Source organism: Macrosteles quadrilineatus, unplaced genomic scaffold (genome assembly GCF_028750875.1).
Source record: "Macrosteles quadrilineatus isolate MER2022 unplaced genomic scaffold, UCM_ALF_1.0 Scaffold_3__2_contigs__length_128488019, whole genome shotgun sequence".
NCBI lineage: Eukaryota > Metazoa > Arthropoda > Insecta > Hemiptera > Cicadellidae > Macrosteles > Macrosteles quadrilineatus.
The window spans coordinates 7,393,453-7,465,541 of NW_026542596.1; the positions used below are offsets into that span (position 1 = coordinate 7,393,453).

Below are 72,089 nucleotides of genomic sequence, written 5' to 3' on the forward strand. Positions count from 1 at the left end.
TATTACAGCGCAATCAGTTTATTATGTATGATCAGACCCCACAATCAAGTTAAAGTACTTAAGCATATCACTATTGGGGTTGAGATGAGGGACTTCTTTAAACCTCTCATATCTGGTGGCAAGCAAGGCAGTAGTGTACAATGTTGTTGAAATCTTCAGATAAAGAGTCTTCTTGATTGCCTGAAGGGTGTAGTCTGGAGTGAAAGAAGCCTTTTTTAAAGCCTCGACACCAAAATGCCGGAAAGGTCCCACCTCAAAACTCAACTCCTCTAGACCAATCTTCACTTCCACTTCACCTTCCAAAATCATCACAAAGAAGTCTGCTGGGACTCCAGTGACATAAATAGTATCTTGAGGAAGTTTATTCCCACTGCTCGTATAGTATATATCCAGATTTAGCAAACTAATGAGTACTTTTGGAGACAAGTGTTTCATAGAAAACTCCTCGATCTCTGAAAGGAAACAGTAAGTTGCTAGTTTTACATTCTCAGAAGGTACGTTGGCCTTGGTTGGTTGTAATAGTAATGTGATTATATCTGTTTTTTGAGTAATTGAAATTTTTCTCTTTCCCCTATTGTCGGATACAGTATCTGTTTCGTCTAGAATTTCCATTTGAAATATTTCTTCAATAATGTCTTCAAAAGTTACTAAGCCGATGACATTATCTTTCCTCTTATCAGCGTTGTTTTCATCGTCAGTCACAAAAAGCATGTGGCGTCTACTATCCTTGAATGATTTAAACACTTCATCCAGAGAAGTTCCTTTTGAAACATAATGACAAGCAGAATTAGGGTTTTGGACAAGAACCTTTACAGGAATTTTCTCATCTGGGTCTAACAAGGCAAGTTCCTTGGTCAATAAAACATATTGGATATTCCACTTGTCTCCGACATATATAGGTACCCTTGAATATCCTGAGGCCAAAATTTCAGCAATCGTTTCAAAATTCATAACAGCAGTTATGGGTAATTTGAAAATATCGTTCAGATTTGTCATTACATCTTCAACCTTTTTGCTGCTGAAATCCAAAATTCCACTAATGATTTTCTCTTCATGAGTCGGTAAGTTGGTTTTCTTTAATAGCTCTTTCAGCCTTTCCTTGTTATAGCTTTTAGTCAGTTCTTTCCCCACAATAAAGTTTAGTATTTCACTAAGTGGATATGATACAGGAAACGTCAAAATCATGCATGTTCTAGTTATGTAGACAGTTTTAGCACCTATCTGTAACGGATAAGCCGAACAGATCGATTGTGGTAGGATTTCACAAAATAACACAATCATTAATGTGGTAATTACAACAGTTATTATATCAGAAAAAAATGAATCAGTCGCAACAGTAGAGACTGCATTGCATAGAGTAGCAGTGATTACAACACTGCAAACTAAGAAGTTCCCGTTTCTACGGATGGGTATAATCTTCCCAGCATATTTCCTCTCCTTGGGTGTTCCAGCATTCCTTAGCAACTGGAGTTCACTGTTGTCTAGTGACATGAGTCCAAGGTTCAAGCCTGTCATGAGAGAAGACAATATGTAGCAGACAATAATAATGGCGATGTAGCTCCAGGAGGTGAACAAAGGCTCCACAACATATAGCGTGACGTGTTTCCCAGTTCCTTGATGAATCCACATGCTATGCTCTTCTCCCCCATCCTTTAGACACGTGTAATACTTGGTCCTGGACCAAACTGGACGTTTTGAAGGAGGAGTGAAGGTCACAACACCACTAGAATTGCTCAGCCACACAACAGAGGGAATGGGATAGTCACAGTCGGTTTCACTTGTAAAGCCGATCTCTGAAGATGGAGTTAGGTTGTGGCCGAACAAATACAATTTTGTTGTATGGCTTGCATATACAATTGGAATGCCTTCTGAAGATTCAGGGCCTTGACACTCTATAGGTCTTATGGCAAATATTGTACTATCCTTTGGATGTTTAACACATTTTGTAACAATGCTACACCAATACAAAAACACAGTTAATTTTAGAATCAACATATCAGATAAAATGTTAAACAAATATTTATACTTTATTTTTTGTAAATAAATATTAACATTTTTACCATTCTAATTTGTTAGCCTATACAGGAATAAAAAAATAAAAGCTGGTATGAATGTGATTTATTCTCATGTGTTAAAAAATACAAGTCATATGTTTGGGTTTCTAGGCAGTGAAATAATTTTGAACAATGAATGTGGATACTATCATAGACTAACCAACACAAGTAGACTTCTCATCCCATTGTAAATTTTGAAGCTCATTTTTCATGACACATTTTGCATTGACACTGATCGCTAGTGTAATTTTGTTTACATTATATTAGGGTTAATATTTAATGATTTGTAATTTGCTGCTTGGTTATATAGCTACTAACTAGGGGAAAGTTATTGTTTATGATAAGATAATTTTATTTGGTTAAACGAGGTTTAAAATTACTGAAATACAAGAAACAAATTGTAAACAAAACAAGACCTCTACAGTGCACCGGACAAACTAACAATACAATTGCTTTCAACTGTTCTATAAGGATGGGAAATCTACTGAGTGTGTTTCATCTATGATACTACAGACCTCTCACTCCCTTTATCAATTTACTTAATTACTTCACTAGGACAAACATACTTAGTATATTTAAGTTGAATATGAATGCAGGGGGGTGGTGCAGAATGGAGTAAAATGTCCTTTGGAGCTTTGTTGCTGTTACTGAATAAGATCTACTCCTGAAGTGTGTTCATACATGTTATGCTCAACATACTTTCATATCTGTACAATTTATTTCACTCCATCTTCATATCTGTACAATTTATTTCACTTCATCATTATCTTTTAACATAATATTTCTTCCAAAAAGCCAATAATCAAGTTTGTTGTATTGGGAACCAATCAGTGAGGCCCAAGCCCATTGTCCAACGATAGTTACATATCCAAAATCATTCAAGTATGGATTTGAATGTATGTTCTTATGAAAACAAAATTGCTGTTCAGTTCACTAACATTTTTGTTAGTTGTAAATATTAGCTTGGATATAAAAATTACCCCCGCCGCAGCAAACCTGCCAACTAAGCAAATTTAAATTTGTCTGAATTGATTTTCAATTAAATATATTTAAATAACATTAGGTGTAATGAGTTCATGAGTACCTAGGTTTGCTGCTACAAGGAAACTAATAAAGTGTATTTTTTTGTAAAATATCAATAGCTTCGTATAAAATAAATAAATTTGCCAGGTTTGATCAAAATATATCCATAAACAAGCAAAAAACATTTTGTAATATTTCCCCTACTGTATTAAATATGTAAACCTAAAACGTAAAAACATTTATCAAAGTAATAACTTACAAGAGGTTCTACCCGCGAATTCACGGGTAAACAGAAGCCACCATTAAATTAATTTAATCAACTGGCTGGGTAGCTGAGTGGTTATAGTGCTCGCCTAGCAATCAAAAGGTCGCCGGTTCGATCCTGAGAAAAGTTAGTAGCTTTTTGATGGTTCGAAACTGGACCCAGTTGTTCCTGATCATTGGGCTTTAAATAAATGATCCTGACTAATGAAACCGCTGATCTTAGTCAGTAACAAAGCTACACAGGTCATCACACACCATTCTACACTCATCCTTCACTCATATTTGGGTTAAAATACGCACCTAGGTGGCGTTCCCATCTCAATAATTGATTGATTGATTGAACTTTGACTTTATATTTCATTTAACGGGCCCAAGTTCGAGAAATTGTCATCTGAAAAGATGTTAAAAGGAGTGGAACCTTCATACCTTACGTCCTAAGGTTGGCCGAGGTTGTACCTGAACACGCAGCTCTCTCTCACGACGTCTACTTTACTTTAATACTTTTCTATGAAATTGCGACCTGTTAAAGATCAGAGACAACCTCTTGGAATGAAGAACATACATGGTTTATTAATCTCATATTTATCATGTTTCGAGACTACAGATCTGTGCGTGGAACGTATCCAGCAAAGCAAGGGGTGAGCCGGTACAGTACAAAGGTGAACTGTACTGATAAAAGTTTGTGGCAGTGACCAGGATCCGAACCCATGACACTACTGCCTTGGGCCCGAAGTCCGCGACGCTACCAACTGAGCCACCGACTCACAAATTACCCTTTAAAATAATAGGGTTTAGCGAAGCAAAGCCCGCCGGGTAACTGCTAGTATCATATTTGAACGAATGGTGTTTTTGGCCTCTAGGGACGTGAAAATGAAAAAGTAAATCGGTCCCGGGACTAGGTCTTACCATGCCACCTACGGCAATAGCTACTTCCCTATAGGGGAATTCGCTAATATACACAATAAAATACAATGGTTATCTTCACTAGTACTGTTCACTGTTTACTCTAAGTGTGAGGACACTCACAATTGTTGTAAAAAAATATGGGTCACCTATTAAAGGTCACCTAATGTATGGGTTTGAAAAAAGCTGAGTGGGAACGCCGTTCTCACCCCACTACACCACTGGTGTAAGTACATTTGAACCACTTTCTCCTGATTTTCAATGTTTATTTCTCCAATAATCACAACAAAGACCTGTTTCACAAACCTTGTTTCGTTTATCGCAACCATTTACATACTATTTTATTACATTTACCTCCTTAATCAAAGGTAAATATAATTGGTTTGGCGATTCAAGCCAATTCAGTTTTTTTTCGCTATAGAGCACAAAAATTATGTTCCTTTTAAACAAGTTAAGTTTCAGTGTGGACACACATACAATAAGGACAAGTCAAGTGACACTAAATACAGTTGAACCTCGTTTGTACGAACCTCGATAAAACAAATTCCTCGATAAGACGAATTTTGTTAATCCCCTTGACACTTTCATATAGGTCAATGCTAAAAACACCTCTATACAACGTAGTAATTAAGTTAAAAACCTCCATAAGACGAATTTGTTTGTGATATGGGCTAGGACTGATTAACCTCTATACAACGAATATTCTTAGCACAAAACCTCTACAAGACGAACGTGACCTCTATAAGACGAATTTATCATAATCTTAACCTCCATAGTACGTAGTTTTCAAAACAAACAGAAGCTTGTCTCAACATGAAACCCCCACCCATCCCTCCTTCTTCCCCAGTCATTGTTTGGAGAAACCTCTATAAGAAGAATAACAGCAGCATTAAACCTGGATAAAACGACCCTCTTTATTAAGAATACCTCTATAGTACGAATTTTTCCCGTACCCCTTGAAATTCGTCTTATAGAGGTTCAACTGTACCATATAAGAGTTTTAACTCTCACAAAATTCACCCGTCCTGTCAACTTCCATTGAGCCGTCCATAGTTTTTTTTAGACAGTCTTTTCTCAACAAGTTCGGCCACAGATAGGTGAATTTATTTTGAGTTACACTCTATACATAAATCGTATAAAGAACATAAATCGACCAAGATGGAATTTTAAGCATCATTATAAATTGGTACTCCTATTGCAGGAGCAAAAAATCTTTTCTTCCTCAATAGCACTTCTGTTATGAAGTGATGGTGATGATAAGGCAGCACAAATTGAAAGACAACACAATTCAATTTCTAATAGTTTATTGTGGCTGTATTTTGTTTAAAGGTTTCTAGCATTCCTATTATTTGTCTTCATACAATATGTAATACTGAAATATGGCAGCCACGGAATCAAAACCTAAAATCTTATATGAGTTAAAGTGCCAAAAAACTATTATTAGATATTAAGATAATGGAATGTTACAATCCTCTAGTTAAGTATATATGAAAGCTGAGACTATGTAGGTATTGGTTATAAATTTAGGGAAAAGTCACTTTTCCCAAGATAGGTAACATGTGAATATAATAGGCTCAGCACTCTGATCTTTACCTTCGTTTCATAGTTGACCAAAAATGTATCAAGGGTATAGCAAAATTATCAATGTCCTAGCTAACAAAACAATAATTGCAGGAAAATTATAGCGTAATTGTGAATAATTTGGAATAAATATCACCTAAAAGTAGTTTTTGTCAACAAAAATTTGTGAAACTTAGTCATAATATAAAACACAGTAAAATAGAGTTCAATAGGCCTATTTAAAGCATGACGAACATCAGCTTACTGGTTGGTAAAGACTGGATACACAGGCCACTTAATTACGCCCCCGATTAAGATTAGAATGAACAGAGTGGGATTAGGGCACATTTTATAAGCAAAAAGAAAACTATTGAAAATAAGTGGCAGCAATGTCTAGCTATGGATTAATAAAGAGATGGAACAACAAAACTTTAAAACTCTTAGGAAAGCCAGAAGCAGAACCAATATCAATATCGCTAGATGACATAATGGTTATTGGCCAGCTTCTTGGATTGTTATGAAGTGTACAGTTGGGGTATGGTATAAAGAATGGTGCGCTAGAATCAGTGCATATTCTTTGAGCAAGTAAAAGCAGAAAATACTGAAAATTAGCAGTAGGGATGTCCAACTCTGGTATGGAAAATGACTCATGGGAAATGATGGGTTGATGAGCTTAATAAGAAGCTGTTGGAATAAGGTCAAGAAATGCTAAAATATACCTTTTCGATCAAATAATTAACAATGGGTAAACATACAAAATTTGATAAACAGTCTGTTCTTAGGTAAAATTGTAAAATCTTTAATATCCATCCAAAACAGGTTGTTTTAATACTCTTTTCCATTAAGAATAGATTTCACTTTACTATTCATTACTGGTAGCCTACTTTAATTGCCTTAACTAAATATTTTTGGTGAAAATTATTGCAAGAATCACTTTCCCTGTGCAAGTGAGCGCTGCAGTTCTGACTCGAATATTCTAAGCTAAATAATACATTAGGTTGGTATAAATATGTTATCACAGCCATTAAAGAATGAGCAAAACTTATGGTAGGTTCAACAAATCCATTTCTTTGAAGTAGTTCTCGGTTCGATTGTAAACTTCATTGGTCGACTCCAGCATCTCAGGGAGAGCGTCCAAGGCAGACTGAGTGTTTTCTCCACAAACCTACGAGAGAAAAAAACTAACTCTTAACCTCATTGGTATATGTCAGAAGTACAAACAAACTCTGGTTCATACATTATAGGATGTGAATTATTTCTTCAACACATTCGCTGCTGTTGTGTATTGGCCTGCCAACAAGAGCGAGAACAACCAATGTACTGTATGGATGAGTGTCAGAAGTTTTTTTTTCTGTTTTATCCACCAGAAGATCCACAGTATATCCCTAATGTTTGTGGATGTAGTTATACCACAAACAAAGCATTGGACAACTGCTAACAAGTCAACCAAATGCAAAGAAAGAATTGGCAAAATTCATACCAACAAAAAGACTCCAGAAGCCACAAAAAAGCACACTGTACACTAGCACAATGTATAACCTCAAAATTCCAGCAAATTCAATCCTTCTAGCATTAGTGGCTATGCCAAACAAAGGGCTGGAGATTGCCTGGCTTTAGTGACAGATTGAAGTTAGTATTACTCGCATACCACCTAGGCCTAAGTTACTCGCTAAAAGTGATGGACTACCAATTTGTGTAGTCTAAAACATAGGCCCAGCCTATTATACACCTCGGTGTTAATCCTCCACACAAGCCTATGTCTGCATTACTATTACAAGTAACAACTAACACTGTGAGGTTAAGTTTACTGATAGCCAAGATAGGGTTCAAATGCGACCTACACTAATGTGCCTAAAGCCTAACACCAAGTTGGTCAGGTTCCTAACATGAACCAGTCAACAGCAAATCGGAGTGCACAAGTAGTTTTTTAGTGTCTAAAAAATTATATTGAAAATTATATTCAATCAGAATCTAGTAAATTTGAATATCGAATCCCAACTCGGATCTATTTCCAAGAAATTCGAATATCGAATCCGAACCCGGATCTCTTACCAGTAAATTCGAATATCGATTCCGAATCCGAATCCAGTTAGAAACAGTAGATTCGTTCTCGAATCCGAATCGAATCTCTTAAAAGATTCGGATTCGATTCGTTTTTCGAACTATTTGCACAGCCCTGAAAAATATAACTAAATTTTTTAGCCCAAAGTAATTTATTCTTTTGGCTGTTAGAGGTCTAAGGTAGGCCTAGTTGTGATAATACAAGTTGTAATTTTTTTGGGTAGCGACAGTTTAGACAGTTCCAGTTAATAGAAAAGACAGGAAAGGAAACAAATTGGAAACAGAAAGGAAACTGCCAGGAAGAATATCTTTTAACAGTATATGCAGTGGCAAGTATCTGAACAATTCCCGACTGAGTGAAAATACATCCAACCCTATAGTTATTTTCTGTGTCCTTTTTGTTTCCTTTCTTGTCTAGTGTACCCAAGCGCCTTAGACGGGTAAGTAAAGCAACAAGTCAAAGCCCCACTAGAAAAAACAGGCCATGCTGCAGCACGGGTAGCGCAACACTACGTCACAGTGGTGGATAGTAGTATTAAACTCTTAACATTAAAATCTTACAAACAGACAGCTTGTTTATTTACCTAAAACATATGGGAATGGTGATTGCAATGAATTTATCAATGAAATCTATCCACTAGTGTGACGTCATGGATCCTGCAGCACGGCCTGTTTTTCTAGTGGGGCCTTGAACAAGGTAAAACAAAACGCTCCAACCAGAAAATTTTGATTGAATACTCTCTTAAGGATTCACCAGATTCTGAAATAGTCGTGATGTGGCGTTTTGCCATGCATCATATCCCTTCTAGTGCATGAGCTTCCATTTGATAACTGCTATACCAGCTGATCAGCTGATCATTATTTTATTATGATTGTTTTATGTTTGGATTTTACAGTTTTACATGAGTTTACATTTTCAATAAAATGAGTTCATTAAGTTATTCAAATCTATTCTTTTATTAATAAAACACAACAATAACATAGAAAGCATTTACCAGAAAAAAATCCTTTGTTTACTTTTGTACTGTAGCCCAAGCATAAGATTTTTGCAGCACTTCATCAATGTGTATTTTTTATTTCAAACCCCTCAAAAGCTAACGAAATAAAATGGCTCTGTATCTTTTTAGCTCTATTAATTAAAACATGGTAAGCAAAAACTAAAAAGTTATTTGTTCATTCAAGGGTTGTGTGTAAATTAATAACTCCATCGCGCTCCTATTGCAGCCAAAAAAGCTAGTTCAAATCCGAGACCAACTTCGTAAATTTGGATGATTAGCTGGTTTCCACTTCTATGGGATGATTAGTCTTGTCATAATATTCAAAACCGTTGTGAAAGAAAATTAACGTTTCTGCAGTAAGAAGGTCAATCCCTGTTGATGTACAAATGTGTATACGGTAACACAATTAGAAAATTTTTTAAAATCATCCTAAATGATTTTTTAATATAGGATGTGCATTAGTAACAGAGAGCGATTGCGGAAACCCATACATATTGTCAGACCAATACATATTTTGGTACTATACCAACCACATCTAATAATTATAACCTAACCTAAGGTTGGACTATGTTTTAGGTTAAGTTAGGAAGATTTTGTTTAAACTGATTAAAATCTTGTTTGAAAGTCAACTTATAGTTGTGGTCGTTATAATACTAGGCCTAAAGCATATAATACTAAAGCACCCATGTTTTTGGTGTGTTGTGTTGTGTGCCCTGAATGTTTAGCAGATTCCACCGAGACTGTGATTGAACTTAAGGAAACTTTTGAATCATGATTAATAACCTTTTAGAGACATCTCCTATTAGTTTGAAAATCTCTCTCGTTCAACGAGACTGAAAGATACTATCAGTCGGCCTACACCATGAAAAACTGTATGCAAGTATTTAAGACCACCTCCACCCCTTGCACACAATTTCAACATTCAAACATTTTTTTTTTTTATGCAACTCAGTGAATACCTTAATTTACCAACAATTCTCGTATAATGATTACTTTTATGACTTACCCTATGGAGAAGCACATTCCTGGTAGGCAGCACATACATGGCCAGGACTGCCCCCTTCCTCACCAGCCAGGGGTGGTACTTGGCTAGGGTCTGGTTATATACCTCCTGTCCAACAGTGTTTGTCTTCTCTTCTGGTTGAAGCTCTCCAACTCTCTTCAAAAACTGCCTCAGGAAATCTGTGGGTCACAATGACCCTGTTTACCTTATGGTGGAAACACATTCACCTATATTCCTATACAATAGAACCTCTCTCATCTGCTCACCACGGAACCGAGCCCTTGGCTGGATAAAAAAGCTTCATTTGAGTCTTTCTTTTTGCTAGTCCAAACACAGGTATGGTAAGCCTAACGAGCGCTTAATCCAATGAAGTTCCGAAAAATGTTCATAAATAATTTCCACAAGTAGGCCTATAATATCACAAAAATAAATAACGATAAAATTTTATTTAGTTGTATTTAGAGTAGCTTGAAAAACTCGCCCCGTGTGAACGAGGCTTAACACATCTATTTGATGTGCTCTTACAATAGATTTCATTACTGATTATGACACTGATTATGATGATTATGATGAACTGATTATGACATAAAATTTAGTAACCTGTGATAAAAAATCATGGCTACTGGTTGAATGTATCGAAGAAGAGAAACCTGCTTTTATCTCTTTTTTTACTAATGTAAAGTAGCCAATGATTTTATAGTTATTTTTAGGAGTTGTCTAATTTTTTTATTGGTCTAGTAGGCTGATTGTTTTTATATGATTTGTTTTCAATCATGGGAACATCAATGCTAGGCCTAGTTTATTATTATCCATGTGAAACAGAACGTTGCGGTAGCCGATGGCTGGCAGGAGCTTACAAGAGCTGTTTTGTTCATATTACGTGATTTATTGCTTTACAGTTTGGTAATTCTTTATAAATTTGTAGAAGCTACCAATTTAAACATTACAGTGTGTTTATCTGAACCCATGGACTTAAAATATATTGACTATACAATATTTTTATCACTGTAAAATATTGATTATTTTATAAATGTAAAAATTCAGATGATGATATGTCTTTTAACACAGTATTATGTTGTTTTTAATTTTTTTGTTATATATTACATTCCATGTTGGAATAACCATGGTTTTTGATTATCCGTGGTTTCCCTAAACTCAATTGCCTATGACAATCGAGGTTTTACTGTATTTAAATTATTTCGGTTGATGCAAACAATCAGTTGATTAGAACAGTTTACGGTCACAAGTAGTTTGGATTAGCCGGACTCAAGTGTGCTACAATAACAGTAATTTATACCTAGTCAAAATCTGTGGGTAATAACCTAAACCTAAAGTAGTCAAAAGTAGTCTTTTATGTCTCCTTGAGAATTACAGAAAAGTCTAACAAGGCTAGGCCTATTCCAAATTTAACTGGAATCGAACGCTGTTTGGATTAGCGGGAATTTGGAATAAGATGATTTCTGTACTAATTAATCATTGTGATGCAGTTAATGTTTAAGGTTTTGCCAGCACTGTGGGAGACAATAATGATGTCTCTGTGACCACAGATGATGGATAGGCCTACACAATTTCATCGTGATTGCTAAACAATTTCATCATGACCGCAGAAAATGTTCAGGATTTTATCGTGCCTGGGGAAGATGTTCACAATTTTGCAGCAACCTCGGGATACTTTTTACAGTTTTTTCTTGACCGCACGGAGCTTTTGTCTTCACAGTTACAGAGAGTATGCAAAGATAAGTGATCGAAAATGTTGCTGCAATCACAGGATGATGTTCACGGTTTGTGTGTGTATGGTTGCAGTTTTGCGACACATCATTGCCCGGGAATAAACAAAATAAGTTTAATGGGGTCTGGATTAATGTTTCAAAGTTACAGAAATCACCTTATTCCAAATTCCCGCTAATCCAAACAGGGTTCGATTCCAGTTAAATTTGGAATAGCCTAGTTAGACTTTTCTGTAATTAATAGTGTTTTAGCCAAGAAAGTGGCACTGAAACAACTAGTTTTCATTTTATCAATCCCAATACAGTAATTATTAATGACGTTTGTAATTTTTTCCAGCTAAAAACAAACTTACCTAGTCCTCGATGAAGTCTTAACAATGTTCTGCTACCAGAAACATAAGAACTTTCTTTCAACAGTCCATTTTCTGTTTCGTATTCAACCATTTTTTTCATTGTTGAAAAATGTCCTGACTTGTCCTTTGCTCGTACTTGTTCTAGCGCATCCATTTTGCTGCCTATTTCAGAACCAACAAATCCAAATACAGTTCCCATGAGATTGCAAAACCTGAAAAAGATTTGAATGATGGGTCCCAGTCTTAACTAGTTTAAACTGTAGAGCTAAAGAAGGATATACCGGTACCGGTATATTATAACCAATAACTTAAGGGTTCACCTGGCTTTGAAATATTTCATAAATTCATACATAGCCTAATTTATTGCATTTCTGTGCCATACATACACACACCAGTTGAGACACCAGTTGAAGTAAGCTTCACATTAGAAGCATTTAAACAGCGGCGCCGTTAGCCTATTTAGTTGGTATATGGGGGTTTATCATTAGACTACTGCAGTCATCTTTGTAAAGATTTATCATAAAAACCCAAATAAGTTAGGTCCCTCTAATCATAATAAACTTTTTCAAAACTAACATTAATTAGTAGGTATATGTTGTCAATTAGGTAGGTCAGTTCCCTCAACTTCCTATATTGGTAAATTGAACCATTACTTAGTTGGCCAAAAGTTTAACCATTATACAGTAGTTTATAATCGATAAATATAACTGGATAAGTTTTCTACCTTATGATTATTACCAGATTGCAGACAGTAGCCTACTGAAAGTTAGGCTAGCAGTTAGTTACAGTACACCTCACAGAAAAATGAGCAAAATCTGGTAATAGTAAGTATATTGCGTTACTAGACCAGAAAATAGGTAAGTTTATCTACCGTCTCCCGTCGGATTACCATTACTTAAAAGTACTAACTGTAAACACATTTTGAATGAGTTAGGTACATAAGTTACAATATTTTTCCACATTAAACCTTTGGATTTACTTTGGTGTTTATTTCTCTGTTCAAGCATATTATGATTTATTTTGTTATTTCCATCTGGGATCTTGAAAAACAGATTAGCCCAACTTAACTCAAATTTTAATAAATCACAGCCTGTATTTATTAAAACAGATTTACAATTAACTAACACTTAGGCCTACATTAAGTCTTGATTCACCTTTAATTTGTTCCCAGTCCAATCTGTGCTGTGTCACTGAGTACCGCACAACTGCTTTGAGTAGGCCTAATGTTAGATTGAGTAGGTAGGCTATAACTAGGCCTATTTTAATACCAAGATATACAGTAAAAATAAATTTAAGTTAACCCTAGAAAGGTATTGCCCTACAGCATGACACTAAGGGCATCAATACGTAAATTTGACGTACATAGGAATCGCATAGTAAGGTAAATATCGTCACAAGTTTACAGTGTGACACTGAGAGTACCTATCAATATGTAAAAATGACATACTGCCAGCCGTTTTACCATACACAAGCCGGCCATTTTATTATTCACAAAGGGTATTGACATGTAAGTTTCACGTATGCGCCAAGAAACTGACTAAGTTATCAAGTGCATAAGGAAACACACTACGACCCAACCAATGCAGCCATTGCAAGACATATGACATGACTGCTAAGAGCACTGCCGGAAGGAGGGTATTGTCAGTTGAGGGGGTGGGGGGTGAGACGCTAAAAATAACTCCCATTACGTCAAATTTACGTGCGATACCCATCTAGGATTAGGCTAACTACTAGGCTAAACCCAAATGGATCTAAAACAGTGAGGTAATCACTTTAGGTATGACATAGATTAGCATGCACTGTCAAAGGCAGAATATTCAAATCAAATCAAAGATTTAAGTTATTTCCCAAAGACAACACAATTGCATATGGAATGGTCAATGAAAGGTATTATGTTGGTTAAACATTTGTCAAGGAAGAGTACAATGGATGTATTGTCTGAGATGGCATAGTATTTAGGGCCCAAAGACAAGTAAGTGGTAAATCAGTCTAACTCTATGGGTATGGTGAGAACCAGGTAGCATAAGTTAGGCACAAGCACGAGTAACATTGATGATAAGATTTCGTATAAGGCATAGCTGTAAATATTTTACAATAATTCCCTAAAATTGTAGATGGAGGTTAGGACTAAGTACGAAGGAGCCTAGGCCTATGTTGTATGTTTAAAACTAGGCCTAGGTACTTCAACTTACTTTTGCAATTCCCGATAGGCGTTTAGGTACATATCTAACGAAATGTCACCATCGTTGATTAGAGAAGCAACAAAATTGTCGTGGACATATTTCAAATCAAAAAAGTTTATATTTGTTTCAACAACGATACTGCCATTCACATCCGAAGGTACAGCCATGGTCTCACTCATTTTTGTTCGCAAACTATTCTCGTTGTGGTTAACTTCGGGAAGGCAAAATCCTTCAGGTATGGAAAAAACACTCTAATTCATTTACAATATTTTACAGTGAATTAGACCAAACAGTCAGTTAAGATAAGTGATGACTGATTGACAAAACATGTAAAAATTGTGTGTTGTGTCCAACACAACACAACAAAAACAACGAACGAACAATGGCAATGAACAGACAGTGAGACAGTTCAGTTTTTCAGTTCAGACGACACGCCACCACACCAGGTGACAACATCAAATCTTTTTTTCCCTCTAGTTTGCTTAGCAGGCTTCGGTTTAATAGACCAGGCAGCCTCGATGTACACTGAGTTGTGGTTGCTTCCAATTTTCATCCTGCAATTAATGCTTCTATCAGCTGCGCTGGACAAAGAAACCATAAGAAACCAAGCTTGCAAAAAATCTCACTACAGTAGTAGTTGTTCGTAGTTGTTTGCAAAATGGGCAAACACTATAAAAATGTTTATGAACGGTAAAAGAATTTGACTCTAGAAACATAATCGATATTGTTAGTTTTGTCTTGTCATTTTGTCACCAGCATTCTCTTCGTCACGTAATGCTGTACCTCATCATCTTGCTTACTGATTAGAGTAACTGTGACTGACATGGATCCACATGGACCGTGGATCATGTGTTTTAGGACCAACTTCCTCAGTTGGCCTCCAGCCCCTTCTTCCAAAGGAATACGGTGAGCGGATGATGGAGTCAATTTTGGACGCTTGGACTGGACCTCACGACTACGTGAATACGAAAAATAAGTCAGCTTAGTTGCAGCTTCGCTGTCAAGGTGACTAACATGCGCTGTCAACCCAGAGTGCCTTCCCAAGATAGGGATTAGGGGATATTGAAAGGGGTCTATCAAGAGTGTCTTTAGTGTCATAATTACATGTTAAATATGAGTAAATGTATCGTAAGCTTAGTTTGCTCATTTTGACTATTTAGAAATGTAACTTAAATGTCTTTGTAACATTATATGTTTTTATGTTTACTTACTAGACCAGGTACGTGTAAATGTTCAGTATTGAAACTCCTTTTACACAGGGGCTGTCAACCTTAGGTGGCTTATATTTATCACTAAGTTCATATTTATGTTTACGCCTCTCTGGCACTGGTATGTTTCATTGATTTGTTTTGTATGGTAAGAGAATGGCCAAAAGCCAGTACTTTTTAGTTAACGTCAATTTTTTTCACAGACAGCATATAATTGGCAAGGGCGGTCACAGGGGTGGGCCCTTGACCCCCCATATTTTTTTACAGATAAACTCAATCAGATAAGACTAACTACTGAGCTAACTAACCATTATTAAATAACTAACTAAATATTAAAAGGGGATCTTCAATAATTCTTATTGCAAATCATGCAACCAAATTCAATGTAGGCTGATACACTTGTAGCGAACGGTGGTATTAAATCCTTCCACATTTTATGTTGTCAATTTTAACCTAAATGATTGAAAACTTTACCTGAAAGCACAAAAAACTTTAAAACTTGAAAGCATTGACTATCAATACATGGGATAAAGAAGAGTATCAAGGTAATATAAATAATAAAGATACTGATACTGTATCAATAGTCAAAGCTTGAAAGGTAGTTGAATTTATATGAGTTAAACGTTAGGAGTTAGTAATTACAGTAATAAAATTCAATTATTACCATAGCCAATTCATTTTTAAACTTCCCATTTTTTATTGTATTCATACTAGAGCTGGCCAGTGGTCGAAAACTCCACCAAAAGTATGTACGGTGCTAGTTTCACCCCACGCTGTAATTAATTAATTAATTAAACATGTGATTGGAATTTCTTCAATTTGTTTTGATTTTCTGTTTATATTTTGTTGTTATTTTGTCACTAACATGGCAACCCGTAAGGCCCATGTTAAATTTTTTATTTTAAATTAATTGTTTGTGTTTATTTTTAGCCTATTTTGATTTATAAAGGGATTCTGCACAACTATAGGCAAATATATTTCTAACCGTGTGCGTATATTTTCCATGCGATGCACAGTAGCTGATAAAAAAAAGGTTTTCAATAAACATTCTTGTTTTAGGCCTATAGAATTAGCCCATGTTAAATTTCCATAACAAAAGTTTTATTTAAATTTTTGACCCGATTAACATAAATATTTTGAAAATACAAATAAAACCTGCACAAATGGACCGATAAATTCTTTTGGTACAACCCGTGTGTAAATCGGTTCAGTAGTATGGTCAGGGCTGTCGTAAGCTTAACATTTAAATAGCCTATCTTGTATTCATAGCCCCATGTTAAATATCCATAAGAAAAATTTTATTTCTATTTTTGACCTATAGTGATGGTTAATCTGTATGCAAAATATCACAACTATATGAACGAATATTTTGATAAAGTTTTATTTGCAAATGAATGAAGAAGTGTGCTAAATCATAACATAGTCAAAACTAATTATTTTAACAAAATTAACAACAATATTAAAATTAAGTATCATAGATAAAACATACTCCCCCACTTGTGTTGTTTAGTCTATGGTATAGACCAAAGGCATCACAGCTGTGGCTAAGTTGACGCCACATCAGCCCCCCGCAGAGACTGGAAGTCCAGGAAGCTTGAGCTTTACTTTTCTACCAGAACGAGTTGTATAGCTTCTGAATAATGATGCCGGGTTCGGAGAATTGAGGGATGTGTTTGAAGGTTGTATATTTTGAGACTTTTTGATTGTTGGATGACTACATTTTTCGGCTAACACACATGCAGGGTTCACCCTGTCTAAGCTTACTCGTACTTGTTTGCCATTCTGTGATATTATTAAGGAGTTTTTCGTCACGAGAAATTACAGGATATGGTCCGTTGTAGAGAGGCTGTAGAATACGTTTCCCAGAGTGATCTCTTAGGAAAACATTGGTGCACTTTCTAAGATCCTGAAATATAAAAGTTTTAGGGTTGACGTGGCGTGAAGATTGGGCAGGTCTTATTGAAGACATGTGTTGACGGAGTCGTACTACATAATCACTAGGATCTTCATGCCTGGGTCTGTCAACAGGGAGATCAAACAATTTTCCTGGAAGTCTCAAACTGCTGTCCGAAAACAATGTCTGCCATTGATGCTTGAAGATCCTTGTGGTACGCACTTCTTATACCTAGGAGGACAATTGGAAGAGCTTCCAGCCAGGATGAATCATGATGACACATCAGTGAAGTTTTGAGATGACGATGGAATCCCTCCACCAATCCATTGGCACAGGGATGGTAACTGCAAAGAAAATGTTCCTAGAGGAGCATGAACATGTCGCGTTACCTTGCAACGTTGGCATCGCTCACAAGTACGAGCCCAGTTACGACAATCTTTTTGCATACTTGGCCAGACAAATCGATCTCATACAAGTTTTGACGTAGCTTTAATGTCTGGGTGGCTGAGGTCATGTAGCGAATGAAATACCCTTTTCCGTAGTTCGACTGAAAGATAAGGTCTTTGGGTCCCTGTTGAAGTGTCGCAAAAGATTAATGACTTTGTTCCAGGGATTTGGATCTTCTGGTATTTTGAGAGATGAATTGTTATTGTTTATGAGGTTGACGAGTTCGTCATGTGAGCTTTGTGCTTTGGCAATTGACTCAGGGTCCAATGAACATGAAGTAGCCTCTACACGTGATAAAGCATCGGCAACAATGTTTTTTGAACCTCCGATGTGTTTTATGTCTGTAGAAAACTCGGGAATATTATCAAAATACAAATAAAACCTGCACATAGGACCGATAACCTTTCTTTTGGTACAACATCCGCGTGTATATCGGTCCAGTAGTATGGTCAGGGTGGCTAAGATTTTGGCCCCATGTTAAATCTCCAAGAGAAAAGTTTAGTTTCCATTTTTGAACCAATTAACATATATCCAAATACAAATAAAACCTGCACATATATGACGAATAACCTTTCTTTTGGTACAACCCGCGTGTAATTCGGCCCAACAGTATGATCAGGCTAGCTGTCATAAGTTTTGCAAAAGTTGTTTAATATATTAGATTTAATTTCAACCAAATCAGTAAAATGTTAATACTGTACCTTCGACTGAATAGGAAAGGATAAATTTATTTCACTATACAAATAGCTATCCAGATATCCATTGTTGTATAGACTATATTGTATATATGGACGTATTCTAATCCCAATTCAATGTAGCAACTGAAGATTGGTTTAGATGGCGAGTTCGCTACAGTTCGGGTGTTAAAAAATGCAAATAAGGGAATTAATTAGAGGGATAACCTAACTGAGACTACCACCATAGAATAAAGGAGTAGACACTCTTTTATCTATGCTACCAGCACAAAGTAATTTAATCATTTTATACAACTATGCCATTTACAGGATAATGTTTACTTACGATATATTCATAATGTTACAACATTGATTTTCTATATTGAAGTATACATTCCATCTATATTAACAGGTCACCAGTTTTTTTTTACAAAAAAAGACATAGTTGAATGAGTCTTGCTTGTGCGATGCTAGAGTTGAAGTTTTCTTTTATTAGTTTTAAAACCGTCATAGTTAATCGCCATCAACGTCCTCATAACAAAGATATTATGGCGCAAAATAAGTTATTGTTTCAGCTTAACATGATTATAAAGTTGGTGTATCTTAAATAAACAACGTTTTCAGTAGGACTGAGCACTATCGGTTGCTCAATCTCAATCGAACAAGTTTCTTTTTATTCTAAAACTGGTTATAGCTTAAACTTAGAAATTAAATATCTTGTTCACATTAGTCCATCTATAGTCAATGGTTATTCTATATCAGAAGGAAATATTGGACACAAACAGATATATACTAAATCTTATGGCTATAAATACTTTTTGAAGTACAATTACAATAAATATGATTTCTAATCTACATTGTAAAAAACAGCACATCATACGGATATCTACGGACAATCCTTATACATACAATCTTATAAATATTCTTAATGGTACATGTAAAGTATGACACATAACAGTCCATCGTTGTGAGTCCTGAACTCTGAAGGAACATCTTCACCAAACATGATGCCGAGGCCATTTCTGGGTCTGGAAAAGATAAACAACTGAATCAACTTGGTATTTAAATCCATTGTAGTCCCTGCTGTAGCCTTCTTAAGTATATACGAACTTGGAACTTTCTTGTCCTCTTTTCTAAATTTATTCCTTATAATAGTTATTTGTGTAACTAGGGGGCGAAGTGGCACTTTCCTGCGCACGAGAGAAATGTTTTACGCACGATCCGTAGGCGAGTGTGGAAATTTTCTCAAGTGCAGCAAAGGCAGTTTGCTACACACATTATATTTTTTTCCTACAGTTACTATAAATCATATAAATAATTAGTCCTTCAAACACTGTAGAACACGTTTTTAGGTTTACTAAATCCAAACATTCAACGAAATGGGAAACGCTGCACCAGCTGATCGTAGTCTTAATATCTTTAAGTGTTGCCAACTTATGTTCAAGCGTACACGAATTACGTGCATAATAAAAGCACGCCGTTTTGTGTTGTTTGGTTGAAATACTGGTGTGCGCCAAAGTAAGGCTTTCTGTACTATAATCTGTGCAAGGAAGCCTACTTTGTTGTGTGACTGTAAGAAATAGTTATTTGTGTAACTAGTGGTGAAAGTGGAACTTTGCTGCACACGAGAGCAATGTTTACGCACGAGCCGCAGGCGAGTGTGGAATGATCTCGAGTGCAGCAAAGGCCTTTTTCACTCGTGTTACACATTATATTTTTCCTACAGTCACTATAAAGCATATAAATAATTAGTCTTTCAAACACTATACGACACGTTTTTAGGTTCAGCTGGCAACACAAATGGTGTCCTAGAGAAAGTAGTACCCGTGGTCCGTATCACTCCGCTATTTTTCCTCGGCAAGAAATGTACTCCGCGTTTTGAGAATATAGTTCCGTATGTTTTTGTAATTTGAAGTGGTTTCTGCGCCTAAAAAAAATGCTTAAAAGGTATTTTCTTGTTTATTAAGATCGTAGGAAGGTTTTAAAAACGTTTAAAAGAAAAGTCCAGAAAGTTCAGAAATACCGAAACTATAAACACGAAATGACAGGTTAAATCGTAGTTAAATAAAATAGTCAATCAGCTGCTCATAGTATAATTATCTTTAAGTGTTGCCAACCTATTTCCAAGCGTACACGGATTACGTGCATAATGGAACCACTCTGTTTTGTGTTGTTTCGTTGGAATCATGATGTGCGGCAAAGTATAAACCGTACGGCAAAGTATAAACCGTACGGCAAAGTATAAATATGCAGCAATTAGCAGCTTTCTGTACTATAAACAGTACAAGGAAGCCAACTTTGTCGGGTGACTGTAGGAAAAAGATATTTTTTATATAATTTCATAAATCGGCTGTTTTAGCGAATTTCCCATATAGGGAATAAGCTATTACCGTAGTACTCATGGTAAGACCTGGACGCGGGACCGATTTTTTTTCCGTTTTGAGGTCCCTAGAGGCCAAAAACACCATCCGTTCAAATTCATATATATATATATTTATATATATATATATATATATATATGTGTGTGTGTGTGTGTGTCCGTCAGCACGATAACTCGAGCAAAAATGATCCGATTTTGATGAAATTTGGTACAAACGTGTAAACGTACGTTTATTTGAACGAGTTTGCGATCCAGCATGATCGGACCATGGGAACGGGGGTTTACGGGGGGTTTTATGGGGTAAAAATAGGGTTTTCCCATTTTTGACCCAAAAAACATCAAATTTAGCAATTTCTTTCCAAACCATTTTGTAGAGCTTAAAAAAACAAGTAATTTAGTATATTGAAGCGTTATTATGCGCCTAATGGTTACGGAGAAAATTCCAAAAAATTTTAAATTTAAAATTCCCATGTTATTCTTATGGAGAATAAGTAAACTGTTGTAGTTTGCTTTTTTGTGAACATATTTTGATCAAATTTGGAAAATGTTTTTATTTCTTACTAACTATTCACATTTGACAAAAAACAGTTTTACCCTCCCTGATGCAGCAAACCTAAGTACTTGTTAAACTAGTTCTATTTAAATCTGGAATAAATGTTATATTTTTAAGTAGACATTTCAGTGTAAATCCAATCAGTCAAATGGAAATTCGCTTAGTCTGCAGGTTTGCTGCAGCGGCTGTTTTTTATCTATGTTTGGCTTACAGCTGCAGTTACACACTGCTAATGACGAGATGGCGTGCATCCAGTCAGGTTTCAGTGGAGAGTGTGTGCGTGTAACTGAATTTTAGGAAAACAAAATAAGTTGATGTTATTTGCTATATTACAAACTTTTATATTTTTTTATGAAATAAATGTTATTACTATTAATTTATTTAAAGGTTTACTATAAGAAAGGACTATCAAAGCCTAAGTTCACCTGAATAAGAATAGTATTTAATTCCAGTACATTTACATTTTAGTATTTGGTTTTGATTTAATGTACAGTACTGATTTCTCTTTTAGTTTTCTTGGTTGATAATAGAACAGGGGCCCGGGGGATTACGTGCTCGTACAGCGCGGTGGACCGATGGCTCGGTATAGTTTATTTTGATTGTAAAATTTTTGGTTTTGACTTTTATTGTTTAAGTTTCAGTAAAATATTAATGTATTATGATGGAAATCTTAACATCGCAGTCCACAACACATCAATTTATTTTGCAGTCTATGGTATTATTCACTCGTTTATGATAGCCTTAAATAATTTGTTTGAATTAAAACAGCTTATTGAAAATGTTTTTTTAAACTTTTATAAATATTTATTACACTGTTAAGCCAAAGTTTGCTAACAATTGCCTCAGTACTTCGGAGATTAAGTTTTGGTAGGAGAGAGCCAAGTAAAATAATCAGTATTTGATCGGAACTATTTCCCCCTATATCGAGTAATCAGTGTAATCTTTGCTTAATAGTAACAACTGATGTTGTATATTGCAATTTGCTAGTATTGTGGATGGTTTGTTATCAACACATGTTACAAGTCTTTTGTTTACTTTTTCCTTGTTATTTTGGTTAACCAACATAGTTACTAGACTAGGCAACCCATAAGGCCAATGTTAATTTTTTCCATCACTCTGTATTCGAAAATAGCCCATTTCCATACAGCTGAGATCTTCGAAAATCGTCAATATCCATACACCAAAAACAATTAGTGATCAGCTGACTTTTCCTGACATAAACATTACTTTCGCTACATAAACATTACTTTCGCTACACAAACATTACTTTGCCTGACATCAACAAAGTTACAACTGAAGACAAATGATTAGATTACGAAATATCAGATTTTTTTAAAATTTTGATGAAGTAGTTTTTTCATCATGATAAAAAGTATCATTCAATTTTCGTCACGAAAGTCACATTTCGGGGCGAGATAGTGTTTTAAATGCGAGTCTCTAGTAGTGAAATATACTATAAATGAGCAGTGTAGCGAAACACGAATTTTCCTGGGTTGTGGCCTTCGTCTATCCCGTTTTAGGCCAGAAATAAATTATTTACAACATTTGAATGAATTCGTCGAAGCCGTTTTCGAGATCGTTGTGCTAGCAAACATACATACAAGTAAACATTGCTCATATAAGAGTAAAGGGTAGGAGGGCCCTCAACCATCATTGACCCGTGGAAAAATATTTTCAAACCCTGAATATTTATATTATAGCTACCGGGTAGCCTCGTCTCACATTTCCTTTGCGTGATAACCTCACGCCTTCCTTCGCCATCAGTGTCATTAATAGTTGCTCAAATACACGACCTAAGAGGCAGTCGGTACTTATACCGAGTTGCTGAATTGGCAGTTAGATGCTAAGGTAGATATCCCATTTATATGAATTAGCAGTTGTGATTTTCCAATTTAAACAGAACCAAGTTGGACGAGTCTCGTGTACTATTGTAAAATGTGTGTTTTCTGCTTATCTTCTCACCCTTTGAAATCAGTGTGACATAAAAGATGCTATTGTTTACAGTAATAGCATATTTCATCACTAGGGGCTAAAGTGACTCTTTTTGGCCCGAGGAGGTCAAGTTTTACGATCGAGGCAGAAAATGAGCAAGGGTTAAAAAGTCTTTTTTGCCCGTGTGGTGAACTATATTTTTCGTCATATTGCATAATTAATTAACAAACAAATCTAGAAAGCGAAATAATTTGTATGTAAAGATAAAATCTCAAAACGACTTCCAGTTTGTTTCAATTTTGCTAATGCAAATAAGCAGCTGTTTAGTATGTGGTTCAATCATTTCGTCTATTACGATTGTGTACAGTACATTATACCATCGATATGTCGAGCAATCGACAACAATGGGATAAAACCTTACCCAATAAATCAATCGATAAATAATTTCGAACTATACGATTGCTACAATCTAAATTTACAACAGCTTATTATGAAACTGTGAAACAAAGATAAATTGACTTTTCGTCATATTGCAGCAAAAACAGCCGTTTTTAATGCATGCGTTGCGGGTCTAAACTAGCATTTTTACTCTATAGGGAGTTAAAATCAGCTGTTGTAAATAGTGTTGTAAATTTCGATTGTGGCAATCGTATCGATCGAAATTATTTATCCGTTGGTTTATTCGGTAAGGTTTTAGCCTATTGTTGTCGATTGCTCAACATATCGATGGTATGATAACATAGTAGTATTAGACGAAATAATTGAATCACTTACTAAACAGCTGATTATTTGCATTAGCAAAATCGAAAACAAGCTGTAAGTCCTTTTGTGAGGTTATCTTTACATACATTTTTTTTAGTTTTCTAGCTTTGTTTTTGTTAATTAATGATGCAATGTGGCGAAAAATATAGTTCACCACTCGGCCAAAAAGTGTCTTTTCAACCCTCGCTCATCGGCTGTAAATCTTGACCTCGGGTCAAAAAGAGTCACTTTATGCCCTAGTGATGAAATATAGTATTTCCGTTTGGCTTGATTAAAATTTAGCATTCAACGAAAATCAGTACCGGTACTCAAAAGCGTCAGTACACTTTGTCGGAGACTCAGTTAAATTACGTTCAATTTTATTTCAAAATTGGATGTATCTTTTTTAACATGGAAATTAGAAGCCTAAATCTACCAATAGACAATGATTTAATACAAACAGTATACAGCAACGAATACGGACAGGAGTTTGGTCGTTCGTGATTATATTGTTTTAACAGTTTTTTACTTGGTGTTCAAGGTATTTTTATATAATTAGTCAACTATGAAAAAGGTTTACAGTTTTTTTTTTATTATTTCGCTGTAATAGACCAAGCAAGGATTAATAGGAGGCTAAACAAAGAGTGAAAGAACAGTCAAAGTCGGCGGAAGGTGGAAGGACGAAGGACGGTCTCGTTTATAAAAACACATTAGGGTTACAAGGACGTGGGTTGAGAGCTTTGCCGACTTATCTCCTGTTTAGAGAGAACTGGAGATAAAGTGTTTCCCGCGCTAAAACAGCTGACTGCCACCACCAGGTCCAACTTGGCAAAATACCTCATTAAACAGTCCCTACCTAGGCTACCGAAAATATTTGGAGGAGTTGACAGTAACCCTGTTGTGGAAAACTTAATTTGTGATTTTATAAGAAAATGAATCTACTATAATATTGTAAATGCAACCTTTTCACTTCCTTTCACACCATAAACTCGTACTTATATCTCCCATAAAATGTAAACCAATGAAATAGTTAACCGATAAATCTTATGATCTTTAGCATACCAGATGACAGATACCTGATAACAATAGATTTATAATAACACTAGATTTTTGTTGTATTGGGTTTGATGGACTATATAGTTATTTTATGATTTACTGAAATTCAAACAACATCTTTTAGCACCTCTATCTACGAACAATAGGCATAAGAAATAAATTTGTTTATCCATTATGATTAAACTTCTTCGTAAGAATAATTCCTACCATAAGCAAAGATGGGTGTTGATTTCAATCTATCACCATTAAATTACAAAAGGGTTGACCAGTTGACCACTGGGTCCCCATTACCCAGCATTTACCAAAGTCGTGTTCAACGGCAGGCACAGGACTCGACCACCATGCTAGGGTAGTTCTTGAGGACGACGTTGAGTGTGTGGTCGAAGTACAGCAGGGTGACGGGGGACAGACGATGGGGTACACATGCAGGGGCGGGTACCCGGGGGTCGGCACCCAGGGCGTGCACTAGACTCTGGAGAGTAGCGTGGTTGGACGGCTTCAGAGCCTGTAGAAGACAGAGATCAGTAAAGCATTGACTTTGGATTCACCAGGTAAACAACCATGAAACTTGTATGTTTGGTAACTTTTGAATGCACTGATATAGATTATAAATTATGTTTCTCTTGCTTTAGGTTTTAAATTTACTATTTTAATTCAGAAGAATATTAGTATTTTCAGCAATGCTTGAATGTGTCGATGTAAACTAGGCCTACCTGCTTTTTTCTAATTTATGGGATTGTCTTCGGCTACGTTCTTCTAATCAGTTATGTCATTGCACAAATGATAGATTTCAAATATCTTGACGAAGTTGGACAAAGAATATTGTTAACTTTGGTAAAATGATACCCTGTCTATTACCGATAAGACGCATTGAATAGTATATTTCATCTCTAGGGCCTGAAGTGACTCTTTTTGATCCGAGGTCAAGTTTTACGATCGATGCGAAGCCGAGGTCGGAAAATGAGCGAGGGTTAAAAAGTCACCTTTGGCCCGTGTGGTGAACTATATTTTTCGTCATATACCATAATTATTTAAAAAAACAAAGCTAGAAAACGAAATATTTGTATTTAAAGATAACCTCTCAAAACGACTTCCAGCTTGTTTTATATTCTGCTAATGCAAATAAGCAGCTGTTTAGTAAATGATTTAATAATTTCGTCTATAACGAAGGTAATAGTACATTAGACCAACGATATGTCGAAAAATCGACATCAATAGGGTAAAACCTTACTTCATAGGCTACATTTCGAGCTTAAAACACTGAAGGTATGATGAGCTGAAAGTAATTTTTTAGTTAACTTAAGCATAGTGACGAAAGTTGTGAAAAGCTGGTGTACCAAAGAAACGCTTAACAAAGAAATCTTTATTTTTTTATTTTTTTTATTCTGTTGTTTTACTCAAACTTACTAAAGGTTTGTCTTGGGAGTAAGAGATTTCATTCATATTTTTTTGTATAGTACGAAGCACTTATATATATATATACACAGCCAATCATAATTATTGACCTATAAAGTTCGAAAGGTCATTCCCAAGAATCAGCATAATTTAAACATATTGTAGTAGGCCTATGCATTATCAGACATTTAAATCCAAAATATATACTTTAATTGTTAGTAAAATAGTGTATATACAACATACTTCCTTTGATGTGGCGTCATTCTCCTGAAAGTAAGCATAAAACAATACAGAGTTTACATTAGACAACGATTTGTGCAGTTGAGGAAATCCCTCACCGAATGCCATATAAATACAGTATATTAATAGTGTTGTCTAGTATCAATGGTTGGTAACAGGCTAATGATCCATGCAATTAATTTTACTATCGTATTTTCATGTATACACTACATTATTTCCCTAGTACATTATTCAAATACGTTACCCGATCTTCTCAAGCACTCAAGCAAGAAGGTTTGATGATGACTTCAAAGAGGTTAGACGATTATGAGGTCAAGTTAGTGTAATGAATAGCGTAATGAGTATAAAGGACCTGAATTGTCTGCAACTTTTTTTTAACTTTATTTAATTCACAATCTGTTCAAGTTGAACAATAAGCAAATGATATAAATAGTAATACAAAAATAACTTGAAGAACATGAGCTAGTGATTGACCACCGTCAACACTAGCTAACAAAGAGAATTTTGATAACACTTAGCCGAATCTGAATGGTAGGTCCAATGAATAACAAAATTATATACTACTTACAAAGTACAGGTAAGGTATAATTTAGGGTTAAAAAATATACACATACAAATATGGCAATGTTTTCTGATAATTTACATTGAAATTGGACAAATTTACTAGCATAAATTAAAATGATATTTTGTATATTGTACTCAGGTGAGAAAACAAATTATGTAGCCTACATTTTATAATGTGTTAAGCCTAGTATGTATAGCCTATAATTATGAGAAGTTTTCTTGAGAATTGCGATCCAAATCCTTGTTTCATTGTATTTTTTTTCAATATGTATACTCTTGTATAAAAAAACAGACATGTATACTGTATAGTCTGTTTTATTTTTCATACAAGAACGTTGATTTCTTTCAGTAAATACCTAAATAGACGAATGTTCAATCACTTCACTTAAAACCGTTAAGTAAGTTTTATACGTCTTTTAACATGAATAGGTAAACTTTAAGGTGAGTATAGAATGAATCGGATGCTCTATGTAATGACTGACTTGAGATATCCTTTTTAGTCAGGATCATTTGATGACAGCTCAATGAATAATAGTGGGTCCATATAAAACTAAAGAAACTCCGGCGTTTCTCTTAATATAAAGAGCTAACAATATGAGAATATTTTTATACATTTTTCTTTTACTTTCATTTCAACTGATCTGTCCGTTATAAGCCATCAAGTTCACTTCATCAATCTTGTCAACTTGTACGCAGGTGCCACTCAGTCTCTGACAGAGGATTGAATGAGGGAGGATACGCATGTGCGAGGAATGCGTAGCTGATAAAGACAGGAGGTGAAGCTTTAATTGCTAAAGGCGGTGACAGAAAAACAATGGGCCAGCAGGTAGAGTGACACGCCAGACCACCCCTACAGAAGGGAAGGACGACCAGTGTGACGTGGGGAGGATGTGGAGTGGTGACACGTCAGAACAATCGTCTTATACACCCTTCAGAAATATAATTTGAGACTTTCATTTCGTTGGGTATTAAAATAAGGCCACAATAGTAGTAGGCGTACCTGTTACTTAGTAAATGCTCATAGTTCAGGTCGTCGGAATAAGTTCTTCGTAATATACTCTTATCGAGCCTTGGCCGTGCGTCAGTGGCACATGTACAGTAGTTAAATACAAGCTTTACAATTTTAAGGTAGGTTTACACGTACTTTGTAGGTTCATGTCTTCTTTTACTTGTGGATTATTTTACCAACTTAAACATTATTACATTAAACAGATCAAGGTATTTGTAAACGGGGTTTTTCTCTCTGATATCACCAAAAATTAATAGACACAATCTCGAACTCATAAAAAAATAGAGATAAGCATTTAGACATCCCAACGTTGCCGTACATAAAAACACACACAACCCACACCAAGCTTCTGTTTTATCAGGAATTGACTGACTTCTCGTGATGTTCCAGTCCAGTGAACTGAAACCCTACTGGACTGAGGCTGTTTTAGGACTTTGTCCTCTTCAGCCAAGGAAAGGATTCTTCTGAATGCTGCTGCAGCAGAGACGTGTGCATGAGAAGCCAGGATAAAGGTATCCAAAGCCAATACCACTGTTCCTAATCTGTATTGGCAAAGCCCTCACTGACTGACTCACTCATCACTAATTCTCCCACTTCCCATTTACCTAGGAGGCTGAAATTTGGTACACTGATTCTTTAGGCATTAAATAGGAAAACTAAGTTGTTTTTATTCAGATCGGACTCTCGGTCTCCGCCCCAGTGGCTCTGAAGTTTCCCATGTTAACCTTATGAGAAATGGAATTAATGAATCTTAACAGCTGTTTCATTAAACAAGTTGGTTTTGTTCTATGATGTTAAATAGCATTAAAGTTACAAGGATTACCAACAGGATGCAGCACTATTATTTCTTTTACATTTATGACAACAGCTAATTTGCAACCAAAAGGTGAGTGAGCATAGCGAACGAACTTCAACCTGGAGGCGAGTTAGCGTAGCGAACGAGCTAATCTGAAGGCAAGTGAGCGTAGCGAACGAGCCAACCTGAAGGCAAGTGAGCGCAGCGAACGAGCCAACCTGAAGGCAAGTGAGCGCAGCGAACGAGCTCCAACCTAAAGGTGAGTGAGCGTAGCGAACGAGCTCCAACATAAAGGTGAGTGAGCGTAGCGAACGAACTTCAACCAGGACGTGATTGAGCCATGCGAACGAGATCATCTTGAAAATTAAGAAGTTAAACGGGGCAAAGCCCGCGGGTTACAGCTAGTTGTATAGGTATATAACTTCAATTCCACCATTGAATACGATACTTCTTTATGAAAAGTCGTAGATAAGGCAACTTTTGACACTTAAGTCATTTCTCATACTATTCTAAAGTCTAAAGCATGTTTTGACGCGTTTCATGCTGGACGTTTGAATACACTGGTTACGTTATTATGCTTTACTTTTTCGTTATGATGCGAGAGGGCAAGCAAGAGTTTAAAAAATATAGTGTAATATTTAAAATATTAAGTAGTTTTAAAGTGTGTTAATAAAAGCAAACCCAATTGACTGTAACAGTAAACAACAAGACGTCCTAGACACAAGCAAGACAGAAATATTCCTTTAAACAGTTTTCATCTGATCCATTAGTATGATAAATATATAAAAGTGTTCAACTTAGGTATTTTACGAAGATCACCTTTTTTTAGAAATAACACTAATTAAAATGAACCAAAACCATTAAAATTAGCTCAGAACATAAAAATTCTTCGTCAAACGTTTGTCACAACTTTTCACTGCTCAACAAACATACTAAACATGTGTATATTTTATGTCCGTTGACAGTTACAACATTTTCTTCGAACCTCGGTCATTTTAGTCGTAATTTACTATAGTGAAATTTATTATTCGTCTCCACCGTAACGACACCATAAGGTTATACACGACCAATTAAAAACCTTTAACCTCAAAGCTGGTAGCAGACCATTAACATATGTTACAATGGTTCCGATAGTCTTAACAAAAGAGTAATGGATGGTGGAGCAAAAGAAAAGAGGATAAAAGGCCTCTTGTTTCAGACGGTGAGTGTTATCTGTAGGTTGTGGGGTAAAGTGGTAACGAACAGATGGACGTAGCGCATTAGCCCAACTGTTTGTTGGTACTTGAGGTAAGTGTTGGATCTCTGAGCACTTTCACACGCACGCTTACGTCCCCTCCCCTCACACACACACATACGTCGATCATGTTTGGGAAAAGTATTTGAAGACAAAGTAACTTATTAGAAATAAGTATTTTTGTCTATCGTGTCATTCCGACAGCATTTACAATCAGATAGGTTCTATTCCATGCTGAGAAACTTTTTGATGGTTCGAAAATGGACACAACTGATCTTGATTGTAGGGATTTTAATAAATAGCCCTGGTTAAACAGCTTACCATAGTTAGTAGAAAACCTAGGTTACTAAAACAACACTACTCTGAAGTAGATATCCCTCGAAAGCTGTACATAATTTTCGGATAGAAATTAACTTATTTAACTAAGGACATGCTGTATTTCCCCAATTTAATTTATCCTCAGAGGACAACGATTGCATCTTTTGTCCAACCACCAACTAACAAAGTAAGAAAAACGAGAAAGAAAAGTCAACTCCAATAGTACGACAAGATACACTCAGAGAGGTGCATTTAACGTTGTTCTCTCTAAGTAAAACGTTGTTTCCAGCATGCCAACCCAATAAGTAAAACTAGTGTCCCTGTTGCTCGAATTCGAGCAATTGCTTAGTATTACAGGTGTTAATTTAAAACGAATAACAGTCATAATTTCTGATGACTTTAAAATATTCCACTCAAAGATTATGGAAATACTCAATATGTACAAAACAGATCGATATAATCAACATTTTATGTAAATATATCTTATCATTTTTCAAAAGCTGATCTTGTTTTTTGTGTTTTCTACAAATAGGCTTACTCATAGCCGCATTAGGTTGTCCATAATAACGATTATAAATTCAAAAAAAAAAACATTGTTTCTTTTTCTTCTCTTTGGTGGTGTTCTATGATTTTCCTTTTTCCATAGTTTGCAAATCGGCTCTTTCAGTGATTACTGAGAAATGCAACACAGTGTTAACTCAGTTTTCTTTTTAGTACCTATATCAAATTATCTAGGCTCTCTTGCTTTTTTCCAATGTAATATTTACGCCAACCCAAATTCAAACAGTAATTATTCCATTTCAACCAAGTCAGTAAATGTTTGTAGCAAACTGTTAAATTAGCAAACTTATTGACTGTGTACAATTAACATATGTTATTCTTCTCACTGACAACAGCTGGAGTTTCATAACAATTTTGGTTCCCATGTTAATCTTTTGGAGAAATACGAAAATTTAAAGGGCTCCAGGGCCTCACTCACTAATTATTTCCCTAATAAGAAAGTTTCCTGCACAACTTCACGTTACGCTCTTTCCAATGACACCAAAAACATCTCAATCGGTTCAGTAGTTTCGGAGGAGTAATTGTCACAAAAAACCTGCTTGCGTATTAAATAGGTATAGATAATTTATGTTGTACTTTATAACTTTTCACCATTGTAAACCTGCAGACTATGTGAATTTTCATCTACCTGAGTGGAATTCCACTAAATTATTCCCTTAAAATTGTCAGATTTATTTAAATATCATTAGTTTTAATAAGTACTTATAGGTTTGCTGTTACAGGGAAGAAAATAGGGGTTTTTTATTGAAATATCGATAGCTTAATATGAAGTAAACAAAATTTCAAAATTGCATTAAAATATGTGCATAGACAAGCAAGCAACAACAGTTTATTCTCCATAAGATAGCATACAACAATGCTTCAGTATACTAAATTATTTGTTTTTTGAGCTCTACAAAATGGTTTGGATAGAAATTGCGAAATTTTATGTTTTCAGGGTGAAAAATTAGAAAACCCTATTTTTATCCCATACAACCCCCAATAAACCCCGTTCCCATGGTCCGATTATGCTGGTTCGCGAACTCGTTCGAATAAATGTAGGTTTACACGTTTATACCAAATTTCATCAAAATCGGATCATTTTTGCACGAGTTATCGTGCTAACGGACACATATATAAATAGAAAAAGTAAATCGGTCCCGGGTCCAGGTCTTACCATGAGACCTACGGTAATAGCTTATTCCCTATATAGGAAATTCGCTAAAAGAGATTGCTACAGCTGGTCCATGGGAACTCAACTTCATTTGTCAAAGTCTATGGTACTATAACCATGGCCTCACTAGTAAAATTAAAACTTTCAAACACAATTACTAGATACCGACAATAATCATTAAAAATGTAAGCTGTCAACTGTGACCAAACAAAAGATCTGTGATTTTTACAACATTGTAACAGTTTATGGTCGGCCACATCAAACGTCGCTTCAGGTAGCGGTTGATAAGATAACTGAAAGAGACTATATACATTGTGTGTTATCAATAGACAAATATCGATTTAAGATTTCATCATCAAAGTGGGTCCCTATGACTTTTCTTTAGCCGTAGTAAACTTTGTGCGGATGGACTCGTTCTGCTAATGACAGCCTATGTGAAATAAAAGATGCTATAGTCCTGGGGTATTCGATCGAAATAAGTAATTAATGTGGTTAGTGGTCCATTCTGCTAAATTTGACTGTCATTATAATCTGGCTGTAAAATTAACGTAGAATTGTACCAATATCATTCTTATATGAACTTCTTTATAGTGAGTCAAAAGTCTAAGATTATAAATGCTTTAGTTTTGCCATTGACAATGGAAATTATTTATATTTTATCTGACTTAATAGCAGCTATATCCATGCCTTGCAACGGGGTCAGTATGCAAGGGACAATATTGGTTCTTTGAAAATGCCTTAAAAATGGTTTCACACATTAAAATTAGAAACGAAAATATTGAACTGTGTATTACTTAACTTGATAATAGTACGTTTTTGTTAACTTAGACTGAACACTTATTTATGCTACCTAGGATCATTGACTATGCAAGTGCATACTCAAAATCTTATTAGGAAATCTAAAGCATGCATTTTGTGACATTTTAAGTTTGAATGCCCTCTCTGATGAATGACGACTTCAGTTTTACTATAGGTTATAATAAAAGAGAACTAGCAATAGTTTTAAAAGATATTTGGTTAAACACATCTTTCAGTTGATTGAAAAAGAAGTAATAAATAGTAAAAAAAACAAGTCCTTTACCGGTATAATATGGTTTAAATTGTCTTAATTGTATCTACAAATCTGGGAACATGTGCAATCCACGGTAACATTAGCCATTGACTAGTCCAATTTTTAACATACTTATACAGGGTGATTGATATAAGTGTGCCAGCCGTTTTATTCGAATACTATAAGAGATATAAAAAAAGTTAAATGGTAAGTGCCTTGGATTTTTTATTTAAAAAATTGTAGTCAAGTCAAAAAAAATATTTTAGCTGCTATTTTTCCAATATGGCCGCCAACTTTGATTTTTCTTAGGGAACACCCTGTATTTTATGATGTATTCTAGTAGAAATTGTAATTTTAAGACGATTTTATTCCTGTGATTTTTTTCATAAACCTAACCGTTTCAAAGTAATGGTTAAAGTTTTGAAATTTCTGCATGAGAAAGAGTTTCGACAAAGGCCTATGCAAGCATGCCAGCTGTTTTATTCGAAAACCATTCAAAATTTCACAACTTAAACCATTATTATCTTTGAAACGGTTAGATTTATGAAAAGAATTACAAGAATAAAATCGTCTTAAAATTACATTTTCTACCAGAATACATCATAAAATACAGGGTGATCAATAAGAAAAATCAAAGTTGGCGGCCATATTGGAAAAATGGCGGCTAAAATATTTTTTCCAACTTTACTACAATTTTTTAAATAAAAAGTCCAAGACACTTACCATTTAACTTTTTTTGATATCTCTTATGGTTTTTGAATAAAACGGCTGGCACACTTACATCATTTACGTCAATCACCCTGTATGTGCACATGTTAGTACACGCATGATCCAAAATACTAATTCAAACTTGGATCGATTGATTCTCAACACTGCGGGCTGTATCAGCCCAATTATACTCAGCCAAACATCTGTACTCAGCATGTCAAGCTGACTAGGGATGTAAGTTTTACCTCAGTCAGCGGGAAGCGACAGGACCCCGTGCAATAATTGGCCTCAAACTTGCGCGGAGAGATGATCCACTCGCCCCAGCCAATCTCTGAGAAGTTCACCGTCATTTTACGGACCTGACACCCTAGTGGCTCGTCTGTCCCCTGGAACACAGCGAATACGTTGTGTAATACTCAGCATTTGGAGGGCATTTTGGAGAATTGTTTTTTTAATAAAAATAAATTATTTTTATTTAAACATTTAATGTTGTTGCTAAAAAAATGTGTAAATGTTTCTATTCAAATTTAAAATCTATATTAAAAATTAATCCACCTTCGTTTAAATTAATGGAATCAATGAGTAAAAGTTGATTAAAATTTTAGTAGCCCAGTACTGTAGACGCACGGGCAGTGTTCTGTCCTTCGGGTCCTACAGACATCAATGTAAAACCTATGTCAGCTACAACATTTTATTTGGTTATTTTTAGTAGGCTAGATTGTTTTTTCATCGATAGCATGTAGATTTCCGTAAATGAGTGTATTATGTAGTAATTTAAAGTGAAAAACAATTTTTTATCAAACTAGCAACCTGCGTCACTTCGTGACTTCAAAATCCGTGATATATTTTATATATAGTTGATAAGATTGAAAATGATTATTTCTCATCATGTCCCCATTATTTTCATTGCGTGCGCGATCTCTTAGAATCTTAGTATCTCAGAATTACAACTACTATTGAAACATACAATGAAAACACAAAATCTAACATAAGTCATTTTCTTCTGTATTTTAAACAAATAACGTTACAGTATTTTAATCGAATTTCCTAAAAAAAAAAAAATAAAAATAAATAAAATAAATAAAAATAAACATACTATGAAAACACAAAATTCTATCACACCACAAAATCTAACGTAAGCCATTTTCTTATTTACATTTTATACAAATTACATTACAACATTTTACTTTAATTCACTGAAACATCACCAACTACCACCCAACTACAGATAACCCCATTTTCGCATGGATGTAAACAACTTGGTATCATGGCCATCTATTTTGATGTAAACAAAAGTAAACTTGAAAAAGTTCAGATGATTGACAACAGAATTCAGTTATGAAATTTTAAAAGCCTTTAGGACGAAGGGCTTTCACGGCATATAATCTAAACCCACAAAAGGCACATCTATAGGATAAGAGCTTTAAATTGGCACCCCGATATGCCTATAAAAATAAATATTTAGGGGTCGATTTGCTGCACACAAAAATCCAACAAATTATTTTAATAATATAAATTTACATTTAGTATTTTTTATGTCAGTATTTATTTTACGGGTATGATTTAAATGAAAATACTATATTTTTTTGAAAACTTGCAGCATTTGAATACTTTTATATTCGATAAATACACTGTACAAACCATAAACGTTTACAATACAATGAATATATGTTATGCCGGTGTAAAATATATTACAATGGTGATCGATTTCAACCTATAACACCGGTCATCATCATGCCCAAATGGGTTTTACTATTTATTGTTTTCTTATTAACGAGCCAAACAATAATTTCAGAATGTTTTGGGGAAATCCCCCAAAATTAATCAACCATATTTATTATTACTTTTTAAAGCTTATGTTAACCAATGTATTAAATTATACACACTTCAAAAATATTTTAGTTATAGATCTTGTATGGTTTAATGTGCTTGCTATACCACTAAGATCTGATTAAACAGAGAATTGCATTGCATTTTATTTCAAAAACTTAAAATGTTGTAACAAAAAAGTGTAGAAATCTTTTCTCAATTTGCCGTGCTATTATTCAAAATTGCATAAATAACAACATAGGCTAATTTCAATATTGTATACAACATAGCAAATGTGTAGATGTTGTATTAAAAATACTATGGAGTTTGAATCTCACTAGTGTTTGTAACATACGCTGATTCGACGAAACTGATTTAAAATGTATGATCTTAAGTATTTCAATATTTGATTATCGAGTATACTTATGCGCAACCGTATGAATTAGAGCTCACGCTAATAAAAACTAACAGATTTTACAGACGAATTAGTATTTTACAAAATAAAAACCAAAATTAGTCAGCCAAATAAACCCCTGGAACGTGCCAATAGTCAATAACACAAAGACCAATAAAATGCAGTCGGCAGTTAGCATAAACAAGCCGTCTTTTGGCAAGGGCAGAAACCAATGATAGAGGGGGTTTGATAGAACGCCGAGAACTTTTCCTTTTTAGATTTCAGAAAATATTACAGTTCATACTTTTTAATTGTTTTGCAGCCGCACACAGTCCAGCCTATTGGTAATGGTTCATTCACCTTTCACTCTTCACTTGTTATAACAACTGCATGTAATTTTCATTGAACATGTTTTCCATCTTTTCATTTTAATCTTTGCATGTATCACTGATGTATCTGTACAACATTTATTAACATGTAATAAGCATCTTGTCGCATGTTTCACAATGTAAAACTATTGTAAAAAATTGTGTTTGCCGTAAAAATAAATAAATAAATGGTTTTAATAGGCCTACAAAGTACAGTTCAAAGTTCGTTTATTGGGTGAGATATTATACGGGATGAGTCTTAATGGTTAGGTTTTGTTATGTCTTAATGAACCAGGCTACTTATTTAATACAACACTTTTAATAACCTCCATCGAAATACGCAATTTAGATTGTACACATGTCCAAAATAGTAAAATAAAATATCTAATAGTTCATAACCATCGAAACTTTATTTTATGTATTTGGATAGACTAAGCAACACAAGGGGCAACTAATTAACTAAGGAAGTATGTTTTATCTATGGTATTGAGTAGGTTGTCAATTGAGCTATCTTCTCAGATTGGACGTATTAGTTAGGTAAAGGATACGCTCGGTTTGAACAGCTGTATACAATTCTAGGTTTCTGAGCCAACGGAATATTTTTCAAAATATGTGAATTTTTACTAAAAACCCTTTTTGAAAAAGTTTATTGCTATTTGCCTGCTTGTACAGCCTATGAACGTAAATTACATTGTGATGCCTGATATTTTAGTTGACGTGTTCATTAGCTTAACTCTATCCCAGCCGGTCACTTTACAGGGTCAATCTTCTATGTGATAAGGTTGATCGTTAAGTCTATCATCGAGCTTTTAAAAGCTCCCACTTACCACTCCACAAACTCTTGTTAGGATCGCCAACAACATCGTTGACGGGTATTTATATTTTATACAAACAAAAATTATTAAACTTTCTAAAGAGAATTTTGAAATATTTCTTCGCCACACAACTGTTAAATCACCTGTTTTCGTTAAATGTTTATCACCTGCAATAATTTATCAATACATTGTTTAATACGCAGATAGAATGTTTATTGTGCAAACATTGTGTTTACTGTGTTTTTTTTTTTTTTTCAAAAGAATAGTTATTTGTGCAACTAGTGAGAAAAGTGAGCAATTGACTCACTCGAGAGAAATCCTTACTCACGATCCGTAGGCGAGTGAGGAATGGTTTCTCGAGTGAGGCAATTGTACTTTGAACTCGAGTTGCACATTACACTTTTCCTACAGTTACCATAAAACAAACAAATTGGTGAAGAAACATAACCTATTTTTACACAGAAGTGAACTTTTAATATGACATTTAATGTGAAGTGACAAATACAACAGTACAACAGCTGACCAGCTGATTTACAGCCAGTGCTGCCAACGTATTTCGCACGCAGACGACGTTGCCTGCATGTTACGCGCTCACTATTTCGTGCCTTCACGTTGCAAATCTGGAGTGAGACAAAGTAATTAGAGTGAGACAATGTTAACATTGTCTCACTGATGAGCGAATTGGCCACTTTGCTTTCTCAAATCAGCGAGAGAACATGTACATTGTTAGGTAACTGTAGGGAAAAAAATTAACCTATTTGTTATTTTGTTCAACGACTGTTTTAATTTGCAACTACCTAAGAACTGCTATTAGTTTTGAAATGTCCATATGTAAAAGAAATATTCCAATGTCTATTTATTATTTAAAAAAAATATTCTTTGTAGTGTAGCGAAAACTACGTTGAAAACACGAGTTAAAGTGGGTCATTACATATTCTCGACCATATTAAAAGTGCTCGATAAATCTCTCACTTCAAACATAATATGGTCTCAAATATGTAATGGCGCACTTTCTACTCTTGATAGGAAATATAGGTACTATTTAGTTACTACCATTCGCCACTTTGCTAGATCATAACATTTACAATGACACGTAAATCGTAAAAATCTTATAAGTAGTACGGCTGAAAAAAGGATGTTACAGAGAATTCCCTTGTAAATAGATCCATCCCCCATAAGTAAATAGATCAAAGATAGAAGATTAAAGATAGGTTAAAGATAGATCGGAGTATATCTCATTTTTACCTGTTTCATCGTGGTTTTCACATTGTAATGGCTCACTTTCTACTTTCTTATGAAAAAGGCCTTTACTATTATCATTGGAACCAACTAATAATAAAATGGTCATTCGGATGTTATCAATGTTTCAATGATTTGTTGTAAACATTGATATAAATCAACATAAATGGTTATGATGATGAATGAATCATAATGTTTTGGGTTTTTTTTTTCAACTTTATAGTATACATCAAACCTTTTTAACTTCTAGAAACCAACGAAAGTGTCTAATACCGTACGTCATTGATTTTAACTGTCGTAATATTTTTGTTTTGTTTTAAGTAGGTTAACTTTAATTTTTATTTCCTTATCGATGTGGCTGAAGTTGAGTGTTATTGCTATTCAAAGCGAGGCGTCCGTCATATTGTTTAAACAAATGTATACCGATTTAAATTCTCTTTCAAAAAACCGTGTCTGAAACAAAGATCACAATCTTTACAAACAAACACTCTCTATCTGCAAGTAAATATTTCAGACACATAGTACTGATTTATTCATTTATACTGCGTTTCTTAATTTTCGTACTATCTTACAATCATCCTACTATTAAATCAAGCTCAACTATTTCTTAATTTTGTAGTTAAACTCTAGATAGCCAAGTATTCATCGTAATTTTTGGTTCTGGTTTTGGGTTTGGTTTTTGGTAAATTTTGCGCATATTTTCCGCTAAGAACCGCTTCAAGCTAACGGCCAGTTTTAAATTATCAAAAAGCTACATACTTTTCTCGGGATGGAACCGATAACATTCCTGTTACTAGCACTATTAACTCATTTCAAAATAACTTACTTTTTTACACTAATTGTTTATTAACTTCAAAAGACTAACTGTTTTTTTTTAGTGTGCGTACGATGCTGCTAAAAACAAGTAACACAGCTTCTTAGGATAATTTAGGGACAGGAAAATATTTTCATCTTAACATAAGACATTGAATGTTCCTGTGTGAAACTCCTAAACAACATGTGTTCACAAACTACTCTTCACAACGAAATGTCCACGTGTTTATTGAAAACATCCACTGAAGGCTGAGCGCTGGGCGTCCGGTAAAACAGTGGAAGTGGTGTTGATGTTTACCAGTTGTTATAATTAGCAGTTTATGTTAAAACAACGCCTGGCCTGGTGCGTGTTGGAGGGAATAGGTACACGGGAGTGACAAAACACGTCGCTTGGAGGGACAAAAATTAATAGAATTGTATTTAATGTATATCTTTTTCCAATGTTTGGAATTTAAATTAGCTTTTAATATAATAGGAGCTTCCTTTAGTCAGGATATGAATTGTATATTTTCTTTGTGTTGCTAGGCTATTTTATAGTCTCAAACTTTGAGGGAAGTCTCGTTAAAAGACGGGTTGGTTTTCCCCTAATTTTATCCGTATTATTTGAGGGCTATACTTGCGTTTGTTGGCCTAGCGTCATGAAGGGTAGGAGGGTAGGATTCAATCTCAAATACCCATACAACATAAGGGGTTCAGATTCCCCTCAATAGCGATTAGTTTTCTATATATTAGAACATTGCGACAGTTTCAACAAAAAAAACAAAAAAAAACTTCTTTCAGTTTTTGAATAATGTATTAATATGTCGTATTTGCTGCTGGGTGAATCATATAGGCTATAATGTGTAATGTATATAGGTTCATTAATTAATTTATCAAATAACCTTTAGCTTTTAGTGAGGATAGCTCTACAATACAAAAAAAAATAAGTAAAACGTTAGAATTACGAACTTGTAAGCAACGCTGTATCCATAAAATATATATACACAGCCTGATGCATTTTGGGGATGAGTTTTTTCCAAAGTCATTGATTTAATTCCGATATATTGTACTTTTTTAATGAAGTAGGTCCTACAGTAAAACATTCTGCCACCCCCATAAAATATTATTGTGAAATAATACGCAATATCACCATGCCAGGAGCTAGTTTGTTTAAACGTATGTTATCTAATCTCGTAGCTATCAGTGAAGCAAATCTACAATTCAGAGAAAGTTCTTCATGTCATTTATTTTTGTTTTTAAATAGGTACACACACTTAGTGTGGACTTGGCTACTTATTTTTTAGCTAAACGCCATTAGAAATTAACATTATTGAAACCAGAGTATTCAGCACAGAAGTTCTGTGGTCTAACAATATATCAGCTGTGTCATAGGGTTAACAGGTTAGGAAATCATAATTTGTCCTGACGTCACTGGGATGAAACACGAAACTTAATCCATATTCCAGCATCTTGGGACTTGGAGCACTTCCAAACTTGTCAAAAGTTAACCAGAAAAGGTTTTAAAATATATAGGCCTAATCTTGAAAAAAATCAACGTAATGAAAGTAGTTATTTTAGCGCTAAACAACGTGTTGTGTACAAGATAATACTAAGATTTTTAAACATTGTAGTTTCTTATACGATTTTACTACGGTAGTTTTATTAATTTTAGAAACGTTTTAAATCTTTTCATTTGAATCTCGCGAAATCCATCAAGTCTACTTAAAACGAGGTGGGTCATGTCTACCAAATCTAGAATGCTTTCAAAGTTACACTTTCATCGTATCTTAAAGAACTTTTGTATTGGAATATCGATGATGATTCTGATAATAATTTGTATAAGGTTATTTAAAAATAAAAGATTTAAAAGTATATTTTACCTACGACCGTTTTTTAAAGTAGCCGTTTCAGTACAGTTCTTAGAATTGAAAAGTATCTCATAACAGCATTGTTTACTTTCATAACAGCATAGTTTTACTCATAACAACACGGGTAACTGACCAATGAGGTTCAAGGATTGAGAGAGGAGAAGTAAAATTGTAATGATTCAAAATTCAACTAATCAGCTGTTCAGGCCAATTTAATTGTTGATTGGTGCAATTAGTGTGTTTCGCTGCATCACTGTCAGTGGCAATGAGAGGTTATAAACGAAAACATAACCTCCTTTAGAAATTATGAATAGTGATTTTTAGTAATTAAAGCAATGTCGTACGCAACTCGCGTAAATAATGTTAACGACACTCGTAGAAGTTTTTAAGGCACTCGCCAATTTTCTACTCGTGTCGTTAACACTATCTTTACGCAATCGTTGTGTAAACTACTATAACCTGTTACTATTTAAAAATAACAATTGCATTTCCTCTTACCATATACATATTCTGCGATCTGTCTGATGAATACGAGTTCTTCTGCTTCTTCCCTCCTTTACGCTTGCCTTTCCGCACTTTCTTCGGTTTCTTATTGCGACTCTCACCATTGAAAATATCTATTCTGGAGGTCAAAAATGATTCCGGAGAGGAAACCGGAATCAAATCTTCATTCTCGTCTGGAAGTTTGTTATCAATGATGGATCTAGTCTTCCTGATGATTTCGTTCTCCGACATATCTTCCCGCTGATCCAAAGTAGAGTGAGTTTCATTTACAGTTGGAGGAGTTGTCAAACTGTTCGATAAAGTAACATTCCTGGTAAACATCCTTCTTTTAAAGTTAGGAATTATATCGGGGTTATTGTCAGAGTCGTCTATGAACACTCGTTCCAGACCTCCCGTCTGCAGACGTTGCACCAAGGCGTGAGTGTGTACCGGAGGTTTAGGTGGAGGTCTTCCCCCGTCCTCGGTGACCTCCTCTTCGCCGTCCTCTGAGAAGACCACGAGGAAAGCGTGAGAGTCGGGGAATCCACGAAGGAAATGAGAAGGAGGAATGACTTTACCCGAGGGAGACTCGAAACGCACGGCTAAGGAGTAACCATAAACTTCGCCCCTCGGGTCTAGCAGGAGCTCTCTGAGTGGAGCAGTGATATCCACGGATGTCCAAACGCTCCTCTGGACCATGGAGACCGACACAGAGCCTAGAGGAGTCAGCTTGCCTCCAGGAGATGCTCGGAATAGCCTGATCCTGTAAGGTGGAGCCAACAATCTCCTGTGTCTGTGACGTTGGTGCAGTTTTCTTCTGTTAAGTTGCAGCTGAGCTAGTCTCACCTCCTCTTCGGTGTTCACACTACTTATGTTGAACACCACGGTGTCCTTCCCTCCTGCAACAAATTTTGGAAAATAATTAGTAAACAAAATACTTTAAATTCTCAAAACAAATTCCTTTAAGTATGATACATACTTTCTCTATGTTTTCTTGACGTAGTTATCATTATATTTTACAAGTAAATATTTTGGATTAATGTGACAATGGATTGTGTTACAACAAGACTAGTGTTTACTTGAGGTCGCAAATTAATACTGCACATGAATATGGTGTTGACCAAAACCTCTATGAACCTCAAAGGCCGATTTATTGGTCATCCGGTGTAATAAACAAATATTCTTTACAACTTCGACTTCTTTCACTTTAACTATCATATGCAAGAACAATTAACTGTTGATAATTGAACGTGTTATGAACTGCAGCATGAGAGTCAAATGAAAAGGTTATATTAACTGTTGTCGCCTTACGGTCCAAGTTTCATCCTTAGTGAGTTATGCACATTTCAACACTTCTGTCATCATCATATCATATCATATCAACTACATAAGAATATTAAACATTGCCCACGTAATGCAACGTCAGGGAATGACTCTTTCATTTGTCAACCAACCGGTCTGGAAACACCCTAATAACGAGAGCCTAGCTTAGAGCTACCACGTTTTTATCAGTATTGCCACTGTGGTAGATCATTAGGTCTATGAGATTGGTGATTGTCAGACGATTTGCCGCAAACACTCATCATTGACTAATGTGACAACATTGAGTTCATAGTTGTTGTCTTAAAACGCAAAACTTAATCAAGCAGTGGAGAAGCTATTATGAATTGGTATAGATTTTCCCTCTCTCAGCTCACTCTTTCCGTCACGTTTCTCTTTTTTCAATGCGAACGTTAAACATACGTTTTCCTTACCTACTTCAATCTTTTATGGTCGCATACACACCTACCCTGACAAACGTGTTTCATCCTAATTTCAAGATAGCATCACCTGGCCCTCAAATCGTGCTCTATCTGGTTCCGATACGTCTCTATCTCAAGTAGCATCCGTTCGCAAAGAGGGTGGTTAGCGAATTTAGCGCACCTCTCCGTGGCTCCAGTGAACTTCTGCGCAATACGTTATTATGTAAGTCTCTTTGAACGAGCTTATAGCCGTACCCATTGACATAAAATAGTACATGAAAACTTCTCAATCTATTGCAACATCTGAAGTCTGTTTGTTGTTGTGTATTTCATGTCGGTAAAGTTTGAGTGTGGTAGTCAAGATTCAATGTTTCTCTCTTATCTTGTAGTCGATTCTACGAAATGTGCTTGTTACTTAGGTTAAATAAAATATTAGAGGTGATGAATGACTTAAATACCAGATTTAATGTAAGTTGGTTAAACAAACAACAAAACGCCCTCAACATAACCGAAGAGAACTAATTTAAATTCGCCTCTTTCTGTAATTATGGTTTGTGACAAACGAGTGTACATAAAGAATAGATTTTTTTTAAATGATGATAAATTTAGTGAGTATGTTTTGTCTGTATGTTTTGACCATCAGTTTAAGATGGTCGATGTAAACTGTGTTTTATATGTTATTATTAGCGAATTTCCCCTATTGGAAGTAGCTATTACCGTAGGTAGAACGGTAAAACCTAGGCCCGGGACCTATTTACTTTTTCATTTTGATGTCCTCAGAGGCCAAAACACGTTCCAATATATATATACATATATATATATAAATATACCTTATATACCAAAAAAGTTATGACAGCTAGCCTGACCATACCACTGGACCGAATTACACGCGGTTGTTACCAAATGAAAGATATTTACCTGTAGATGTGCAGAATCCCTTTATACATTAAAATAGATTGAAAAATAAGCACGAAAAATGAATTTTAAATTCCAAAAAAACTAACATGGGTTGCCATGCTGGTGACAAAATAACAACAAAATATAAACAGAAAATCGAAACAAATTCAAATCACATGTTTCATTTACAATGTGGGGTGAAAATAGAGAAGTCTGTATATTACATATTTGTGGTCGAGTTTTCGACAACGGGGCAACCTCTAGGAACCAATATAAAAATAAACTTCTTATAGAGACTTAAAATGGGGCCAACATTTAAAGCTAGCCTCAGCCTGAGCATACTACTGGACCGATTTACACGCGGTAGGTACCAAACGAAAGGTAACTGTCTGTAAATTAGCCCATTTTGCTTCGATTTCAGGTATTAGGTACTCGACTAAATATTATAAAAACGAAAATTAAAATCCCTATTGACAATTTAACGTTTTAACCTCGAGTTCAGGTACAACCAATCGTATGTCTACTCCTACTACCCTCGGTCACTTCAGGACGTAAGGTATGATGGTCTAACATTCCTTCTGATGAAAATTTTTCGAACTTAGGCCCTTCACTTGGCCTTTGGCCGAACATGGGCCTTTGGGGAATGAAATATAAATTGAAAATTGATTCAATTAATTTAATTGTGGCTGCTAAGTACACCTGTGAATTCTCGGGTAGAACCTCATACGTCCGAGAACGCGATAACTTGAGTATATTCGTCCGATTTTGTTGAAATTTGGTTTAAAGGTGTAATCCGGGATAAACTTGAATGAGTTCGCGAATCAGCATGATCGGACAATGGGAACGGAGTTTTATGGTGTAAAAATGGGCTTCCTTATTGTTTACCCTCAAAACATAACATTTTCCAATTTCTCTCTAGACCTTTTTGAAGACCTTAAAAAAATAATTTAGTATATATAAGTGTTTTTGTACGGTTATTTGTAATGAATTAAATTTAAAAAAAAATGGAAATTTAAAATTCCTATGTTATTCTTATGGAGAATATTGTAAAATGTTGTAGTCTGTTTTTTATGGATATACTAGCTTCGTACGGGATTGGTATATAAATATAAATGCTTATTGCAGTTATACACAAGCTTTGCGTTTGCAATGGGGGGAAGTACAGTTTGATCAAATTTGCTTCTTTAAATTTACTGTATAAAATAGTATTACACATATACCATAGCCATAACGTTCTGCTACTTCGCCTAAACAATAGAGAAAAATAGATTATTAAATTCGCAAAATATCGCAAATTATTCATGAAATTAAAAACATAAACATAGCTGTAAACAATCCTAATTTGACACAGCATATCGCAGTTTTTGGTTGCTGCTTGGTTCAAATTACCTGTTTGCATAAATGAGAAAAATAATAGTGCTGCACCCTGTTGGTAAATTTTATAACTTTTAATGCTTTTGTATATCATAGAACCAACTTTTTAGTTGAAACAGCTGACTTAATTCTTTAATTCCCTTTAAATATGAATACTCGTAATTAACATAGGGAACTACAGATCACGATTACTGGAAAAATACTGGTATGGATCATAAACATAAACAAATGACGTTTTTGGCCCGAAAATAAACATTATTTAACATTGCTTAAATGGAACTGCTAAAACATATGTTCAATGCTATTAGTATAGGATTTGGGCCAACAACGTCATTTGTTTATGTTTATGATCCATACCGCTACAGATCCACTGGTGCGGAGCCCGGAAGGATTTTTGAGATAAAAATCTGCCTATATGTTAATTGGGAATGTTAGCTATCATCATGCCAAATTTCAGCCCAATCTGTCCAGTAGTTAGTGCATGATTGAGCAAAACACACACACAAACGCACAAACTCACAAACTTTCAGATTTATAATATTAGTAAGATAGTAAGATGTTGATCAAACTTGGCAAATTTATTTATTTTATAATAAGTTATTAATATTTTACCAAAAACCACACTTTTTAAGTTTCCTTGTACTGTAGCAGCAAACCTGGGTACTCGTTAAACCTAATGTAATTTAAATGGATTTAATTGAAAACCAATTCAGACAAAAATGGAAAATCGCTTAGTAGTTTGCTGCGGCAGGGGTATTTTTATTATTTATTTCTTCTTGCAGACATAACATACATTAAAATTATCTTATTTATACGGTTAATTATTGTAAGTTGTGCTTATGTCCGAAAAACGTGATACGTTGACAACTTGCTCTTAATTTACCAAATATTTTTCCAGCTTTAAAATATTAGTACGACCAAAGCAAATTACATACTTGATAAATACTTCTTCTTCCCTGCCTGATACATTATGCAACAGTAAATCGCGCACAAACGTTTCCCCTAAAATAAAAAACGGAACATTCATACTTTACGCACATAAAATGTACACTGAAACAAGCTTCTGATATTACAATAAAAGAGTAAAGTCTACTTGCTGCAGATTATATCAATAATGTAACTTTTGACACCAAAGTAATCTTTATTTTCGTAATACTGAAATGGTGTAACAGCGTGGAAGTTTAAATAAACCGCATAGGCCTAAACCGAACACAGGAAATGCCGATAATGGCACTATTATTTTATGATTAATAGGCTGCGATCATCATAGTATTTCATCGTTATTATTTATGACCCTATTTTAAACAAACAAAAATGTACTTGTTATGCAGAAGATAAAAATTATATGGACAAAGCTTTATAAAAGAGGTTTTGATACAAAATAAATTATTACTCGGTGCTGCTATGAACCTCAAGGAAATAGATCAAATTACACAAAAATTCGCATACAACATGAGGCATTCATCGTTGTTATTCATAGCATTCATGAAATAGCGTCAATAGTTTATCGCCGCTTGTTTTGTTACAAACCAGTTTATGTATTGCTTTTATGATGCTTTATCGAGCTTGTGTTAGATATCACCCGGCTATATAAACTGATGGTCAAAACATACAGACAAAAAATACTCACTATATCTATACTTATTTAATAAGCAAGCAGGATTTTTGTAACAATTACTCCTCCAAAACTACTGAACCGATTGACATGTTTTTGGTGTCATTGGAAAGAGCGTAACGTGAAGTTGTGCAGGAAACTTTCTTTTTAGGTAAATAATTAGAGAGTGAGGCCCTGGGGCCCTTTAAAGTTTCGTATTTCTCCATAAGATTAACATGGGAAACAAACATTGTTTTGAAACTCCAGCTGTTGTCAGAAATTAAATATTAATAATAACTAGTGGTCGTCCTGTGGTCGAAACTCGACCAAAAATAATTAATGTACAGACTTCTCTATTTTCTCCCCACACTGTAAATAACGCATGTGATTTGAATTTCTTCCATTTGTTTTGATTTTCTGTTTACATTTTGTTGTTATTTCGTCACCATCATGGCAACCCATATGCTCCATGTTAATTTTTTGAAGTTTTCAAATTAATTTTTTGTGCTTATTTGTTAGCCTATTTTAATTTTTAGAGGCATTCTGCACATCTACAGGAAAATATCTTTCCAACAGTATGCGTAGATTTTCTCTGCGATGCACACGACCTGAGAAAAAAGGTTTTAAAGAAACATGCTTGCCTATTAATATATAGACGAGTAATGTCCAGTGGTCGAAACTCGACCAAAAATATGTAATGTACTCACTTATGTTAATGTTTTATCCCACACTGTAAATAAAACATGTGATTGGAGTTTCTTCCATTTGTTTTGATTTTCTGTTTATATTTCGTTGTTATTTCGTCACCAGCATGGCAACGCATAAGATCCATGTAAATTTTTTCAAATTTTTAAACTCATTTTTTGCGCTTATCTTTGAGCCTATTTAAATTTATAAAGGGATTCTGCACACCTACAGGAAAATAGCTTTCCAACGGTATGCGTAGATTTTCCCTACGATTCACACGAGCTGAGAAAAAATGTTTTAAAGAAACATGCTTGCCTATTAATATATAGATAGATTGGTCTCCATGGAAGCATGAGAAAATTCACAATGTTTACATTTGCTTTGACATTTAAATGTAAACAACGAGAACTGCCAAATGCCTATTTCACAATTTCAGACAGCTGATCCAAAAAAATAAAACAACTATGTGGTAGGTTTATTTAATCTTAAACTTTATGATAGATTATTTTTCATAAATCTATTTCAATAATTATGAAACAGATTTTTCCCGTTGCGAAGCAAAAATTAAAAGTGAGAAGAAGAACATATGTTAATTGTAACCGTCAATGTGTAAATTATCTATGTTGTATTAAAAATGTGTATAGTTTTGGATGTTGGTTTGTGTTTAATGATATAAGTTATTAATTATAGAATTTTTATTTTAAGGATTTGGCATATGAGTAAACCTATGATAAATAACACCATTTCAGAGTTCTGCCAGTTTTTGTCTAACTCTGTCCTGTAGAGTTTAAAGTAGCCTACACCTTATTGTCTAAAATTGGCTAAATAACTTAGGTACGGTACTTTATAAAAGCTGAGAGCTTTTTACGTTGACTTAAATTTTAAGCTTGCCTTTTCCCGTCATCATCGGAAATTATTACTTCTATTAGTTTTTAAACAAGTTATTTGTTTATAAATAACTCCTGTATTTCTTTGCAATTGCTCGATTTCGAGCAACATGTACACTAGTTTATCATAATAAAAGATCATTATTATTTATGTACACTCGTATGTCATAAACCATTACAGAAAAAGGCGAATTTAAATTAGTTCTCTTCGGTTATGTTGAGTGCGTTTTGTTGTTATTGCTTGTTTCTTGTTTTTAACCATCTTAAAACTGTCTAACCTAACAAAACTAAATACTTATAAGGCTTTACTCGTCCTTTCGAATAACAATTAAAGCAAAAGTTAGTTGCTTCGTCTATAATGTATTTTTAAAGCAGAACCATTCTCTGAGGTCTGAGAAAAGTTCAAATTTTCATTCGTTCAATCAAGCAAGAATATTGCAGTATATGAAGGTTTGTAACTTTCAAACTGTATGTATAAGTGGGATATGGTTTTAATTTTTAATATATACCGTACATAACCATTTTTGGAGATATTCTTTCTCATATCCACACCAAGTGTGAAAACTTCAAAACCACACAAACAGGAAAGCTGTCAAAACCCCCTCAATGTCTATGGATATCTCATGGATCTGACCACAGCCACCTCTAATACATATACATAATATAATACTATAATACTCTAATACATAATATGATCTGACACTGACCCGTCACACGAAAGAAAGTGGCTCTACCATTCAGAACTGAAGTGATTTCATACAATTTACTCTATTTTATTCCAATTAACATATTTAAGCAGACTGTGCTTTTATTTTCTTGAATGTTCCCTTTGGTTTAGCTTTATAAACAGTCAGAATCAATATAACATTATCTGAATGGATCTATTTATAAATTCATTAATATTTTGTTATTAATATTCATTATTTATTTTATTAATATTTGAGGGTCAGTTGCCTGCCGCTTAAAATGACAGTAGCAAAATTATGTGTAGTTTAGACGAGTTTGTATTTGAATTCCAATAAGCCCGGGCTTTTCTTGTTTAAAATAATCAGACCACGCAAGACTCAGGTGCGGAGAAGGTTTGTAATGTTCCTCTCTTCCCGCGTTCTGCCAATCGTAATGGTTTTTAATATTACTTTACTTCCACCCAAAACAGGGTACGAAATAAGTTCACAAACTGCAAATTTCTTTTTAGTCCAGTCAACGAAGCTGAATGAGTGGGAAAAAATGGTGTAGTCCCGGATTTTTGCACAGTTGTAGGGGATACCCTCCTGAACAACATACTAAAAGTCCTGACTGATGGGGTGTGAGCTATGGGGGGGGGAGGGGGGTGTAAATGCACAATTTTTCGGTTTTCTGTAAATATCTCGAAAACAGTGCCCTCTAGCGGTAAAATGTACTTATACAAAAATGAAGAGCATTAAATTTCCAACAATAATGCTCATTACATCGTGTTCCTAAAATCAACACTTAACGAGATACATGGGTCATAAAAAAAAAAACATTCAGAGCAACTAGTATTAATGTGGTAAAGTGATTGTTTTATATTACATCAAGTTATATAAACTGATAAAAATGTGCTAAATACTCGTCTATGCAGTACAGCTGTTGAAAAAATTGAGGGGAGAGGAAGTCGGGCCCTGAGAGACCAAACAGTGGTAACCATAATAATACTGTAATATTAAAACTAAATTAAACTTGCAGAATATTTTATTACACTTGTCTTTTAACCCAGTAACCTAACACATTTTACCTTGCATGAAATGGGGAAGTAGGTTTCTTACGTTGTTTGTAATAGTACCGAGATGCTAAATCCAAATTTTCGACCTCGGCAACCTCCCGGATCACCTCCAAAAACCTTAAAAATTGGCAGAATTTTGCACTATTTTTACGTTTGTCCGATTTTGACCCTGAAGCATCACTTTTTCATAGAAAACTACCATAACCATTTTTAAAGTACATTAGATTACCTATCATTTAAGACCAAAATGGTTAATACAGGCCTAATAGTTTTCAAGATATGGCACAGCAAATAATAAATAAAATTGCAAAATTTTGAACTTTTTTAAGTTTGGCTAACGTTAACCCTTAAGCATAACTTTCTCATTATTTTTTATTAAAACAACCATAATTACTTTAAAACTACATTAAATTACCCACAATTTAAGACCAGAATGGTGATTATAGGCCTAACACATTGAGAGATTAGATGACCTGTGATTAGATGACCCTTGTACCTTTGTACATGGACTCGTCCTGTGGGGGGTATCAGTTGAAGATTGACTTGTCTGACTAACTTGAGACGTTTGGATGTTTGAACTATAATTTAGTTTTCATTCAATTCATCAATTGTGACGATTGAGATTGAGGTAATGGTGAAAATCAATGCGTAAAGAAGCTTTAGTTCCTCATCCGACAGCTTCAGAATGCACACCCTGTGAAACAGTATGAGCGGGTCAATAGTCGCCTTTATATTGCCAACAGTCACAGTATTAACTTCAGAAGAAAGAGATACAACTACTTAATTCTTCCTTTTGTATCTGACTTATTCATATTTTCCTCATAAAACTCTCAACATCGCTTCCTTGCCAATATCTCTAGCCATATGACAGTTGACAGTTTCCCTCCAACAATTCCACTGCTTAAGAACATTATAACATCAGTATTAGGGAATGGAGGGTGACAAAGTAACCAGTCACACAGCTTCTCTGTATCCGCTTCAACTCGAGTGACTCGTGAGGGTCTTATTTCCACATGCTGCTCATTTGTATGTGCCTTAACATTGTAGTAGGCCTACTCCTCAACCTCAGCACTTATATTCTACAAATAAATTATATCGTTCCTAGTGTCCATCGGGTGAGCACGGTGTCAGTTATACCACGGTCCCGAGTCAAACCTACATAGCTTTTCATTAAGCAAATGAGCACCTGCTCTATAGTCCTCTATAGTCTGTTTATTGAGATCCATCTTGTTTCCTTATTTGAACATATCCTGCAGGCACAGATGCGAACACTTGGCTAAAAGAAGTAATATGTAGCATGTCAGAACGACAGCAAAGTCAAAACTTGTTTTCATTGTTGCCTCTTCATTTTTTCTATCAATTCCTCTTGATAGTATGAACATTTTAATAACGACAGATTTCTTCCATAAGAAATATTTTTAAATAAAACTTACAATCTGTTGTTGAAATTAAATAAATTTGTTTATATTCTTATTATGGTTCTTTTATAAAATTTGACCAAATTGAATAGCTTGAAACTTGAAATACAAGCATTTATAGAAGATGTTATGAACCGTGATTGAGGATATTCTCAATGTGTGAGGCCTATAATCACCATTCTGGTCTTAAATTGTGGGCAATTTAATGTAGTTTTAAAGTAATTATGGTTGTTTTAATAAAAAATAATGAGAAAGTTATGCTTAAGGGTTAACGTTAGCCAAACTTTAAAAAGGTTCATAATTTGGCAATTTTATTTATTATTTGCTGTGCCATATCTTGAAAACTATTAGGCCTGTATTAACCATTTTGGTCTTAAATGATAGGTAATCTAATGTACTTTAAAAATGATTATGGTAGTTTTCTATGAAAAAGTGATGCTTCAGGGTCAAAATCGGACAAACGTAGAAATAGTGCAAAATTCTACCGATTTTTAAGGTTTTTGGAGGTGATCCGGGAGGTTGCCGAGGTCGAAAATTTGGATTTAGCATCTCGGTACTATTACAAACAACGTAAGAAATCTACTTCCCCATTTCATGCAAGGTAAAATGTGTTAGGTTACTGGGTTAAAAGACAAGTGTAATAAAATATTCTGCAAGTTTAATTTAGTTTTAATATTACAGTATGTTATTATGATTACCACTGTTTGGTCTCTCAGCTTCCAGTCCGGCCCGACTTCCTCTCCCCTCAATTTTTTCAACAGCTGTACTGCATAGACGAGTATTTAGCACATTTTTATCAGTTTATATAGCTTGATGTAATATAAAACAATCACTTTACCACATTAATACTAGTTGCTCTGAATGTTTTTTTTTATGACCCATGTATCTCGTTAAGTGTTGATTTTAGGAACACGATGTAATGAGCATTATTGTTGGAAATTTAATGCTCTTCATTTTTGTATAAGTACATTTTACCGCTAGAGGGCACTGTTTTTGAGATATTTACAAAAAACCGAAAAAATTGTGCATTTACACCCCCCTCCCCCCCATAGCTCACACCCCATCAGTCAGGACTTTTAGTATGTTGTTCAGGAGGGTATCCCCTACAACTGTGCAAAAATCCGGGACTACACCATTTTTTCCCGCTGAGGGATATATTTTGAGCTTCGTTGACTGGGCTATTTGAGATAACAGGGGTACTATGAGCAGCTATATTTCAAGAACATGTTCTATTGATAAAAATAAACACATGTGCCTTTATTGTTCGAGCGTTTCTTGGCATTTCGTAGTAGCAAAATATCTACGAGCAAACAACAATTATTTTAAAAATCTCAATTATTTCACAGAAAATATGGACTGAAAATATGGCAAATTAGCGAGATCATATTGTGCAGGATTATACATTATTTGTAAACTTTTCAACTGTACTTATTTGTACAGTTATACATCTTTTTCATCAATATTTTGTGGTTTATATCCTTCGAGGACGTTTTATTACTTTAATAGCACTTCCTTTATAAACCTTTCTGCTAGTTTATCAATAACATTATATGTCTTTATTTTTTGCAATTACTAACACTCTTTACGTCAACGAGATTAAATGGTAAAAGTTAAAGTTAACTAAAAGTTAAAAAATTAGATCATTAATTAAAAACAAAATTAAGCATGATACCATAAGATACTAATTTTTGTTTGCTGTTTTCTCGTAAATTTTGGATTTGATTAAAGGAAGTATGTGTAATCAATGTCATTATATGCCTTTAAATGGAAAATACACTTTTACATATGCATGACAAACCATTCACTGTGCTCTTCCACCTCGTATTTGCATCAATTTAGTTTAGGCATACTCCAAATCAAAGCAGTTGAAACAGGTAAATAATTATTTTTTTCCGCTGGGATAAAATTTCAACACCAAGAAAATGGTGTGAGTCGAGGTTATTTCTCAAGATGTTCAAAATGATTTAACAAACATGTAATTTGTGGTATGTACGTTGGTGTGTGAAAATGCTTTTGTATATATTTTGTACTGTTAATTCTTTTCTCATTGAAATCTTTGTGTTAGATATGTCGAAGGATAGAGACTAACTAGCGTTTTATTAATTGTTATTGTATTTGCTAAAGGTTCAAAAAGCTGAACAGATTGTAAATAAAATTGTGAAAAAACTTCAGAAGTTTTACAATGCAACATAATATTATTTTGAATCTTGCACAAATATGGCTATAACTTTAAATTAATTCAATAATTCGTTTATTCCACCACAATAAGAAATAAGTAATTAATTAAATATTTGATTGTCTAGAAAATGAGTAAATCGTTTCTTGTAACAATAAATCTAATTGTTTACTAGCTGACCCGACAGACGTCGTCCTGTCCTAATGTGGTTTTATGTCAAAAGCTCGTTCATTTTCAAGATGAGCTCGTTCGCATGTCTCAATCACGTCCTGGTTGAAGTTCGTTCGCTACGCTAACTCACCTTTTGGTTGCAAATTAGCTGTTGTCATAAATAAAAAAAATAATAGTGCTACACCCTAACTATTTAATCCTATTGAACATCACAGAATTAAAATTGATTAGTTGAACCAGCTGTTAAGATTCTTAAATTACATTTAAATATGAGTACTCATAAAGTTAACATGGAAAACTTCAGAGCCACTGGGGCGAAGCCCTTTTGACGGATCTGCACCAAACTTCACACAAACCATCCTTGAATAATGCTTAATAATGCCTGAAAGATTCATTACAATCTGTCGAGCGGTTTTGGAGTCCATAAAGGACAAACAAACATACATACATACAAACATACATGCAAACAAACTACATTGGATTTTTATATATATAGATTCGACATACTGTAATGCACTGACTTTTAATGTTTATGAATCTTTTAATGTTTATTATACTGTACACATCACTATTTCAACCTTCAATATAATCTCTAATTTCTGTTTGATCTTTACTTTATTTTGTATAATTTACCTCTATTGGCATTTTTGTGAATCGTTTTCATTGATACCCTGTATTATACAACGAACACAGAAAAGTACTGTACTGAAGCTAGCGCCTTGTCTATACCGACTTGACTTTAGCCACTGTTAGATGAGCCTCTAAAACTATGTAGCTAATGTAATCTTTTTTAGTTTTTCATGCATGCAATGTTTAATAAGTGTTTCATATATGTCTGTGTGTGTGTATTTGTTTAAACTAAACTCAAAAACTACTGAACCGACTGGGCTCATATTGGAAAAAAATAAATGCTACAGCTCCGATTCCGAGGTTACTGTAGAACTATTCAATCTGCAATATTGACACAGGACTCAAGTTCTGAGGTCAGAGTTTTAAAAGTAAATATTCATTGATATCCATGATGGCAGCAAAGTACAATGTCACAAAGTTGAAATGTAAACAAGCAGAACTGTCAAATCTATATAATTAATACGCTACATGAAACTTTGTCGGTTGAACTCCTCCGCCATTTCTTAACCGATTTTATCCATTGGCGTCTCATTGGAAAGAGCGTGTCGCGTAGATGTGCAAACTGTCCTTAATTTTTTTTAAGTCCCGTGGGCTCTGCCCCAGTGGCTGTTAAGGTTCCCATGTTATCCTTATAAAGAACATAATTGTTTACATTTTTATCAGCTGTATAATGTAATTGCTGTTATTTATTTTTCGATTCAAAGTCTTTAAAAACTCACCGGAAATTATGATGACTTTTATTTGTTTTTTAATAACTACTTTACTTCTTTGCAATTGCTCGATTTCGAGCAACGTGTTTACTTGTGAATTTTTAATTCATAATTCCACACAGCTGAATCAAACATATTAAATACTGCATGAATATTAGAGAAGAAACTGTATGGATCATAAACATAAATAAATGAAGTCACTCGTCCAAATGTAAAAATTATTTAACATTAAGTAAACGGAACTGTCAAACTATATCTTAATGTCATTAGTTATAGGATTAGTTCAGTTCCGTAATTTTTTGTTTGATGTTTATGGTCTATATCGAGTTTTATGAGAGTTATTTTCCAGACATATTTTTGTGGAAACAGTCAAGTTCAATATTGTTAGGTTTGGGACTTTTTGATGGTTTTTTGTTTACAGGACAAACTACTTACAGTATGTTGTTTGGTTTTACCTTAAAGTCTATCATGGACTTTTGATACTGCAACAAGCAGAAGTATGTGTTTTTTATCCTATTGTTATATCTCAAACAATTGTCGTATGTATTTCATGTGTGCTTTGGTGCTGGAAAAAAATGTATTCCTATTTTTACTAAACTTGACCATGGCATACTTTATTATACGTTGTAATTTAGTGGAGGTTAGCTACACAGCTGCTTCAATTAAATCAACGGCAATATTTAAAAACTAAGCTGGTTGCAGTTGACTTTTGTTTCTAAAATCATTGGAAAAGTTGTGTATGTTATTTTTATCGATGGTACGATGTACGATTTAAGGGTCTTGAATTTTGGAACGGAAAAAGTGATATTAACTTGCTAAGATTTGCCATATTTTAACCAACTCTTTGTAAGTTATTTGTCCATAAAATATTTACATTATTGAAAATTGTGTAGTAATTAACAACAAGGATATGTTTGATAAACAAAAGGTGCTAAATATTATAATTTTTCTTTTCTCTCAGAAATAAAATATACTCCGATAAAACGTTTAATAGCTGCTAGGAAATAGGCCTTGCCCTAATCGAAGCATTTTGTTCTTTAAGTATCTTTTTTATGTGACATTTATAATAATCAATGATTAGTTATTCGCCACATTAAACTTAGTTTTAGGATTCGTTTTACCAAAGAATTGACTTCCGAAATTGCTTTTCGAAGTAAATACATTTATTAGTATGCTTTTTTTTAACATAACATCATATAGGTCTACATATAATATTTTCATGAGGGCATCGGCACCACTTTTACACCATCCTAGGTAGCCTATAAGCGAATTAATTTTTTTTTATTCCTCATAAGAACAACATAGTAATTTTAAACTTACATTTAGTTTCTCTTTAAGCATGAAATAACGCTTTAATATACTTAGTATAATTATTTTGTTTTCTACAAGCTCTACAAAATGGGCTGGGCAAAAAAGCGAAATTTTATATTTTGAGGGCCAACAATTGTAAGCCTCCATTTTTGCCTCCAATTATTTTATAACCTTTTGCTATTGGGATGAAAATAGTTTAATGTTTGAACTAAAAACAAATATTTAACAAAGTCACTATATACGAAGAAAGATGCCCATGTTACATCCGCTTTATCTTATAATTAACAAACCAAGAACTTGAAACTGTTATGCTTCTCTTTAAGTAATGATAACGGTTTCCCAAAACTCCTTCCATTTATAACTTTCTTCTTATAAAGTTTAGCAATTGTTTTGTGTAGGATGACAAGCGAAATAAAAACATTTTTGTATATCGTACATCTGTCGTATATTTTCTTCTAACACACTTAAATGATGTAATAAATAATAGTAAATAATATCATCTCATGTATTGTTTGTCAACCAGCGTTGTACAAAACCTGTTCACACATGCTGAACGTCAAAAATAATAATTGATTCATTGCCGTAGAATAGGCTATATAATAAAATTTGAAAACAACCACAAAAATTCTCATAAAGATACAACTGGAATAAGTTTATTAGCAATATCAATAGTAAACAACCTATAATTGAAATATAATGGTTTTTGTTTATCCTACTGATATTATAAATGAGAAAGTTTGGATGTATGGATGTATGTATGTTTGTGACAAGTAAACACGAAAAATACTGGTCGGATTGGGCTGAAATTTGGAATGATGATAGCTCACATTCCCGATTAACATATAGGCATTCCCTCATGAGTATTCATATTTAGAGGGAATTAAAGAATTTAGCCAGCTGTTTCAACTAAAAGAGTTGGTTCTATGATATGTAAAAGCATTAAAAATTTATAAGATTTACCAACAGGGTGCAGCACTATCACCGAAAATGCTCATTATCGGACTGTGATAATGTGAACTGTCAAAGAAGGATTGTTTACAGTTATGTTTATGTTTTTAATTTCATGAATAATTTACGATATTTTGCGAATTTTTAATAATCTATCTTTCTCTATTGTGTTGGTGAAGTAGTAGAACATTATGGCTATGGTAGATGTGTAATACTATCGCATACCGTAAATTTTAGGAAGCAAATTTTCTCAAACCGTGTTTTCTCACATCGCAAACGCAAAGATCGGGTATAACTGCAATAAGCATTTTATACTTATTTGCCAACCCCGTACGAAGGACGGGTACTCTGCTAGTTAATTCATATATTGATATTTTTATGCTGTGCAAATAACATACCTCCATGATTGAAAGTTTTAAATTATTCACAAACTATTAAACCTACTAAGCTAATGTTTACTTATTGTATTCCTAGTAAACATTGTTTAACAGCTATACCTACGTAAACGTCCTAGGATTTGCATTTGGATTTACCCATTGTCCGTTTCCTCAACTTTTTTGCAACCTATTTTTTCAATTTTTTCTACGTAATACCTAATTTACTCCCTTGTATGCCATTAAATTTTTACATCGGTAAAATCAACCCCCCAAAACGTAAGGTTGGCAGTCAGCTTTTTGTATTTCAGAGTATGAAATACAAAAAGTTCTGAGTATGAGTATGAGGGTTTGAAGTTCTGAGGATCTTTTTTATTTTGAAGGATTATTGCCGAAGTTTTCTATTAATCAAACACAGAATTTTCATCCTTCAGGTACTGGAATTGACTCTTTCAGTTGATTACCCCTTTCTTCATAAGCCTAAAGTTATAATAGCCCTTTAAATTGTGTGAACAAACAACACAAAATATCTTGTGTAAAACCCAAAAAACAAATCTCCTACCTGAAGAAGGAAGAAAATTTCTCACAGTGGTCGTGCCCCCCTCCAGCGGGGCGTAGTCCTCCTGGCCGTTGACGAAGCGATGGTACAACTCGACCATGTGACGGGGTGCAGAAGGAAGTCGTCCGTTTGAGGTTCCAGGTTGTCTTGGAGGTGAGATGTGAAGCATCTCCCGGAAGACATCTCGGACTGCCGCTTCCTTGTCGGGGGTCGCCCCCCTGGACACCACCCCCCAGGTCACCATCACACACACCCACGTCCACGGGCCCACGGAGGAAGTCATGATGTGCACGGCGCGGAGACGAGGACGCTACTGAGCCGGGGTGTGGTGTGAAGTGGTGAATTGTTGAGACGCTACTGAACAACACAACACGCCGCCAGCGCCACTCACACCCTATGTCGGTATGAGAGAGAAGGCGTAGATAAAACCATTTAACATAAACCGTATAGATTTACCATCCTCATATCAGCTCATAACTTTACGTTTCGTCCTGTTTAGGTAGGGACATTTGATTTTGAAACTAGTTGAATTAATTAAAACTATTTATGTGTATAGTGTACACAATTTCTTGTTAAATGGTATTATAACACACAGTAAAGTATAAATCATATGATCTTCCATGGATCTACCAGAAAATAAGGGGGGGAGTAGAGTGCTCAAAAGTCACAAAATAATAAATACTCACCAAAACAAACTTCGGATTTTAAAATACGATGAGAATTCGTGTAATTGTAGTATTTAATTGATATTACTAAACAAATGATAGTATAAATTTTGTTTTGAGTGAGCTCTAAGAAGAAGCTAGTTCTCGTCCGGTCCATGAAGATGTTGGTGGTTTACTAACCAACTGCTGGTTATTTAACCGAAGTTTAAGTTAGTTTTACTCAATGGAATATGCAATTTATATAATGATGCTCGTAGTGTTTTCCTAATCCGTTTATGTAAAGGAAGTTATTTTACTAAATACAAAAATTTATTCGTAAATTATCACTATTCATGTTCTAAATAAGCAGCAAATGTAATTTATTCTAATTTAGTAGTTTTATTCACATAATAATTGTATTATTAATCTTTGAAAAGTAAAAGGGAACCTGTATTATTATTCGTTTTGGTTCGGTCGGGATCGAACCCCTTTAAAATACGCAATTTGCTAATGGATCACATCGTTTGGATTAATTTACCTGGGAGATCAGCTGAGGAGATAGTTGTAAAGGTGCGATTCTGTCCTGTTTGTGAAGGGGGTTGTTTACTACTGAATTTGTTTCTTTTATTCAACAAAATTTAATAGTAGTTTACGCAACGATTGCGTGAAGACTATTAACGCGAGTTGCGTACACTACTTTACCTACGACCGTTTACTAACAATCACCACTCATAACTTCTTTGAGAGGTTATGTTTTCGTTTATTGTCAGTGACACTGAAAGTGATGCAACTACTTATTGTATAATCAGCTGATTTCATGTAATTACGCGTTTGTAAAAATTAGTTAAATAATACGTTACTTTTTCAGGGAATTAGTTCTGCTAGCAGCATTCTTACGATAAATACTGTATCAGATACAATTAGGGAAATATTGCATATTTTTTTGGACAACTAGATAATATAGTAAAACGGTTAATTTACAGTTGGATTTCAGCATCGAATATGTGGTCCACATCGAGTTGGGCGAAAAGTGGTTAAGAGGTTTTCAAAATAAACCAGAAGCACATATTCATTTATTAATTTAACCTTATTTAGTTTCGTCCATTTAATGAAATGTCGGTATGTAATTTCATACCTTTGTTTCGATTTTGGTGAAAAAAAGATTAGCACAAACAGTTTGTGCTCTCATTTCCATCTCGTCAACTTCACTTTAACTAACTGACATTTCAAATCAGTTTAATCTACGTTCCTTTACCTTCCATTAACTTAGGTTAACAATACGCGAGTAACAACAGGAACAAGTCAAATCAACAATTAAAATTGTCAACTGATCAGCTGATCAGCTGATTAGTTGACGTTCCAAGCATTAGCAATTTTACTTCTTTTCTCTCAATACTTGAACCTCATTGGTCCGTTACCCGTGTTGTTATGAGAAAAACTATGCTGTTATGAAATGAAACTATGTTGTTATGAAAGTAAACAGCTGTTAAGTGAAACTTTTCAATTCTAAGAATTGAACTGAAATGGCTACTTTAAAAAACGGTCGTAGGTAAAACCATTTTACTAAATACAGCAATTCATAACTATACACGCTCGTCCTCAGGTGTTAAAATATGGGAACAAATTGTACTTCTGCCGAAAAGACATAATAGTCTACATAAGCCCGCTTACTTCAAGATGAAATTACATCAAAACACGCTTCAAGAATAGATTAAACACTGCCTTGTAGATGTGTTATCCTGATACTTAACCTAAAGAAAATTGTGAGGCAAGTTCTTTTAGGTTCTGCTAGCAGCATTCTTACCATAAATATCAGGTACAATTAGCGAAATGTTGCATATTTTTGTGGACAGCTAAATAAAATATTGAAACAGTTAATTTACAAAATAAACCAGAAGCACATTTTCATTTATCAATTTAACCTTATTTTGTTTCGTCCTTTTAAAAAATTGCTGGTATGTAATTTCCTACCTTTGTTTCTATTTTGGTGGCAAAAGATTAGCACAAACAGTTTGTGATTTCATTTCCATCTCGTCAACTTCACTTTCACTAACTGACATTTTTTAATCAGTTTAATCTACCTTCCTTTAACTTCCACCAACTTAGGTTAAGAATACGCAAGTATCAACAGGAACAAGTCGGATTAACAATTTTAATAGTCAGCTGATCAGCTGATTAGTTGACGTTCAAAACATTACAATTTTACTTATTTTCTCTCAATCCTTGAACCTCATTGGCCCGTTACCGGTGTTGTTATGAGAAAAACTATGCTGATATGAAATGAAACTATGCTGATATGAAAGTAAACAGCTGTAAAGTGAAACTTTTCAATTCTAAGAACTGGACTGAAATGGCTGCTTTAAAAACGGTCGTAGGTAATAGTTATTTGTGTAACTAGTGGTGAAAGTGGCACTTTGCTGCACACGAGAGCAATGTTTACGCACGAGCCGCAGGCGAGTGCGGAATGATCTCGAGTGCAGCAAAGGCCGTTTCACTCGTGTTACACATTATATTTTTCCTACAGTCACTATAAAGCATATAAATAATTAGTCTTTCAAACATTATACAACACGTTTTTAGGTTCAGCTGGCAACACAAATGGTGCCCTAGAGAAAGTAGTACTGTACCCGCGGTCCGTATCACTCCGCTATTTTTCCTCGGTAAGAAATGTGCTCGGTGTTTTGAGAATATAGTTCCGTATGTTTTTGTAATTTGAAGTGGTTTCCGCGCCAAAAAAAAAATGCTTTAAAGGTATTTTCTTGTTTATTAAGATCGTAGGAATGTTTTAAAAACGTTTAAAAGGAAAGTCCAGAAAGTTCAGAAATACCGAAACTATAAACACGAAATGACAGGTTAAATCGTAGTTATAATAGTCAATCAGCTGATCATAGTATTATTGTCTTTAAGTGTTGCCAACCTATTTCCAAGCGTACACGGATTACGTGCATTAATAGAACCACGCTGTTTTGTGTTGTTTCGTTGGAATCCTAATGTGCGGCAAAGTATAAACCGTACGGCAAAGTATAAACCGTACGGCAAAGTATAAACCGTACGGCAAAGTATAAATACGCAGCAATTAGCAGCTTTCTGTACTATAAACAGTACAAGGAAGCCAACTTTGTCGGGTGACTGTAGGAAAAATATATTTCACACAATTATGTGGTTGGTTTATTTAATCAAAAAATGTATCAAAGATCATTTATTCAAAAACTATGTCAATGATTATAGAAATAAAAGAAATATTCTAAAAGCGTTGCTGTATCAACTCCAGGCTCTGCTTTCGATTTTTAAATTGTTTTAAGTGTTATTAAAATAATGCTATTGATATGGTTTCATGGAAACAGTAAGCAAATTACAATATAGGTCTATAGATATTTTGTATGACTTTGGAGGCTACTTTAAATAAATTCGAACTGCTTAACATGTGTTAGATTAACTTAACATAATTTGCACATCACATTGTTTTTTTTATGTGTATATTTAGGTAAATTTAGTTATTGTGTTTTGCTAAACCTATGCTTGAATTAAATTAAAGAATATCATCAATATCTAAATTGTACGTCGTTGATTTTTGTGTTCTAAAATCGGTTGCATATGTGGAACTATATTTAATTATCAAATGGTAATACAAAATACTCTTATTTTATCTTAACATAGCTTTCAGTTTATATTTACTTCACTTGATAAATTTATTATTTGTGTTATGCCACACCACTGATTAAATTAAACCAAGGAAAATAGCATAAAACACATAAAGTAAATAGGTTTTTAAGCACTTTTTCATCAAGGTTAGAACTTGTACCCGGCAGCCCCAAATTTTCAAATGTAAACACCTATCATGTGACCCCTCATTTTTAAGAGTTTCTCAAGACAAATTAAATGGCTCAAACTAAACTCGAGTTCCAATAGAGTACTTTCAATCAGCCACCGCACATTTTTATACTAGAATGGGACTCGTCATACAGTCCAGAGAGAACACATCAAGCACCTAGGTTGTAAAAAGAAGGTTTAATATTTAATTTGGAAAATTAGTGCTTAATTATAATCTATAAAATATCCATTTAATGACTGCAATTTTGATTAGGGGTGCAATATTGACCTCTAGTTTGTGCCATTTTATTTATCTTGAGAAACCCTTTAAAATGAGGGGTCACATGATAGGTGTTTACATTTGAAAATTTGGGACTGCCCCCAAAATACCCCATTTTTGGGGCTGGGGCAAAGTTGTAACTTTGTAGAAAAAGTGCAATTTCTTATGTTGTAAATATGTGCCGAGTTTGGTTTTCCTATTGCAACGCGTTAAAAAGTTAACTGGAGGGTTCCAGACTTTTGCCTAACTCTGTATATAAAGTCAAATACTAAGTAGGACTATACTTTCTGTCAGCGTTACACCTGTAGTTTAATGAGAAAGATGTAAAAGATCGATGTGGAGAATACCTTTTAAATTTATTGAATATTTATAAGTATATTTCTACTTCAACATATTATTATTTTGTTTCACATTATCAACTATATTATTGTCTTTGTTTGAAAATGTAGTACGAAACTGATCAGTGCATGCGGGCCCGCTGAAGTAACCTTAGACGGGTCAATTGCACTATTGTCTTTATCAGGGCTCTTTTTTATTAATATCCATGTTACGTGCAACAGCTGAGGCATGTAATTGTTGTTTGAACGACATGTGCTTCAAGTTTTGCAGACCTCCTCCCAGCATAGAAAAGATAATTCACTACGGGTCTCACGCAGCACAATGCACTGCAATAATCGTTCAATGTATATCAAATAATCTAAAGTTTACTTTTATACATGTTGGAGCTGAGTTTTGTGAGAACTAACTCCTCTGTTATTTATTGATCGGATCAATTCGAATGTTTAGGGAGTCAAAAATTGACTTGTCATTTTTTGGGTACCTAACTGCATTTTAAACGTAACAGCATTTGGCTTCAATGTTAACTGTGAGGATAGATATAACATCATTGTACCAATGATTGGATTTTATTTCATCCGAGTTAGCGTTGAAGGGATCATGTTTTCTTGGTTGATGGTCGATAGCCATTTTACCTAAAGTTATAGTTGCTATTTATACAGGTTGTCCTGTAACTAAGTAAAAATAAAAATGAAAATCAAGAATAACATTTTTTAAATGTCTCGTTAGTGAGATGCCCACCAAGTGTTTTAAATTTATACCTTAAAACAGTTAAAAATATCTGTATGAAATTTTGTATATAATTGTATCAAGTCATCAACAACTTATTCAGAAAAAAATATTCATAAAAAAATCTGTTATTTTATAAGTGGTGACCATTTTAAATTTTAGTACCAGGAGACCAAGCTTTGCTTGGATAAATATTTTAATTTAACAACATTTAACAACAATCAACATTTACAAGATGAATAGGTATAGGTAACTTTGTGCTTTTTGTAATTTTGGTGTGTCCACGACCGTACATAGTCATGTAATAAAGTATACATGGTGTTAATTTTTGTTGATATGATATTTTTATTGCTACGTTAACCTAGAAATCCACTTTGCCTCCTCCGCAAACATGAGGTGTAAGGCTGCCACCAGAACTGAGCCAAATAATGCGTGATTTCACGACCAAAATAGCTTTATCAATTAATTGTACTGTGTTATGGTCGTGAAAATAAATTTTAATATCATTGTAAATTGCACAGTTTAGTTTAATTGCAACAAAATTTTTTCTTTTAACAGTACAATTAATTGAAGTATTTAAAAACATAGTTTTTTGACTATTTTTACATAGAGAGGTATCTTTATTGCCTCATATAAGAAAGCTTATAGTGTATAGGAGTTATATGTGTAAAACTATTACATTTTAAAAATTAACTATGGTTTATCAAGTCTTGTGGAATATTATTTATAATAAGAGTAGTGGAAGGGATTCTCGTTAATCACCAATTCCAGACCATAACACTTGTCCCTGCCCACAACGTTAATGATTAATTTGGATCATAAAATTTTCAAAAATTGATATATCATCATATTCCAATGTTTTATACACACAAGAAGGACGCCTCTTTAAAAACATAAAGGTTTTTCATATATCGGGAATGTTTTTTCGGAGCTATACAAACTTAAAGAGATTTTTTCAGCTTTTTTTCAATTTTGTTATTTTTTATTTTTATTTTTAATATACCAAAAGCTTAGTGAGCTGTTTATTGCAAACTGGCCTTAAAACTAAATCTATTTACAGCAAAACATATTTATAAAAATGCCATTAACTATTTTTAATATTCATTTTTGCGTTCGTTATGGTCGTGACAGAATTTTGTGTTTTTCCGTCAAAGATGCTGTATTAATAAAAAAAAAACACCAAAAATATTGCGTTACCATCATGGATATTTTATGAAACTTCAAATGGCAATGAAATAAAAACAAATTAAAAACTTTCCGAAAAAGAGAAAACCATTATTATAAAATGTTTTTCTTGAAAACGTACGTTTTTTAATTTTCACTCAAACAACAATAAAACTAACTGGCTACTGCTGTTCCTAGGATGATAAATCTACTAAGGGTGTGTTATCTATTTTATAAGTTATCGCCGTTTGTCCCCGTTCCTGTCTGTATAAAAATGACCATACAGACGTAGTTTTGTAATTAATCTTCAAGGGTTTCTCTCAGAGCTTCTCACAGTTTTTTAAGTTTCATATTTAGAGTTGTTTTGTCTCTGGATCACAGTACAAACTATAAAAGGTATAAAGTTACCTGAGTAAGTTACTGCCAAAGTGATCCTGTTTTATCCTTACGGATTACGCGTTTCGATGACTAAATCTTCATCATCAGATCTTGTACAAGAACATATACTATCACTTCGAAAAGGTCGTCAAATGTTTACATACAAAACACGGACACATATTATATACAAATGTTGACATTACGAATAAACTAAGTAGGCCTACCGACGAAAACTTATGATGTCCGACCGCACAGTTACAGGTGAAGGTCATGACCTTCACCTGTAACTGTGCGGTCGGACATCATAAGTTTTCGTCGGTAGGCCTACTTAGTTTATTCGTAATGTCAACATTTGTATATAATATGTGTCCGTGTTTTGTATGTAAACATTTGACGACCTTTTCGAAGTGATAGTATATGTTCTTGTACAAGATCTGATGATGAAGATTTAGTCTTCGAAACGCGTAATCCGTAAGGATAAAACAGGATCACTTTGGCAGTAACTTACTCAGGTAACTTTATACCTTTTATAGTTTTTTAAGCTTAGGTAAAAGCATTCACATCACTAGTACATTCGTAAAGTGTCTCTCCACAGTAAAATAACAAACCAAATTATTGTATGTCTCATTCTGGCTGTTTAATTGTCTATAGTTTGATAAATAATGTACATCTTTGGGCCTTTTGGCAAGTACAGAGGATCGTTTGTGTATCATACTAATATTATAAATGTGAAAGTTTGTGTGTTTGTTTGTTTGAAGTTCAATCACGCATTAACTACTGGTCGGATTGTGTTGAAATTGATTGGGAATGTATAATACACATTCCCGATTAACATAGACAATATATTCTTCTTACCTTCTTTTTAGTTCGACTCAAGTCCGGTGCACTGTTTTAGATGTCGTGTTTTGTTTACAATATATTAAGTTTCTTGTTATTGAAGTAATTTAAAACCTCGATCAATCAAATAAAACTATTATATGTATACCAAGTACTCAGTTGTATAAATTATTGTTGTACATTGATCTAATCATAAAACATAACTAACTCGTCCCCTAGTTATACTGTATAACCAACCTAACAGTAAAGCATAAGTTATATATATATGTATATCTCCGAATCCCTTATTTCTTATTATGGTAATACTGAACTTATACTACTTGTTTTATATTGCTTTTTTCGTATCGTATGTAATATGTATATCTCCGAATCCCTTATTTCTTATTATGGTAATACTGAACTTATACTACTTGTTTTATATTGCTTTTTTCGTATCTAACAAAATTATACTATTTTAAGCACTTTTTACCTTTGACACTTTTGGGGGAAACGCCTCTTTCACCCTGAAAATCGAGACAAATGCTAGAAATTGGCGATTTTAGGCGCTTGATAAACATTTTTTTACTTTAAGTAAATGGTATTTTTCCTATTATTTAGCTAGCCTATTTCAAACAATTTTTTCCTCTTCCACTTTTTTGGCAAACTCCTAACTTATTTCACCCCAAAAAAACGCAATTGAAAATCGAGTAAAGCTTATTGAGTTGTGTAAATTATATTGAGCTTATTGAGTTGATTAAGGATAGCTACAATAAGTGGATGGTTACAATATGATGATTGGATTATGGATGCTTGGATGGATGCATACAATGGGAATTGATGTTTTTATGCTCACTGATTGTCATATAAAAATAATGCCCAATTGTCAATAACACAATTATAAAACAGGAGACGAGCTGCATGGCACCAAATCAGTTTAATCCAAAATTGCTTACAATTTAGTCAAAAAAAAGGTTTCAGTCAGACTGTACTTAGACTAGACTGGGAGCTGGCGGGAATTTCGTAAATAAATATTAAATAATAAAATAAATAATTAGCAAGAAAAAGACCGAAAAGGGTGTGGATGACTGGATGAGGTTATTTGTGTACACGTTTTTCAATTAATTGCCTGTTTGAATTATATTATTTCAACTTTACATGCCGGAAATCATTGCTTAGAGTTCTTGTAGATTTAGTGTACTTCAAAACTTTGTACGGTAATTACAATATTGTTAAATTATTTTATGATAGGATTCAGTGAAAAGGGCTAGCTTAGTTGTTAGGCCTAAGTTAGTAGTTAACTATTCCTGGCAAGGTAGACAGTGCCGTAAAACCTTATTAAACTTAGGGTTGAACAATGCATATTCATTGCTAATTCTGTTAACATACCAGTTGGAGTCTTGCTATCAAACTTTGCCTAGCATTTTCAAAGTAGGACACTACTTGATGGTTGAATAGGCCTAGCCTAGGCTATGTGGCAGGAACGGTTCTAACATAGGATATAAAACAGTTTTAACATTATAGGTCTTATCATTGCATTGCAACACTGACACACAAGAGTGCATTGTTAAAGACATAGCCTAATAATACTAAAAAGAGCTGCTCTGCCTCTCAACAGCACTGTTAAGAAGTAAGATAAGTAAGGTTAAACAGTTTCTAACACAACATACCAAGCTTACAGTATAGGTTTTCTGCGTACAGAAACTTATTACAATAGCTAATGTTCAGCCTTGTTGCAGACAGCCATCTTCAAAGCAGTTTACGGTTCAACAGGATTTTTTGTTCTTGTCGGTTTCAGGTTGCTATCTACTAGGCCTAAAGTTGCTATGTTAACTTACCACCTTACCACTTACCACACAATAAGGTGTAGAGACTTTATTATTTTGCTTGTACTACTTCATTTGACTGTTTCTTCTTTAGCGGTAGGCTAGTGCGTAGATGTGTTACCCATATAAGAAAATGTTCTGAGGGTATTAATATTCTTTGGGATTTGAATCTGAGAAACGGCCTTGGACTGATGTTCATAATATGACTTAATGGTAAAAATAGTCATTTCCCTATTTTCCTGGAACCTACAGGTAAATGACGTTTGATTTTGGCGAAAATGTTCTTGTTCGGATATGTTTGGTTTGGATTTAGGAAGGTCTGGCTGCATGGCCTACTATAAGTTAGTCCTCGCCACCCTAAGTTGAGACAGCCAAAGGCCGCACTAGATATACGCCGTGCGGCCTTGCGCTGCCTCAACTTAGGGTGGCGAGGACTATAACTAATGCATTCACAAGCCGTTTTTGTTATAATCACAAAAAAAAATAATAACCACATTCTAGAGTCTATTGTTTTTCGGTAAGTTATGTAGGCTGCTGTTAAACTTCAAATGCTACCAAACTTGGTTATTTCCTGATTGGTATATTAAGTCATTACAGTTTACTATTTTTCACACATAAGTTAGTTTTTGGTTTTATGATTTACATTGTACCCATTCAATTTTGTATTAACTTCTGATGTTTGGGACCTGTAGACAAGGATGTAGGCTAGAGTATACCCTTGGCAAATGGTACTTGCGGAATTTTTTTGAAATTTTAGGTGCAAAATGGTAAGTTTTCCATGTTTTAGCAAGTTTTTTACAAATATCTCATAGATTTTTTTTAGGTAAGTTAGCATGCCGCGATATAATTTTGTTGTCAAAATAAAGGTACAACTGTTCTCTAGGGAAATGCATTTTGATTTTTTTTTAAACAAACTCTAATTTTCTGTGGAACAAATTGATAAACTTAGGTAACACTTTTTTGCTAAGTTTACAATTTTTTTACAAAAAATTTAAGTTTGTTTTCAAAAAAATAAAAAGGCATTTCCTTAGAGAACAGTCGTTACCTTTAATTAGTCAGCAAAATTATATTTTTAGAACCACCTGGGAACATGTTTAGCGGTCACAAGTTTAACATTAGTCTTATGGTACTATCTTCAAGGTCCCAGCACTACTGAAGACGCTTAAGCCTAAAAAATTAATTTACTTACAAAAAATAGACATAGGCCTATAACAAAAAGTAGTTTGCAGCATCATCTTAAGCGTGATGTACCATACATATATTAGTATATACATAGTTTGAACCGGTACAACAGTGTTTAATAATTTTTTAACGGGTTCCCTTTTTAGCGAATTTCCCTATGGGGAAGTAGCTATTACCGTAGGTGGCACGGTAAGACCTAGACCCGGGACCGATTTACTTTTTCATTTTGATGTCCCCAGAGGCCAAAAACACCATTTTTATATATGTATATATATATAGACTTATATATATATACGTCCGTGAACGCGATAACTTGAGTAATTTTTGTCCGATTTTGATGAAATTTGGTTTAAAGGTGTAAAGCAGGATAAACTTGAATGAGTTCGCGAACCAGTACGATCGGACCATGGGAACAGGGCTTTACGGGGGGTTTTATGGGGTAGCTTAAAAATTGGTTTTTCTCACTTTTGACCCTCAAAACACAAAATTTCCCGATTTCTCTTTAGTCCTTTTTAAAGAGCTTAAAAAAAAACAAATAATTTAGTATATAAAAGTATTTTTGTTCGATTATTAGTAACGGAGAAAATTAAAAAAATTGTAAATTTAAAATTCCCATGTTATTCTTATGGAGAATATTGTCAAATGTTGTAGTTTGCTTGTTTATGGATATATTTGATCAAACTTGGCAAATTTATTTATTTTGTACTAAGCTATCAATATTTTACTCAAAAACACACTTTATTAGTTTCCTTGTAGCAGCAAACCTAGGTACTCGTTAAACCTAATGTTATTAAAATATATTTAACTGAAAATCAATTCAGACAAATGAAAATTCGCTTAGTCGGCAGGTTTGCTGCGGCGGGGGTATTTATACATAGTGCAGCAAAGAGGCCGACCTTAGAGCACACGATCTGTAGGCTATTGTCTATTAAAATCAATAACAACACAAAAATGACTAAAAACTTCATAAGCAATTTAATTTTAAAGGACATTTAAAAATCAGTGAAGTATATAAACAATAAAGCAGTCTGTGACCAGGTTATGGCGGGTTGGGCGCCTCGTGGTCATTACTACTACTCACTTTTGATCAGATAAAAGACAAAAGCGCTGCAGCCCTGAAAACTGTCGGCCGTCCCACCAAAAAATTTCCCGCCTTGCAGTTCACACTGAAGTAGGACGGCAGTTCACTGTACAACAAACAAATGCGGTCCGCTCTTTCCCATTCTCCCATAATTATATTATTCTACGTGACGAAGTATGGACGTAGAGACGCCAGAAAACATATTTATTCTTTTTTTCTTGTTGGGGCAAACCTGACTAGCCTAGCCTAATTCTACCCCATCGGGTACTGACTCTCCATGAGCCCAACTATCTTTGCAAGAGGCTTTCTGTTTGTTTGGGATTATGTAGAACACGTCATGGTGGGGGGCTTCACTTTCCAAGGGTCACCTTGAAATTGGGAAAGAAAAGTTTCTCTTATTTTGGACCCACATTGTACAACGGACTACCCAAGAGCCTAAAAACCATTGCATCCAGCAATACCTAAGATTAAGTTTAAAAAGTTCTCAAAATATATAAGTTTTTAGTTGTAAGTACAGTACCTAGTTACATTACAAAAGTTGTTCTGAAAAACTTATATGTATCAGAGAAACACTGGCTAATAAAGACATTTTATTTATTTATTTTAGTAATATAAGTTAAAAACATTAAAATGGCTGCCATTAAAGTTGAATCAAGACATGGGTCTCTTCTACCTTTACATACATACCAAGTTTCATAAAGTTCGGTTAAAAAAATTCAAAGATAAAAAGGCGGATATATCTGGTTAACGAAGTGATTTAGGAAAAACCTTTATTATTGATTTTCTCTTTATTTTGACCCAAGGAATCACTACGTA

At 34.3% G+C, this 72,089-nt stretch overlaps 4 protein-coding genes across 5 annotated transcripts in view; 1 reads left to right on the forward strand and 3 right to left on the reverse strand.

Moving 5' to 3' along the window:
* LOC128988531 (unextended protein-like) overlaps nt 1-1,995 on the reverse strand; it is a 2,162-nt gene extending 167 nt beyond the window's left edge. Inside the window, exon 1 of the mRNA XM_054409906.1 lies at nt 1-1,995. This exon is cut by the window's left edge and continues 167 nt beyond it. Within this exon, the coding sequence (XP_054265881.1) occupies nt 22-1,995 (1,974 nt within the window). The 3' untranslated portion in view covers nt 1-21.
* A 3,571-nt stretch (nt 1,996-5,566) lies between these two features.
* Nucleotides 5,567-14,504, reverse strand: LOC128991038 (ceramide-1-phosphate transfer protein-like). The gene is made up of 4 exons (XM_054413750.1): nt 14,139-14,504; nt 11,947-12,158; nt 9,870-10,045; nt 5,567-6,969 (listed from the first exon to the last, which is right to left on the reverse strand). Exons 1-4 carry the CDS (start codon nt 14,306-14,308, stop codon nt 6,847-6,849), a joined length of 681 nt encoding a protein of 226 aa, XP_054269725.1. The 5' UTR covers nt 14,309-14,504; the 3' UTR covers nt 5,567-6,846.
* A 10,818-nt stretch (nt 14,505-25,322) lies between these two features.
* LOC128990512 (bone morphogenetic protein 3-like) lies at nt 25,323-59,346 on the reverse strand. The gene is made up of 5 exons (XM_054412904.1): nt 59,034-59,346; nt 41,827-42,710; nt 34,289-34,429; nt 26,653-26,676; nt 25,323-25,519 (listed from the first exon to the last, which is right to left on the reverse strand). Exons 1-5 carry the CDS (start codon nt 59,311-59,313, stop codon nt 25,328-25,330), a joined length of 1,521 nt encoding a protein of 506 aa, XP_054268879.1. The 5' UTR covers nt 59,314-59,346; the 3' UTR covers nt 25,323-25,327.
* An 8,926-nt stretch (nt 59,347-68,272) lies between these two features.
* The window catches only part of LOC128990918 (meiotic nuclear division protein 1 homolog), a 14,963-nt gene continuing 11,146 nt past the window's right edge, over nt 68,273-72,089 (forward strand). Inside the window, exon 1 of one of the 2 annotated variants that reach the window (XM_054413576.1) lies at nt 68,273-68,281. The gene's annotated coding sequence lies outside the window, so the exon portion shown is untranslated. Of the gene's footprint in view, nt 68,282-68,320; nt 68,402-72,089 lie in introns of those variants that run through there. The other variant, XM_054413575.1, reaches the window with a different exon arrangement.

Bases quoted from the DNA above. Each gene is read 5' to 3' on its own strand.
- LOC128991038 (XM_054413750.1), bottom strand. From the start codon at position 14,308: ATGAGTGAGACCATGGCTGTACCTTCGGATGTGAATGGCAGTATCGTT. The intron at 12,159-14,138 runs GTAAGTTGAAGT...AATCTTTTTCAG, and splicing joins GCCTATCGGGAATTGCAAAA to GTTTTGCAATCTCATGGGAA. The intron at 10,046-11,946 runs GTAAGTTTGTTT...TGTGACCCACAG, and splicing joins AAGACTTCATCGAGGACTAG to ATTTCCTGAGGCAGTTTTTG.
- LOC128990512 (XM_054412904.1), bottom strand. From the start codon at position 59,313: ATGACTTCCTCCGTGGGCCCGTGGACGTGGGTGTGTGTGATGGTGACC. The intron at 26,677-34,288 runs GTAAAACTTACA...GCTTACTTTCAG, and splicing joins GTCGCTTCCCGCTGACTGAG to GAGAATGACGCCACATCAAA. The intron at 25,520-26,652 runs GTATGTTGTATA...TGTCTTCTACAG, and splicing joins ATGACGCCACATCAAAGGAA to GCTCTGAAGCCGTCCAACCA.